Source organism: Bubalus kerabau, chromosome 15, assembly GCF_029407905.1.
Source record: "Bubalus kerabau isolate K-KA32 ecotype Philippines breed swamp buffalo chromosome 15, PCC_UOA_SB_1v2, whole genome shotgun sequence".
Lineage (NCBI taxonomy): Eukaryota > Metazoa > Chordata > Mammalia > Artiodactyla > Bovidae > Bubalus > Bubalus kerabau.
In genome coordinates, this window is record NC_073638.1 from 26,157,736 (window position 1) to 26,229,183 (window position 71,448).

At 48.3% G+C, this 71,448-nt stretch overlaps 2 long non-coding RNA genes across 3 annotated transcripts; one reads left to right on the top strand and one right to left on the bottom strand.

Annotated features, from left to right (window-relative positions):
* Window positions 1-28,112: 28,112 nt before the first annotated feature.
* Window positions 28,113-37,463, bottom strand: LOC129628098 (uncharacterized). Its single transcript, XR_008702724.1, has 3 exons — window positions 37,312-37,463; window positions 37,037-37,115; window positions 28,113-29,412 (listed from the first exon to the last, which is right to left on the bottom strand). It is a non-coding gene; the product is annotated as an uncharacterized LOC129628098 (long non-coding RNA).
* Window positions 37,464-48,181: 10,718 nt separating this feature from the next.
* On the top strand, window positions 48,182-59,727 carry LOC129628831 (uncharacterized). Of its 2 annotated transcripts, XR_008702917.1 has the most exons (4): window positions 48,182-48,254; window positions 52,882-53,050; window positions 55,640-55,932; window positions 59,450-59,727. It is a non-coding gene; the product is annotated as an uncharacterized LOC129628831 (long non-coding RNA). The 2 variants fall into 2 exon arrangements; XR_008702916.1 differs by lacking the exons at window positions 48,182-48,254; window positions 52,882-53,050 and adding an exon at window positions 54,273-54,543.
* Window positions 59,728-71,448: the final 11,721 nt, after the last annotated feature.

Sequence of the window (71,448 nt, forward strand, 5' to 3'; positions counted from 1 at the left end):
TACGTTTCATCTCTGCTGCCATTTGGTAAAGGAAGGCACTGGGCTGGGAGATTCATTTGACAAGCGGGGTCAGGAAAATGGCAGCCGTTGATCCCAGGTGGCCAGAAAGCCTCCCAGTGAAGGTAAACAGAAGTGGAGATAGATCAGGGGTGAGAGGTCACTCCATTAGGAGGTTGACGAGGCCAGTTATCTTCTGGGGTGTCTGGAGGGAGGGATGCTGGTGTGATTGGCCTCAGGGGTGAGGGGGTGAAGGACCAGAGCAGGAGGAGGGAGGAAAGAGACCTCAGCAGCCTAGACACTATTTCTGCTTGAAGCACAGATAGTGCTAGCTTTGAGCAGGTATGCCTCGTGCTGCAATTGTGCCAAATGGAGTTGAGTGGTTGGCTAAAAAAAACCCTCCACTTACTCATTTGCATGTTGTTTTGCATCTCATTTGCATACTATTCACTTAATGTCATATGCACATAACTTCCTAGCTCCTGCTTGTTCCCCTCCCCAAGCCCTACGAAGTGCCTTCATCTCCTTCCATTCTCAACACCTCTGCTCCTGTTTTTCTTTCCAATCTGTACCCTTCTTCCTTCAGAGCAGTAAACAGAACACAGGCTTTGGTAGACCTAACCTCTAACATGGCATCCTCAATTAGCTATCTTTTGAGCTTCAGCAAATCTATAGTCTCTCTTATTCTCATCTGTAAAATGGGAACAATAATACCTACATTTCAGAGTTGTTGTGAAGAATGAAGTAAAGCCAGCAAAAAAAGGACCTGGCCTCACGGTAAAAACCCAATTCTTTCTTGATGCTCTTCACATCAAGTAAGGAAATTTTTGAGTCTCTGGGGTCCCTACTTGATGTTTTCCTTGGAATTTATGGATAAGCTGGTTTCTTCTTCAAATACTCCTCTTTCTTGGTCACGTGTCCCACCTGCATTTAGAGCTAGGCAAGGAGAAGAGAAAGTGTCAGCACCAGTGTCTCTTCTGGTATTTTCCAGGCTGCCCTAACTGAGCACTTTTCTTATTTGTCTTTCCCAACACCCAAAGCCTGACAATGCCCAGGTTGCTAATCCTGGGGCAGGGTTGCTTCCTCTGCAGCCGCTCTCCAAGCCTCATATCAGCCTGATCCCCAAAGCCGGAGGGCACATCCCCAAATCCCGGGCTCTACTGGTGTCCCTGATTAGGCCACCTGTCGCAGCCTGCCAAAGATGCCTGGGTCAGCTTCTGAGAACCTCTCACCTCTTTATCCAAACAGCATCCTGGCTCCTATCCAGGCGTTAGATTCCGAGTTTATATTTTGAGTGATACATAGTGAAGAGAAAATGCTTCAATCACCCCTCTGCGTCCTGAGGAGTCACTTCTGTGAAACTCCCTCCATCTTCTCATTACTTTCAATTTCGTTTCTTCTTTTTCTCCAAAGAGAGGGTGAAGGGGTCTATTGTAAAACAATAAGAAGAGCTAACACTGGAGTAGCACTTACTATGTGCCCAGTGCTGTTCTAAGCGGTGGATATTGTCTCATTTAATCCCTCATGACATGACATATCCCTCATGACAACCCTATGGAATCACATCATTGTTACCTCCATTCTACAGAAGAGATGAAGTTAACTTGTTCTGCAAGGGAGGGTGGAGCCAGGATCCCATTAATTATCTGGCCACCCAGGTCCAAAGTCCATTCTCTTGACTAACACAGTGGATCAACACATGGGGGATATATGTAGGACAGAAAGCAATTCTTCTTGATCCTTCTGCAAAATTTGGAATCAGAAAGAACAGACTTTTGTCATAGTAAGTGGGATTAGGTGAGCCACCAGGTAGAACTACCTATTTCAAAGAATTAACAGTAGGGTCAACAGCATCATATATGTGGGCTACGTGGCACCACACAGTGGCTCTCTTGGAGTCTGTGAAAACCTTGTGTCTGTAAGCGTGGGGGAGGGCTGGGATCTACTGAGAGAGCTGTTGGGTTTGGGGAGAAGATTAAGGACTGCTGAAAGGTGACCAGAGAATCAATCGGTCAGCCAATTAGTGGATTAATCAATATTCATCGAGTATTCAGTAGAAGGTGATTTAGTAAAAACTTGCTGAGAGTCACTTCTGTGCAAAGCCCTGTGTTAGGCACAGAGGGCGGATGGGCCAGGTCACTCAATGGGTCCTTTCTGGGTTCAAAAGACCATAAAGCCTCATTGTTTGGGCACAGAGGGAAGACTCCACTGCCCTTACCTCGTCCTCTGGTTTATACCATCACGGGGTCCAGATCGGTGTCCACATCTACTCAGGACCGAGAGCCCCTGGGCTGGGCAGCCCACATGCTCTGCACCCTCTCCCAATCTGCTCCCAGAACTCCTCCCCAGAGGGTTTGTTCTGAGCCACATCCCTGATTAGTCGCCCTGTGAAGACTTCTTCCTCTGAGGGCAACTCTGAACCCCATCCAGTCAGTTCCTAGGCGGATGGATTGTCAGTTCTTTCTGATCCTATCTTCTGATCATAAGTTTGCAGGGGAGTCACTTGGTCATTGAGTCACATATTCTACAAACAGTTATTAATAGTCTTGTATGAGACAAGCCCTGAGCTGGAGCCCAGGGATGTAGGGATCAAAGAGTTCTGTCTGTTCCTGCTCCCCGGGGCTTACTGTTAGCCAGGGAGACAGACAACTTCAGAACAGGTTGTGCCATATCCCCGGGATCCATCCTGGCTTAGGGGGACAAGTTCAAAAATCTGTCCCTTGATCAAGGTCCCTCACCGATCCTGTGTTTTTAGTATGGCTGCATTTGCCATTCATCATATCAATTAATTAATTAATTACATTTTATTTTATATTCTGGGAGTTTGGGCGTTTTGAAGGCAAAAATGCAAATGCATGCAAATCAGCATACAAATTTATGCAAAGACAACATGGGAATGTGTCCCCAGATTTCCTGGGAAAAAAATCTGGAGGCCTCAGCCAGTCCCTCAGCAGGCTGCCTGTCCCCAGGCCTGTCCTATTTTCCCTTTTGTTTGGGTTCTTAATCTGCGCTGGGCTCCCCACGGCCACTCTGAGGTCAGTAATGCAGGTGGGCAGGCGGCAGCCCGGCCATCCATTCTCTGGAACCTCTCAGCTTCCTGAGCCACCAAGAAACTCCCTTGCTCCCTGTAATCAGCTTTCATTTGAAACAATCAAGAGATTTCCTACCACTTTCCCCTCTGACCAGGTCTCGTAAACCACCCAGATGCCGAGTTTCGGGCTTGGAGCTTGGTTTGACTGGGGTACTTAATGGAGGCGGTTGGCAATGCCTGCTTGCTGTTATTGAAAAATAAATCCAAACCATTTTATTGACCATCTTCTGTGCGCAGAGACTGGGCTCCCCACCCCTGGGAGCCAGAAGAGGATGATGGTCGGGGCTGGGGGAGGTGAGTGTCGGGAGAATTGAAGAGATGCTCTAGCTCTGTGAGGTAAGGCTGCCCAGCGGGTGTCCCAGTGATAAATAGCCTGTCTCCTGCTCAGGACAGGAAACCTCATGGAAGCAGCGTGGGGGGAGGAGAGGCGGTGAGGACAGAGGCTGATGGGGACAGCACCAGAGGAGGATCGGCCTCGTCAACCCGCACAGCATCATCGGGTAGTCTGGCTTGCAGAGCCAGATTGCGAGGGGAGCCCGACAGAGCAGCTCAGGACAGCCAGGGTGGTTGGAAAGGACAGCGAGAAGAAGGCTGGCCTGAGAGATGAGCTGGTTACCCACTCATGAGCCCCCCTCCTACCAGGAGAGGGAGGACGTGGCACTGGGGACAGGTCTCTGCTTGGGCACAGGTAATCTTAGAGTGCCATCAATAGATTAAGGGTGGCCAGACCCTTGTGAAAATGTGTTAGCTGAAGGCTGCTGGAGGACTTGGCATGTGAAGAAGTTCCAGAGGGTGGGTGTTCTCAGACACTTGGATCAGGTGACTAAGAGAGGATGTGAAATCTCTTCTTCTTGGAGAGGCTTTGAAACAAACTCAAAACCCACTGTTGTGTGGGAGAGGAGGCCTCGTTCTGTCTGGAGGCAGGGGGATGGACTAGAAGACTTCTGGCAGTCCAAGGAGGCTAAGAATAGGTCTACCCCAGCACACACGCGTCCACATCAACTTGCTGCCCAGGTGTGGCCATTGCCAGTGATGCAGAATTTTATCTCTCCTTCTCTTTCCCTCCCTCCTTCCTACAATTGTCTTGACAGCTCTGTGGGTCCAACTGTCCCCTCCAGCACAAATTGAAGCTCTGTTTCATCTGCTCACTCCTGCCCTCTCCCTTCCATGTGTGCAGAGCTTCTCCTGTCTCTAGGGGAGCTCCCCTCCAGACCAGCCATGCTGGGCAGCCTCGTTGCCTTTCCGGCCGGAGCCTGGATCTCAGCCCTCTGGAGGGGCATAGGGCAGCATTCTGGCAAGCAAGCATGTCAGAGCGGCTCTGGCGTCTCCCAAGAACAATTCAAATTGCTTTTTTTACACCTCACTGCACTATGCCAACCCTGATTCACATTATTTGTGCACTCGCTAAGTGTACATTATCTGATCCGTCACCCTGTAAAATGCTGCAAGAGGAATCCATGGCTCCTGTCTGCTGCTGACTGTGGGTCGGGCACAGGAGTCTCTGTACACATATTTGTGCAAAATGGGAAGGAAGGAATAAACCCAATGCCACCACCAACTGTAGCCCATCAGAGCCAGGGGGCCAGGAGAGAAAGTCCATGCCTGCTGCCTTGGTAACTTGGAGGCTCCTGGAAGAGACAGTACAACCCCAAAGCCCCAGCACCTTTCCTTCTCGTGGCCTCCTTTCTGTGTCACATTATTTAACAGGAAGAGACAAGCAGGAGGGGAAATGAAACTTTGAACCCAGCTATGCAGATTTCCTCTGACTGGAGCTAACAGGTCAGAGAGAGCCGGAGGCAAGAGGTGTAGTGAGGGTGGGCGTGTGAGGGTGAGTCAGAGAGACCACTTCCTGTCCACACTGCCTCAGCTCCCTTCATGGGTGAATAGGGCTCCCTGTCCTGCTCAGCCCAAGGGACTCTGGAAATTCATCAAAGACCCCAGAATCCTTTCATTCTGGGTCAGTTAGGAGCTTTGCTAACTGGCTGCCAGGTTCTCCTACCAAGCCTTCAAGATAGCTTATCTCTAGGAAGCCCTAGCCTTCTAGTGTTATTTAAAAAAAAAAATGAATGGATTCCCTAGGACACAAATGAACGTATCTACAAAGCAGAAGCAGACTTGTAGATACAGAGAACAGACTTGCGGTTGACCAAATGGGAGGGGGTTGGGCTGGGCTTGGGGTGGAGTGGGAACTTGGGGTTAGCAGATGTAAGCTATTATATATGGAACAGTCAACAGCGAGGTCCTATTGTATAGCACAAGGAACTGTATTCAATATCCTGTGAGAAACCATAATGGAAAAGAATATAAAAAGGAATGTCTATATATGTATAACCGAATCATTTAGCTGTACAGCAGACGCTAAAACAACATTGTAAATCAGCTATACTTCAATAAACACACACATACACACCCGGACACAAAGAAAATGGATGGATTCCTACTTTTGACCAGGTATCATTGCATTTTTCTGCTCATTTCCCTTACAATCTGGATAAATGGGCACTTTTTGGTTCCTAGAGATCTTAGTCTGTCCCAAATGATCACTGGAATGTTGGCAGCCCATCCCATTTAAAGACCAGGTTCTGATTTCTGAATGGGAACGGCTAGGATCTTTCATGGACTGGCTGAGAGTCCCAATTCACATTTGAACGTCGCTCCTTCTCTCGGCGGGGAGAACTTGAGGATCATCTTCACATTCAAGACAGTGACTCTCTCTGCCAGAGTCTGGGTTTCCTGCACCATCTCAGCCCTGAATTTAATTCACTGCTTGCCTATGGAGAACACACAGGTACCTGAGCCCATCCCAAGGGCCCATGAGATGGAGGAGGCAGAACAAGAAAAAGACCTGGTTCCTGCCCTGGGGTTGCTTGTGATCTGGTTGGATTGACAAATAGATACCTTCCCCAGCTGTTCCTGATTTGGCTCCAGCCCCAGGGCTCCTGAAGGGCGTTTTGCAGCAGTGAAGCCCAGGGGTTGCCCAGCTGAGATCCACATTTTCTTCCTTTTGGCAGGAGCCAGCAGCTTCCACATGGGAGCTCACATCTCAGTGAAAACAAGAAATCTGATGCCTCACTGACAACTCATTTTCTCAACCTTCATTCTGGGGAGAGGCGACTTTGTGTTCCAGCTGCCATATTGTAGCCGCAACCCCTGATGCACCATCAATTAAAAACGGCAATAATTATGCATGGGAAAAAAGCCACAGATAATAGGCTTCCATTAGATTAAGTAGTTATATGAATAAAAAAAAATAAAACCTATACTTCGGCTAATTAAACCCACTCACCATCTGATTAAGATGTGTTGTGAGACCGTGGAAAAGTACCAACCACTAACTGTAAGTAATCCGGCACAGATGGGAATTAATAGTATAGTCCCTGGCATGGAGATAATGGATCTCCAAGGAGGGTAATCAGAGCCATTAATAAGAATGGACAGTCCCAAACAGCTGGCTACTTATGTTGGGGTCAGGGCAGGCCGTGCTCCTAGTAAAAATGGCTTCTCAATTCCCTTCCGCCTACTGAGATCTACCTGCTGAGAAGGGGTAGGCATGCTGACCTCTTGAGATGCCATCACATTGAAAGTTTCACTACAGTTCTAGACCTGCTGTCTGGACCCAAGTGAGCTGAAGGTCACCCAACTGTGACCCAAGAGTATAGAGTTCGGATCAGCTGTCCTACCTCAGACCAGAGCACCTCAAGGCTAGCTAGAAACCAAAGCAGTAAGTGCCCTGGGAAAATAGATGTCCACTTTAGGGAGCTCTTCTGGGGGTGGGGCTCTGGTTACCATGGGAACCAGGCCTAAACCCAGGTACAGGCCCAGAGGGGGCCCTGGTTGACACAGCCCAAGGTTGCTTCTCGGAGAAGGCAATGGCACCCCACTCCAGTACTCTTGCCTGGAAAATCCCATGGATGGAGGAGCCTGGTAGGCTGTAGTCCATGGGGTCGCTAAGAGTCGGACACAACTGAGCGACTTCCCTTTCACTTTTCACTTTCATGCATTGGAGAAGGAAATGGCAACCCACTCCGGTGTTCTTGCCTGGAGAATCCCAGGGACGGGGGAGCCTGGTGGGCTGCTGTCTATGGGGTCGCACAGAGTCGGACACGACTGAAGCGACTTAGCAGCAGCAGCAGCAAGGTTGCTTCTTGGGGACGGAGGATTCAGGGCAAGCTCCAGATATGACCTGGGAGAAGCAGTTGTGGGGAGAAAGATGAGGGTGTCCTCTGGCTGGGGAGCGAGGCAGGGCTGATGGGCCAGGAGCGGGCTGGTTAGAGCTCCTGCAGACAGAGTGTGTCCACTGGCCATTTAGCAGCCATTCTGGAGCCGTCTCTGCCCTTCGGAGCAGCTGCGAGGAGCATGCCCGGGGCCTTGCCTTCTAATTACCACTAATTGGGTAAATGCTGAGATGATCTTTCTCTCCCTTCCCCTTCACTCCCTCCCCCCACAAAGGCAACTGAGAGATACAGAGAGGTCAAAAAGAGACTTTTCCAAATGGAGACGGGCAAGGAAGACATGGCGTGAATACCAAGCAGCCACTGCCCCAGGGAAGGGAAGAGGACTGGCTTCTAGGAGGCGCTGGGAGAGGAAAGGGGGCGTGGGTTGGGGGTGGGGGCTGAGGTTTGGGGGCTCAAGCCACTTCCCCAGCCTGGCTTCCTCTCTCCTCTCTGGAGCAGCAGAGATGCTGCTCCATCTTTAGATGCTTTAGGTGGGAGGTGATGCAGTTGGTCTTTGGGGCTCGCTCCCTTGGGATCCTTGAACTGGCTCTGTGAGTAGGGGGTGGGTTCCTCTGGCAATCTGCATTGGGAGGGAAGGGCCCTGGCCTGCTCAGGGGCTGTGTGCAGGGTCAGAGGCACTGTGAACACCACTGCTGAGCCCCAGTTTAGGAATAATAGTGCATTCTCTTTCCCTCAGGCTCTGGGTGGGAGCTGTGCTTGTATCTGGACAGGCCTAGAATCTCACAGATTTTTGGTTAGAGGTAATCAAGTTACTTTTGAAAAAGATTTTGAGCTTGTCTTCATGTTAATTTGCACTTAGGATCATATCTTTATCTTCCCCTTAGCCTTAGAAAGCTGAGTGGTGACAAGGGGATGGCTGTTCCATTTCAGAGATGGAAAAAACTGAGGCCACGAGTTCATTTCTACTTCAGAACCGGGACACATATTCAAATTGTCTGAAGTTCTAAGCAATCTACTAACAATCCATAATGTCCAGAAAAATATGGCTTTGGTTTTAAGCTAGGCGAGGAAAACATGCTTGTTTCAAAATAAATGTATTCGAGTGGTGCAGAGGGTTCAAGTAAAATGTAAAAGTCCTCAAGCCCATTCTCATCGCTGAGGTCCCACTAGTTATCCTTTGAGAAATTTCCCATTTCTGTATAAACATGCATGTTTATCTCTGCATTTCCCTTTTTCCCATAAATTAAAAGGGACTTCCAAGGTGGCGCTAGTGGTAAAGAACCCACCTGCCAATGCAGGAGACATAAGAGACTCGGTTTGATCCCTGGGTTGGAAAGATTCTCTGGAAGAGGAAATGGCAACCCACTCCAGGATTCTTGCCTGGGAACATCCCATGGACAGAAGAGCCTGGCAGGCTACAGTCCATAGTATCTCAAAGAGTTGGACATGACTGAAACGACTTAGCACACATGCACAAATTAAAAAGATGCTTTAACACTGTACTACAACTTGATTTTTCATTTGTCTATTATAATTTTCTTTTTCTTTACAGTTTATAAACTCAAAGTGCTTTCATTCTCACTTTAAGCCATCAAGGTAAGGGGTGAACATTATCATCCCTGGTTTTCAGACAAGGAAATGGATTCAGAGAAGCTGTCATCTGCTTACTGTTAGGGAGCCATTGATTGTTGGAGCCAGAACTCAAACCTGGGTTTTCCGAATTCAAGTCCATTGCTCTTTTCCCAAACAACAGCGGCAAAGATGGATACAGGACTTCATAATCATGATAGCAAACAGTCATGGAGCCCTTACCGAGAACAGACTTTACCTTGTGCTCTGTAGCTATTTTCTCATTGAATCTCCACAACTCTGCGAGATGAGCACTGTTATTACCATCCTCAGCTCACAGATGAGGAAACCAAGTCACGGGAGCTTAAATAATGTGTTCACACCCCTAGCAACCAGTGACACTGTAGCTCAAACCTAGGGTTTGCTTCCAGAATCCAGTCTGCACATCTACACCATCTGGCACTTCCTCTGTGTCTGACACTGCTAGACACTCTTTACACAAGGTAGCTCATTCCATCCTCATCAGGATCCTATATTGGTACTAATTAATGTTGGACCACAGGGCATCTTCACCAATGTCTTATGCTCAGAAATATGGAATCTCCCAAAAGTACTGGGAAATTTCTAGGGCTACAAGGCCTACCTGGATACCAGATAAATCAATCAGGGGCTGGAAAAGAATACCCAAGCATATTTTAGGGATACCAATAACAACACCAACTCTCATTCACTGAGTGCTTACTCCTTCCCAGGTCTGAGGCTTTCCATACAGCTCTTTATTTTGTAACAACTCCTGGGATGGAAGGGTTGTCATCCTCACATTACAGATGGAGAACTTAAGGCTCAAAGAGGTTCAGTAACCTTCCCAAGACCACACAATTAGCAAGTAGAAGAGCCAAGACTGAAGGCAGGTCTACCTGATCCTGAAGACTGGCTTTGTTCCTGCCCAGCCTAAATCTTGCTTTTCAGACTGGCTGGGTCATCATTATCTTCTTTCCTTCACATTCCAAGGCTTGGAAAAACCCAGCTGCCTGCTTGGGGAGGAGTAGTCAGATAAGGCCTCTTCTATCCCAGAAGAATAATGGATCCTGCCAATGTTTCAGTGTTCTCCCTGCTCTCCTGGAAAGACAGCCCCTCAGGCTAATTGTATTTATAGGCTGACTTGGCTTGGAGACCTTACCAGGATTTGAGCAACCGACTCCCACTTTGAACCCTTTGAGCCCAGTGTTTGAAATTCACCTCTTGACACTGTAACTGGCCCTGTATTACAACCAGATGGGTCCTTGGTATCTGCTCTTCTAGACTATAGGTACACCTCAGTCCAGTTCAGTTCAGTCGTTCAGTCGTGTCCGACTCTTTGCGACCCCATGAATCGCAGCACGCCAGGCCTCCCTGTCCATCACCAACTCCCGGAGTTCACTCAAACCAACGTCCATCGAGTCAGTGATGCCATCCAGCCATCTCATCCTCTGTTGTCCCCTTTCCTCCTGCCCCTAATCCCTCCCAGCATCAGGGTCTTTTCCAATGAGTCAACTCTTCGTTATGAGGTGGCCAAAGTACTGGAGCTTCAGTTTTAGCATCATTCCTTCCAAAGAAATCCCAGGGCTGATCTCCTTCAGAATGGACTGGTTGGATCTCCTTGCAGTCCAAGGGACTCTCAGGAGTCTTCTCCAACACCACAGCTCAAAACCATCAATTCTTCAGCGCTCAGCTTTCTTCACAGTCCAACTCTCACATCCATACATGACCACAGGAAAAACCATAGCCTTGACTAGATGGACCTTTGTTGGCAAAGTAATGTCTCTGCTTTTCAATATGCTATCTAGGTTGGTCATAACTTTCCTTCCAAGGAGTAAGCATCTTTTAATTTCATGGCTGTGAGCACCATCTGCAGTGATTTTGGAGCCCCCAAAAATAAAGTCTGACACTGTTTCCACTGTTTCCACTGTTTCTCCATCTATTTGCCATGAAGTGATGGGACCAGATGCCATGATCTTCGTTTTCTGAGTGTTGAGCTTTAAGCCAACTTTTTCACTCTCCTCTTTCATTTTCATCAAGAGGCTTTGTAGTTCCTCTTCACTTTCTGCCATAAGGGTGGTATCATCTGCATATCTGAGGTTATTGATATTTCTCCCAGCAATCTTGATTCCAGCTTGTGCTTCTTCTAGCCCAGTGTTTCTCATGATGTACTCTGCATATAAGTTAAATAAGCAGGGTGACAATATACAGCCTTGATGTACTCCTTTTCCTATTTGGAACCAGTCTGTTATTCCATGTCCAGTTCTAACTGTTGCTTCCTGACCTGCATATAGGTTTCTCAAGAGGCAGGTCAGGTGGTCTGGTATTCCCATCTCTTTCAGAATTTTCCACAGTTTATTGTGATCCATACAGTCAAAGGCTTTGGCATAGTCAATAAAGCAGAAATAGATGTTTTTCTGTATTTGAGCATTCTTTGGCATTGGCTTTCTTTGGGATTGGAATGAAAACTGACCTTTTCCAGTCCTGTGGCCACTGCTGAGTTTTCCAAATGTGCTGGCATATTGAGTGCAGCACTTTCACAGCATCATCTTTCAGGATTTGAAATAGCTCAACTGGAATTCCATCACCTCCACTAGCTTTGTTCGTAGTGATGCTTTCTAAGGCCCACTTGACTTCCCATTCCAGGATGTCTGGCTCTAGGTGAGTGATCACACCACCATGATTATCTTGGTCTTGAAGATCTTTTTTGTACAGTTCTTCTGTGTATTCTTGCCACCTCTTCTTAATATCTTCTGCTTCTGTTAGATCCATACCATTTCTGTCCTTTATTGAGCCCACCTTTGCATGAAATATTCCCTTGGTATCTCTAATTTTCTTGAAGAGATCTCTAGTCTTCCCCATTCTGTTGTTTTCCTCTATTTCTTTGCATTGATCGCTGAGGAAGGCTTTCTTATCTCTCCTTGCTATTCTTTGGAACTCTGCATTCAGATGCTTATATCTTTCCTTTTCTCCTTTGCTTTTTGCTTCTCTTCTTTTCACAGCTATTTGTAAGGCCTCCCCAGACTGCCATTTTGCTTTTTTGCATTTCTTTTCCATGGGGATGGTCTTGATCCCTGCTCCTGTACAATGTCACAAACCTCATTCCATAGTTCATCAGGCACTTGTCTATCAGATCTAGTCCTTTAAATCTATTTCTCACTTCCACTGTATAATCATAAGGGATTTGATTTAGGTCATATCTGAATGGTCTAGTGGTGTTCCCTACTTTCTTCAATTTAAGTCTGAATTTGGCAATAAGGAGTTCATGATCTGAGCCACAGTCAGCTCCCAGTCTTGTTTTTGCTGACTGTATAGAGGTTCTCCATCTTTGGCTGCAGAGAATATAATCAATCTGATTTTGGTGTTGACCATCTGGTGATGTCCATGTGTAGAGTCTTCTCTTGTGTTGTTGGAAGAGAGTGTTTGCTATGACCAGTGCGTTCTCTTGGCAAAACTCTATTAGGCTTTGCCCTGTTGCATTCTGTATTCCAAGGGCAAATTTGCCTGTTACTCCAGGTGTTTTTTGACCTCCTACTTTTGCATTCCAGTCCCCTATAATGAAAAGGACATCTTTTTATTCTTGCCTTGAGAACCCCATGAACAGTATGAAAGGCAAAATGATAGGATACTGAAAGAGGAACTCCCCAGGTCAGTAGGTGCCCAATATGCTACTGGAGATCAGTGGAGAAATAACTCCAGAAAGAATGAAGGGATGGAGCCAAAGCAAAAACAATACCCAGTTGTGGATGTGACTGGTAATAGAAGCAAGGTCCAATGCTGTAAAGAGCAATATTGCATAGGAACCTGGAATGTCAGGTCCATGAATCAAGGCAAATTGGAAGTGGTCAAACAGGAGATGGCAAGAGTGAATGCTGACATTCTAGGAATCAGCAAACTAAAATTGACTGGAATGGGTGCATTTAACTCAGATGACCATTATATCTACTACTGCGGGCAGGAATCCCTTAGAAGAAATGGAGTAGCCATCATGGTCAACAAAAGAGTCTGAAATGCAGTACTTGGATGCAATCTCAAAAACGACAGAATGATCTCTGTTCGTTTCCAAGGCAAACCATTCAATATCATGGTAATCCAAGTCTATGCCCCAACCAGTAATGCTGAAGAAGCTGAAGTTGAACGGTTCTATGAAGACCTACAAGACCTTTTAGAACTAATACCCAAAAAAGAACACCTCAGTCCAGGGCATAGCAAATAATAGGTTCTCAATAAACAAGCCCTCTGGTACCACATTGACTTGAGTTTTCAGGATCAGAGTTTCCTGGCAGGAGCTCCATGTGTAACAGATTCTTCCCGAGCGGTTTGTATTTGAGGTTCCAGCCCTAACTATCTCTCCTCCTCATGGCCTGTGCAGGAGGGGGAGGCTGAAGGCCAGCCCTCCCCTGCTGCCCCTGAGTAGAGGCTCGCCTGGATCCCATCACTTCGCTGCCAGCACCCAGCCATCCATGGCGGAGGGCCGCAGAGCTGCACATGAGGAAAACCTGGTAAGAGTTCAAGGGTTCAGGCCAAGGACACTACCGTCGTTTGGGTTTTCCATCATTCTCAAGGGCTAAATGGTGTGAGGCAAGCAAAGCAAGACAGCCCAGAAATGCAAAGCCTGCCAGTTGAGGACCAGCTGTACTTTAGTGCAAATCAAGGAAGAGAATTGGGTGTGTTTATATCTATATCTGCTGAACGCTGGTTTTCAAGGCAGAGGTCAGATGCAGCTTTTCACTGGTTACACTGAGGAAGGTGAGGGCTAGCATAGAGCTTGATCCCACATGGGCATGCTCAATATTATGGGATGTCCTGTGGTTGTGGAGGAGGGGCAGACTGCTACACTACCTTGGGGGGCTTTGAGGGAATACCCGAAGGCTCCCGTCTAATGTCCTTCCCTCCAGGGAGACTTCTTGACCACTCCACCTGCACCCCCAGCCCCTGGCAGCTGTCGTTCTACTGTCTGTCTCTGAATTTGACTACTCCGAGTGCCTCATATAAGTGGGCTCATTTATCAGTAGTATTTGTCTTTTTGCGTCTGGCTTATTTCACTTAGTACAAAGTCGTCAAGGTTCATCCAGGCTGTAACACAAGTCAGAATTCCCATCATTTTCAAGACTGAGTAATACCTCATTGTATGTATAGATCATATTTTGTTTCAGTTCACCCATCAATGGACACGTGGATGAAGATTTAAATTCCCTGATGGCATAGTTTCTTCTTGTTCCACATGCATGTAGCCGTGGTCATTCATTCACGTGTGTGTTTCTGTACTCTGCGAGTGCCTGTAGAACATCTCCCATGTACCAGGTTCTCTGATAAGATTACGAGAGAAATCAAACAGCATCCCTGCTCTCCAAGTGTTCCCAGACCCCGGCAGGGAGCTAGTTCCCTCACTGGAGCACAGTGAGGGCTTCACACACGAGGGTGGTGGATTTCTCTGGCTGGAGAGACAGGGGTGTGGATCAGGAAAGGCTTCACAGAGGAGGCAATCTTTGAGCTGTCTCTTGACAGATGAGTAGGTGATTGGCAGGCAAAGGAGACAGGGAGGGTGTCCAGGCAGGAGGGCTACCTAGATGTGAGGGGGCAGCAAGGGCTGGAGGGTGGGGCAGCAAGAGGCCCCTGAGAGGCTGCAGGCAGTGCTAGTGATGAGGAAGTTGGGGGGCAGAGGAGAGAGGGGGAGAAAAGCATAGACGGGGCTTCAGAGACAGCAGGGGCCCAGAATAGTGTGAGGTCCTTCTCCCCACACTTCAGGGGGTGACAGGGGCCATGCCCCGAAAAGGCTCCCCGAGAAGCTCCCACGGAAGAGGCGTTTAACCATGCCAGATGACTGAGCCAATGATTTTCACAGTTATGACACCTCTTGAATTTAGTAATCCAAAGGTGCAGGATCCCTGCCCTAAGGAGGATTAACTGGGCCCCTAGCTCAGGCCACGCCGTGAGGAGGTCTTCGCAGTGGCAATTGTGTTCAGTGGGGCCTGGTGTTGGCACCTGATACCTAAGGAAGACAACCCACCTACTGGAGAAACCACAAGCTAAAATACGCTCAGACACACGGGGTCAAAGTAACCAAGAAAACCGGCCCTCGCTTGCAACTGAGGAGCAAGTAAAACGCCCACTGAATCTGAAATATTGCTGCACTAAACAGCTAGGAGTAACCCGAGACTCTCAGAAACTTACCCAGGAGAAAGGGAGGGGACCTGGACTTGAGTCAGGATGCCTGATTTAGATCCTGGTTTTCTCGATCACCAGGTGTGTAACTTGGGGAAAATTGCTTGACCTCTCTGAACCTTTATCCTCATCTGTCAAAGAGGCATGACAAGACCCGCTTTATTTATTTTTCATTAGAAATTCAGGAATGATCCAAATAAATCAGAGAATGGAGGTGATTACATCGTGAGGCATTGCCATCTCCCTGAGCCCCCGCATCTGATGCTGCCATGAGCTGTGCATTGGAAATGACAAGATGGGGTGGCTTGCAAAATAGAAGTGGAGCAGTAGTCTGGAGGGAGGTGGAGGAGTCGAGCTAGAGCTCCGGGGTCACAGACATGGGTAAGAGGTTCCCCAAGACTTGGATGTTAGTAGCAGAAATTTACTCAAGAGCTGCTCTGGGATGTCCTAGTGATGGAATCTGGACCGAGATTGTATAAGAGGTGACTGCCTGGGCCTGTCCTCTGTGGGCAGAAATAGCTGAGATCATTGAGAGTTAGTGCCGTGCCAGGGGTCCCAGAAGCACAGCAACAGATCTGAATTCAGGAAGGAAAGCTGGAGTCTCTGCAATCTCTCTGCAGGGTTCCTCATCTGTGAATCTGAAATAGTACCTGCTTTGCCTGGTGGCATTAAACGTCAAAGTGTTCTTTAAACAATAGAGAGCCAGAGATAAGTTTGTTTCTTATATCGCCCTTCCCCATTTGGGCACTAAAAGATGGTGCTGTCTTCACAAAAAACTTGCAGCTGTTCTCACCAGTGCTGGGCTCATGGGGTCCACTCATCTGCCCAAGACACTTGCTGTTCGCCTGCCTTGGCCGCCCAGTCTGCCTGTAAAAGCTAAGAATATGTCATAAAACTGCTGTAAGGTTTTATGAGCCCTTTTTCCTTCCCAGGGACCGATCTTGGTGCTGTGAATCATACCAGTGCCGGTATGTGGGGCTCAGAGTGTGGAGCCAGGAGGAGGCGAGCAGATGGGTTTGAGAGAGGGGGCTTCGTGCGGGTGCTTGGAGAAGGATGATTGTGCTGCTTGAGAAGGTTTTAATCTGGGTGACCTTGGCTGCCACCTTGGTTGGACCATTTAGTCTGACCCAACAGACAGGAAGGTAAAGAAAAAAGGGGAAAAAAAAGATGTTGTAGTGCAGTATACAAGTTTGGAGTCAAACAGACCTTGGTCCAGGTCTCCCCTCTGCCATTTTCTAGCTGTGTGACTAGGCAGGTCACTTAACCTCTCTGAGCCTTAATTTATCATCTGTTAAATGGGGATAATGATAGTACTAAGCTTATAGGCTTGTTCGAATAAGATAATGGAATAAAGGGATTGATATGTGTCTCACATTACAATTATGTTTTGCACAGTGTTTAGAAAGTAGTAAATGTCCAATGAATATGTATAGATGAAAAAACAAATGCATGGAATGAACTAGTTGAAGAAACAGAAAAAGAAGAAGATGGGAAAGAAGGTCTATCTCACATGTCACCTCCTCCAGGTTGCTGTTGTTCAGTGGCTCAGTCGTGTCTGACTCTTTGTGACCCCATGGACTGCAGCACGCCGGGCTTCCCTGTCCTTTACCATCTCCTGATGCCATCCAACCATCTCATTCTCTGTCGCCCCCTTCTCCTCCTGCCCTCAATCTTTCCCAACATCAGAATCCCTTCCAATGTGTCGGCTCTCCACCTCAGGTGGCCAAAGTATTGGAGCTTCAGCTTCAGCATTAGTTCTTCCAATGAATATTCTGGGTTGATCTCCTTTAAGATTGACTGGTTTGATCTCCTAGCTGTCCAAGGGACTCTCAAGAGTCTTTTCCCAGCACCACAGTTCGAAGATATCGTTCTTTGGCACTCAGCCTCTTTTATTGTCCAGCTCTCACATCTGTACATGACTGCTGGAAAAACCATAGCTTTGACTATACAGACCTTTGTAGGCAAAGTAATGTCTCTGCTTTTTAATATGCTGTCTAGGTCTGTTATTGCTTTTCTTCCAAGGAGCAAGCATCTTATAATTTCATGGCTGCAGTGACCATTCACAGTGATTTTGAAGCCCAAGAAAATAAAGTCTGTCACTGTTTTCATTGTTTCCTCCATCTATATGCCATAAAGTAATGGGACCAGATGCCATGATTTTCGTTTTTTGAATGCTGAGTTTTAAGTCAGCTTTTTCACTCTCCTCTTTCACCTTCATCAAGAGAATCATTAATTCCTCTTCCCTTTCTGCCATAAGGGTGGTGTCATCTGAATATCTGAGGTTATTATATTTCTCCCAGCAATCTTGATTCCAGCTTGTGATTCATCCAGCCCAGCATTTCACATGATGTACTCGGCATATAAGTTAGCTAAGCAGGGTGTCAGTATACAACCTTGATGTACTCCTTTCCCAATTTTGAACCAGTCCATTGTTCCATGGAGAATCCCAGGGACGGGAGAGCCTGGTAGGCTGCCATCTATGGGGTCGCACAGAGTCGGACACGACTGAAGCGACTTAGCAGCAGCAGCAGCAGCAGCAGCATTGTTCCATGTCTAGTTCACCTCCTCCAGGAGTCCTTCTCTTACCCTCTCCAGCTTCCATTTTCCTCATCCACAATTTGAGGTTTTGAGATTAGCTTATTTTCAAGGTCTTTCCCAGCTCTCATATTTGAAGACTCTTGATTCATTACTTCATTCATTCCTTTATCTTTATTTACTGAGCATCTACTATTTGCTAGGTGTTCTAACTACTGTAAACAAAACACAGGAACTCCTTGCCCTCTTGATATTTGCTTTCTAGGGGTGGCAGAAGTGGGACATACACAAAACATGACAAACGAATACATTATATAATAAGTTAGAAGTCGTCAGGTGCTACAGAGAACTGGAAAGCAGGGTGAAGATGCTCAACACTGGGAGAAGGGTATTTCAGTTGTAAGTAGGGAGGTCAAGGGAGGTCTCCTTCAACAGGCTGCCTTTGGGGCAAAGACTTAAAGGAGGTCAAGGAGTAAGTTGTGCTGATAGCTGGGAAAGTCTAGATAGAGGGAAGAGCCAGAGCAAAGGCCCTGAGGCTGGAGGCAGGCTGGCATGGCAGAACAGCAAGGCGTTTCCAAGCCCATTCTCGCTGAAAAAGAGCACAATACAAAAATGCATTCCCCTCGGGTGACCAGGAGAGGGCTCCAGCTGTGGTCCATCATCCCTCTATGGACCTGTGTCCCCAGTCTTCCTGTGTCTTATCCTGGCCAAGCTCTCCTGCCTGAGAATAGAGAGTGTTGAGGAAATTTCCTTTTAAATGGAATAATTTAAATGTTATCAAATCCTTTGCTGGGCGGGAAGGATTGAGGAGCAACTACTAATTATGCATCTTCACCCTGGAGAAAGCAGCAGGTGAGGAAAGTGGCAGGAGCGGGCAAAAGCAAAGAAAGTGAGTTGCTCCGACAGGGGCTAAGTGCAGTACCGCCTCCCACTCGGCTCTGCCTTGTGGTGGGAGGAGGACCGGACAGGGACTCAGGACACCTGATTCTCACTGAGACCCAGCTGCCAGTTGGGAAACCTGGCTCAAAGCATTTCACTCCTAACCTCTGTTTCATCCTCTCAATGACTTGAGGTATCTGATATTCTCCAAGTCTAGCAGCCATGTGCCTGCCTTTCCCACAAGACTCTGGACTCTAAGAAGGGCAAGTCTGATTCATCTTTAATCCTCAGCATCTATATCGTGAGGACCACGTTTAATACATAGATGGAGGGCTTGGTCTTAGAGGAAAGGGCCTGTCTAGAGCCTGGGGCCTTTGTCAAGCAGGCCTTTATTGGGAAACAGGCCCAAGCTCAAGCCCTCTGCCTGCTCTGGCCTTAGACAGCCTGCCTGACTGCCCATTGACCCTTTCTGCCACAGGACCTTCTAGCCAAGGGTAGCTGATGGGAAAAATCAGTTTGTTTACTTTTCATTAACTTCCCTCCAGTGGTCTGTGTGTAGGGGGAGAGGAGGATGCTGTGAGCTGGTTAGATAGGGAGAGGGGGTGCGGCAAGGGGAGACAAGCCTGGGGTCAGCCTCTTCCTCTGAGAGGCCCTCTTAGGCCAATTCACCCCCTCATTCTCCTCACTTCTCCTGAGTTCAAAGCTCTTCCTGGGAAGATGCCTCCCAACCCCCAGTCGTGGGTGTCTTCGGTCTTGCTCTGGTGTCACGCTGAGACTGGCCGCCCTAATGAAGGGAACCTCTGCTCCTGCATGCACCCCATGCTCCTCCGGAGGGAGGCCCGGCCGGCTGCATGCAAGGCCCGTAATTGCCCTGCTATTGATCTGTGGATGGTGATTCTGAAGCCACCACGGCTACTCCATAGGGAGGTGGGGGTGGGATATGGTGCTTCTGGAGGAGTGGCTTTGACTGCCAAGAAGCCTCTGGGAAGTTGCAGTGGCCCTCATGTCTGCATGGCTCTGACAGGGCTCTTGGGGCTTAAGCCTGTTCACCTGCTGCTCCCCAGTTTGTGGTAGCCAAGAGGGTGGGGAACTGGGGGAAGGGTCTCATTCCTCATTCTGACTGGCTGGCAAAATGGGAGAGGGTGAACAGGAAGCAAACTCTTCAACCAGGACCTGCTCCGCCTTTTCTCATCAAAGAGCCGAGGCATCGTTGGTGATCTGGAAGTGACATTTCAGGCTGGTGTCTCAACTGAGGTCCTTTCCCATGGGAAAAAAGGCTCCAGATGATGGGGCCACATCCAAGTGGAGATCCAAGCAGAGAGTGCCTGGGCCACTGACTTAAAAAAAATAATGAAGGTAAAAAAGATAATAAAGCCTAACTTCAGCACCTTATTTACGCGGCCTCAGTCCCACGCAGAAAAATCCTCTTAAGCCCTCACTTGTCTCCCCAAGACAAGGCTCTGAGATTCAGGGTAAAGATACGGGGCCTGGAGCTTTAGGTGTTCCAATGACAACTCATGAGACCTCTGGGGAGTTCTTCACATCATCTGGGTCTCTGTTAGCGCGTTTGAAAATGGGGATTCCGACAGAACAGGGTAGGTGAGAGAGTTTTGTGAGAAAGCAGATGGGAAAACGCTTTTTAAACCATAGAGCCTGAACAAAAGTTGGCTATTATTATTTTGTTCATTTTTAGCAGCTCCCAATAAGCAGCCTTTCAAATCAGGATTTGTAATATGAATAAGGTTTTTGTACCAGGGTTGCAGAAGCCCACCATAATAATCTCTGCCCCCAAAAGGCAATGAGAGTTTAGAAGGTTTCAACAGCTTCCTCAACGCTCCACCCAACACCAGCTCACATTCAGGCCCCTATGCCTTGCAGAGAGCTCCAAAAACCGTGAGCAAGTGACCTGACCTCCATGGGTCTCACCAAATTGAAGCCCTGTGAGCTCTGACATATACTTCACTGGAAGATGCGTTTCTATTATCTTTGCCACTTCTCTTCCCCCGCTCCAGTTCAGTTCAGTTCAGTCGCTCAGTTGTGTCCGACTCTTTGCAACTCCATGAATCGCAGCACACCAGGCCTCCCTGTCCATCACCAACTCCCGGAGTTCACCCAGACTCACGTCCATCAAGTCAGTGATGCCATCCAGCCATCTCATCCTCTGTCATCCCCTTCTCCTCCTGCCCCCAATCCCTCCCAGCATCAGAGTCTTTTCCAATGAGTCAACTCTTCTCATGAGGTGGCCAAAGTACTGGAGTTTCAGCTTTAGCATCATTCCTTCCTAAGAAATCCCAGGGCTGATCTCCTTCAGAATGGACTGGTTGGATCTCCTTGCAGTCCAAGGGACTCTCAAGAGTCTTCTCCAACATCACAGTTCAAAAGCATCAATTCTTCCGTGCTCAGCCTTCTTCACAGTCCAACTCTCACATGCATACATGACCACAGGAAAAACCATAGCCTTGACTAGACGGACCTTTGTTGGCAAAGTAATGTCTCTGCTTTTCAATATGCTATCTAGGTTGGTCATAACTTTCCTTCCAAGGACTAAGCGTCTTTTAATTTCAGGGCTGCAGTCACCATCTGCAGTGATTTTGGAGCCCAGAAAAATAAAGTCTGACACTGTTTCCCCATCTATTTCCCATGAAGTGATGGGACCGGATGCCATGATCTTCGTTTTCTGAATGTTGAGCCCCTGCTCCTACTCTTCCCCAATTCAGAACCTTTCCTTCTCCTCTCTGGGGGTCTACCCTGGCCTCACTGAAGCTTCCCTTTGCTATCCTCACCCACAAGCCCCCTTTCTGCATATTCTTTGGTGTTTGCGCCAAAGAGATTGGTGTCCTTTCCCCAGAGATGTCCCTGAGACTTCTTAAAGTGGCTGGGAAGGGGAAAAAGATCTCATGTATTTTTGGTACCAGAGATAATCAGGTAATTGTGCAATTAGCAGTAATTTGATCTCTCCTGTAATTTCCTTTTAACAAGAGCCCCCTTTTAAAAAAAATAAGAGGGATTACTTCTTTTTTCCTTGTTGTTGTTTTGTCTGAAGTGTCTGTCATCAGGAATTTGGTCTGACTCCCACGCACTCTGCGAGGCAGCGAGGGAGAAGGGAAAGATGCGGGAGGCAGAACTCCTCAGGGAGACGATGTGCCTGGCGGCCCCGGCTCCCCGCCGAGCGCAGGCGGCAGGAGGGACCGCGGGAGGAGGTTACTCAGGTATCCAGAGATTGACTCCCGCTGCCTGCCACCCCACCCCCTCCACCCGTGCCCCTAGGTCGCTGGGAAGGGACCCTCAGGAAAGACACCAGAGGTTGGGAGGGTGCAGCCGGGCTCACGCGGGCTTGGTGAGGAGGCCTTTCTATTCTACGTCGCGGCCCGGATGCAGGGACCAGCGCTCCAGGGTCAATCTCTGGCCAGGGCTTCGCACCACTCGCCCCTCACTCCGTCCCCAACCCTGCCCCGTGGGCTGTGGCACAGAGGTGACAAACACCCCAAGGTCTTGTGCCCGGTAATTACCAAGCAAATTCCCGGCGACTTCCTCTTCCCACCCCCGGCAGCGCCCGCCGCGTGTTCCCTGGTTCGGGTCCCGCTGTACATTTAGCGCCCGGGGCATCTGCGGGGACCCGAATTGCTCTGGATTTGCCCGGGACTTTGCAAGGTAAGCACGCGCCGTGCTGCTCCTCGGCCTGGGGCGCGCCGATCGCCTGGCGCCCGCCCTGCCTCCCCAGGAGGATGCGGTGACCGGAGGCTGCGGAGGTTGCGAGGGCTGCGCGGAGCCAGGTGGGCGAGCTCCGTTTCCGCCAAGCTGAGCCGGCTGCCACGCGCTAATGGGGCCGGGATGCGGGAAGCCGGTGGGGACGGGGTGCCCTGCGGCGGGAGAGGGGCCACCTGGTCACGTCCCCCGGGGAAGACGGTCTTGGGGGACCTGGGCTCCTCCTTGTCCCTTTCCTCCGGTGGAGAGGCGCCTCATTGATGAGGCTTGTCATCATCCTTCAAGTGTAATTTTTTTAAATTGCAAAAATCTTACAGAGCTATTAACCTCAAAAGAGTTTAACATATGGCAGACCGAGTCTCCCTCTTACCCTAATTATAAGGCTTGCAGTAATGGGGCTGTCTTTTAAGTTACAGCTGCTGCGCTTTTGGCTTTTGCTAACATTACATCCTATTAAAGAGCTACATTAAATGCATGCAAATTGCCAGAGCGACCGCGCTCTCCCGACCAATGAGGGGGACGGATTGCAGCCGAGGCGGCGATATCGAGGGTCAGACTCACCCTGCTGCGAGCGCCATATGATCTATCAATCAAACGCCTCTCATTAATTAACTAATTCATTAAATATCTTTATATATGAAGGCCCGGCCAGGCGGAACATTGTGTTGACAGGGACGTCCCGTCAGCACTTAGCCCTGCGCGCTCCCCTCCCCTCCCGCACAAATCACCCCATGACTCAGAGAGGTCAACTTCCCAGTGTCTGCAGGGACAGAGGCAACCGCTGTGCCGGGGCCCACCCCCGGGGGCGCCCTCTTTGGCCCACCCTGCTACTGACCCTGTTATGAGCCCTCCCTGCCCTCTCCCTGCAGGGTTGTGATGAGCTGTATTTATGGGCCTGCTGTGTTGGCTTCCCTGGCACCCTGGAGGGCTGGGAGTGGACCAGATAGGGTTCATCTTGGAGCCCCAGTGCCTAGCAGAGGACCTAACATCTGGAAGATGCTCTAAATATTTGTGGAGGGAAGCCATGCTGTATCAGAGCGCTTTCCTCTCTCCAATAGTGCTGGAGAGGCACTACTGGAGCATTAAGGAGGCTGACAAGCTCTCTGACCAGTTCAGAGCTGGTCATCCACCTAGTCACAATCTCAGACACTGAGGCAAAGTCTTGCAAGAAGAATGAAGCAAGGTCATTCTGTTAACAAGAGAGAGATGTCTTCGAATGGAGGGTGGGCTTCCTTAGTTGTTCATGAATGTACATACATACATATTTTGGAGCAAACTATTATATGGTCACTCCTTTCCTATATTATCTCACTTAATAGTGACATCCACTTTGCCGGGTGGTTATTTTTTCTTCCTAGGTTAGGGAAGAAGAAACAGAGACTCAGAAAGAGTAAGTAACTTGTCCAGGGTCAAGCGGCAGAGCCAGAATTCATTCTCGGGCTCGCTGGATCCAAGACCAGTGCCTACTGCTCTGTCACTGGCACGTGAAAAATAACGCTTGAGAGATCAGTGGATGTGCTGCTCTCCTCGGTCGCCTGCTGTTCCCCCTTTGTTCCCACAGTTGTCTCTCTCTCCTTGCTTTGCAGCAGTCGCTGTTACCGCTGCCTTCTCTGCTGAACGGGTGGGTCTTTGCTCTGTGTTTGGGGAGATGGAGGTCACAGCACACCCTATGATCAAGGCAGCTGGCTCTTGACTGCGCTTAGAATGGCTTGGAGTGGTTTTCCATATACAGCACCAGGGCAGACAAAGCCTTAGAGCTGTGTTATCTGGCAAAGACCTGGGCCCTGAGCAGCTGGGTGCAAGGAATGGGGGTGGATGCCCCCCCCAAACCAGTTCCTGGAGAACACTTCCCTCTGAGGTGCTGGCCTCTATTAGAGAGCGGAGTCACAGGTGAAAGCTGCAGATCAAAATCCAGGGGATCTCTGCAGATTTTAGACTTGGTTCCTGCTCTTTGGCTCATGTAAGTTCCCAAGCCACCCAAATGAAGTGAGCTGTGCCAGGAAACTCCCAAAGCCTAGGAATTCCTGGGAAAACTCATGCCCAGATTCTTCTCTGCTCCCTCTCGCTCGCCTCTCTCCATCTCATGCACTCTCTTGCCCTCCTGAGGATGGGGCTAATGGACTTTGGCTGTTAGCACCCGGGATGTTGGGCACCAACCTCGCTGTGGGTCTCTTGAGCTTCCTCTGGCCCCCTTGGTTCCCAAGAATAGTTTTGGAATGGGGCGTGCTGTGCTAATGGGGGTTAATGGTAACCTCGGAATCAATTTTCCCTCCCAGAAGAAAATTCTCCGGGCTTAGGCTGCACAGACTGTAATAGTGAAAATGGCTGTAGATTTTTAAAATTGGCACGTTGTAGTCCAACAAGGCAGTTTTTGAATTGTTCCATGCAGCTGTGTGCCTCTGGATGCTACGCTGCTGGCGTCCTAAAGCTACGGGATAGAGAGCAACTTTCCAGCCAAAAACAGCTCTGATGCGTTTTTTTTCTTTTCTCACCCCAGCCTGAATTCACTGTATTGTTCGCCTGCCCCAAGTCCTTGGAACTTTGGTGTCTGCCTTAGCAGCTGCCAGGGCTATTGGGTGAGAGAGAGAGACATGGCCTTCTGTAGAACCTCTCTCCTCAGGGCAATGGCCTTGGGAAGAGGGTTTCCTGAAGACCAGGGAACTGTGCACAGGCTGTGAGAAGAAGCCTGGACATGCAGAACCACAGCTCCCAAGCAGCCTTTCCTCGACCTTGTCAAAGCTGGGTCTCTTGGACCCTGAAGAGGAAATGTCTGCTGTGCATGATACTTGATCTTGATGTGCTGTGTCTCCTGTATTATAGCATGTAAACCATTTTGTCTTGTTTTTATAAACATTAAAATGCAAAGCAAGCCTTCTTAGAATAAAAATATATGATCTATGTTTCGAGTAATAGAACAGCAGAATGGGAGAACTGCAAAGCAGCTTACCACTTACTTAGTGAATGTCCTCATTGTACAGATGGGGAAATGGAGGTAGCCTAAAGTCATGGATCTGGTTGGTGGTGAAGAACTTGCTCTCATTGTTGGATGCTCCAGGCTTTGGATCATGGTCCAAGTGGCCAGGGAAACCTGTTGTTGTTTGATTTCTCTCTTCCTGTGGCCAGAGCTGTCTGCTTTCAGCTTATTCCCCTTCCCATGGGTTCTCCTAATGGTGGGCCTTGTTTGGTGACTCAAGATTAGAACCACATAATGGTTGAAGGGCTTCCCAGGCGGCAGTAGTGGTGAAGGAAGCCCGGCTGCCAATGCAGAAGACATATGTGATGCGGATTTCATCCCTGGGTTGGGAAGATCCCCCAGAGGAGGGAATGGCAACCCACTCCAGTAGTCTTGCCTGGAGGATCCCATGGACAGAGGAGCCTGGTGGGCTATAGTCCATGGGGTCTCAAAGAGTCAGACATGACTGAAGTGACTTAGCATGCTTGCAGGCATGCAGTGGGTTGAAATGAAACTTGGAACGAGTGCTAAACTGGGCCTTGACCTGCTAAGTGGTCTCCCTACACTGCTCCACCCATACCCACCCACCACCACCCCTCAAGCCCACGTCCCCTGTGACCTCTGCATGCCTGTGCATCCTGTGATCCCTTGACTCCTCCAGCCCAGGCTCCTTCCTATGGCTTCTTGTGCCTGCGTCTCCAGTCTCACATCTCACAACCATTGGCCTGCCTCCTTGTACCACCCTGTCTTCACCCCATCCGTTGCAGGAAGGGGGACCCCTTCTAGAGCCCGAGAGCGAGCTCTTCTCTGACACTTGGAGATGAATTATCCAAGGAGACACACGTGCAGACAAAGTAAGAGACTTTATTGGGAAGGGGCACCTGGGTGGAGAGCAGCAGGGTAAGGGAGCCCAGGAGAACTACTCTGCCATGTGGCGCTTAGTCTCGGGTTTTATGTTGATGGGGTTACTTTCCAGGTTTTCTTTGGTCAATCACTCTAGGGTCTTTCCTGGTGGTGAATGCATTGCTCAGCCAAGATGGATGCCAGCAAGAAGGATTCTGGGAGGTGGTAGGACACGTGGCTTCTCCTTTTGACCTTTCCTGAATTTTTCTGGTTGGTGGTGGCTTATTAATTCTTGTTCCTTATTGGGACATCCTGCCATAGAATAACTCATGCAAATGGTTACTATGGTTGCCTGGCCAGGGTGGGCAGTTTCAGTCGGTGTGCTTCCCCTAATGCATCCAAGTCTGAGATGTCGCATCCTCCCTGCATGCACCTTTACATTCCTTATTTGCCTTCTCACATTCAGTTACAACTCAGTTATACCCTCCTCCTAAAAGTCTCTGTTTTCCCCAACCTGTCTCTCTCCTTCCCACCTGCCTTCACCTGGCTAGATCCAACTCCTCCTTCCCTCTCAGACGAGACACCAGATTCTCTTCCCAAGCCTGCATCGGGAGCTCTCCCTGTGCACCCGAAGGCACCCTTTACTCCCCCTGTGCTGTCGCTCTCCACTGTACACCACTATACACTATGTAATTGTCTGAGTCTTTTCAATGTGAATCTTCCATGAGAGTAGGAGCTCCAGAAGGGCAGGGCTGTGTTCTGTTTACTGTTTGTGCTCAGCACCCTAAGACTGTCTGGCTCATGATAAGCCCTCCTTGAGTAGTTGAGCGATGTATAAAAATGCTGCTACTACTACAACGAATAACAACCAATGTTTATCAAGCACTTTTTCCTGTGCCGGAAGCTATGCAAAGTGCCTTATGTGCATCGCCTAATTTATATTAGTTCTTGTATGAATTGGACAAGGCGAGAAACAAGAGATTGTAATCCTGGCTTTGTCTCCAGCTGCCTATGTGATTTTCAAAAATCCCCATGGTTTCCTCATCTTCAGAATGAAGGCAAGAGAAGGGGGCAGGCAGGCTTCATTTCTCAGTTCTTTTTCCTAGGCAAAAAGGGAATTAAGAGTCAGTCTACGCGGGCCTGGGGGAATCAACACTCAGGATTCAGAGAGCCGGCAGACACAGAGGGTCAACTTTCTAGTGCGGGAGCAGGAGAGGGATCTGGCCGCGAGGCTGGGAAGGGCAGCGGGTTGCTCTGCCATGCTGCGGTAGAGCTTCCACATAGAGAAGCCCGCTGCTAGCTGAGTCATTAACGCTGGTCTCCTCGCCGTCACCTCGGGCATTGTCTGATTTAAGTGTAATAGCTTGTTTGGTGGATTTCGCCTTCTATAGAAATCCCCCCAAGAGTGAAGTGCGCATTCAGCCGGGAGAGCACAGGCCTTTGTGCGCTGATGGCCGGGCCTCGACTCAATGTGTTTGGAGTTGGTTATCAAAGGGGAGGATAAATTAGAGTGCAGGGCTGAGAAGAGAGGAAGAGGGGGCCCTTTCATGAGGCGGCTGACTTGGGGCTGGGCAGCCCCCGAGGCTGGCCCTCTCGCCTTTGGCAGTGGCGGTGCTACAGGCCGGCCTGGCTGTACCCTGGAGGAGCCTAAATTCTGATATCTCACCAAGCCTTGGGCGGTGGGGGTGGGAGCCGGGCAGGAGGAGGGGCTGAGAGCGGTGCTGTTACCAGAACAGGCTCCAGGGCTTGGAGGAGGGTTTCTGGGGGGCTGGTGAGCTCAGCACCTTCCCTCCTTGCCCCACTTTCTGCCCCCTGCCCCGCCTCCTCCCTGGATTTATTGAAATCATGTTCTGATGGTACTGAAAACTCCAAAGGGCCTCTTAGTCTTGCAGATGCTGCTTAGGGACTCCACCATCATCTGCCTCCCTCCGGTCCCCAACACACACTTACTAGCTGGCTCTCAGGACAGTTTTATGGAGTGCAGTGGCCAGCCAGAGCTATGGAGCTCCCAAAATAGGAGATCCCGGGCGCTTGACCCTCTCTCTGGTCATGGCTTCTGATGTCCAGATTTGGAGGCCGAGCTGGGCACAGCTGTCAGCTGAGCCACAGGCAGGGCTGCCGAAATAGTAAATTACGCCGGGGCCCCGTTTTTGCCTGTGAGAATGCTTCCCTCTGTTCTTCAGTGGGCCTTCCCTCATTAGTGTCCCTGAGCCCCTCACTGACAGCTCGTTGCCGTGTGGGATCTTGATCAACAAGCTCACTGCTCAAGGAAGCAGAGAACTTTTGTTTGCCCCTTAGCTCCTAACCCTCAGCAACATCTTAGGTACAAATCATTTTCTGGTTGGAAGGAACCCATGACATAAGGTGTAGACATATATATTATGAGAACTTGTTTAGAGTTGCAGATATTTTAAAGAATTGTCTGAAACTGACCCCTCGGGCTTCTCTGGTGGCTCAGCTGGTTAAGAATCCACCTACAGTACAGGACACCAGGGTTTGATCCCTGGGTTGGGGAGATTCCCCTGGAGAAGGGAACAGCTACCCACTCCAGTATTCTGGCCTAGAGAATTCCATGGACCGTATAGTCCATGAGGTCGCAGAGTCGGACACGACTAAGTGACTTTTACTATGATGTCTTACCCCAGAAACACACACCTATTCTCATGCATACACAAGTTTAGCTGCCATTTCTAGGGGTTACACCCTCCAAATTGATGTATACACCCCACCCTGGCTGCACATTTGAATCCTCTGGGAGCTTTTATAAAATTCTGAGGCCTGGGCCTTACACATAGAGACTCTGATTTACATGGTCCAGGGTGGGATCTGGGCATCTGTTTTTTCTTCAACACGTTAGGAGATTCTAATGCAGTCAGGATTGAGAATCATTGCCCTAGGGCCTCTTAGACTGTCCTCCTCCCTCTGATTAAGAGCCCCAGCTGTGGACAGTCAGAGTCTGTACAGAGAGACACGTCGGAAGACACATGCTGAGGTGCTTGTAGGGATGGGTTAGATGCCATGAACGGATTTATTATTTTGCCCACTGCGTTTAAAATCCTTTCCTTCTTTCCTCACCCCTTGAGGGGTGCTTCCTTGGTGTTCATTTAAAATAATTTCAGCACACCGCAGTGGGGAGGGAGCCTGGTTGCCTTGATGCGCTTCTGTCATTTCAAGGAGCTCAATAAAAATTTCGTTTCGGTGTTCATTCAAGGCAACTTCCACATAGAGGTCTTATGTTGCAAACCAGAGTTCTCTTTTCATCTGGTCACCCCTGGGGGAAATTGTGTATTTGAAATTCAAACAATATTTGGGCAAAAAGCAGCTCTCATTATATGCGGTGGAGAAGGCCAATGAGAGGAAAGCACGGGGAAATGATTGAGTGACATTTCTATTTGCTGGTTTGACTTTTCCGCCAGGGGCCGCCGTGCTTTGGGCCGCTGGAGAACTTCAGCTTCCTGGTATGGACTGGAAATGCCAGACCCCTGGAAAAAAGAATTTGGAGGAGAAAAAGTGTGAGTGGGCTGGAAATGGATTTGAGGAGTCAATGTGACCTCATGCTGATGTCTTGATGAGATAGGGAGAGAATTTTGTGTTTTGCACAAATTCTCTTTAGAAAGAGATTGTTGAGGAGAGCTCAGAGATCATCTGGGTCTATCTCCTTTGGTAGGTGGGTCCCCTTTCTAACATTTAAATTGACCCTGGGCAAGATTTAGATGAATTCGCACCTTTATTCATTCACTGATGGAGCGCCAGCAATGTCGGGCACTTGGCAAGTAGTGCGGGAGAATGCAGAGACCGATGGGTTATCCTTGCCCTTAGATAACTTACAGTTTCCTGAGATTTTGAACAGCTGAAATGCCAGGGAGACATGATGAAAGCTGTGAGGGCAAGAAGCTGGGAGGGTAGGGGGTGGAGGTTAACCTTTACTGAGGGTCCACTAGGAGCCAGACACTCTCCCCAAATCACTTCTTTAGCTATTGCAACTCTGGAAAATAAAATACTCTTATCATCACTCCCATTTTATAGACAGGGAAACTTGACACTCAGAGAGGTGAATTTGCTTTCTTAAGGTGACGGAACCATTAAGGAGATTAAGTATTTTAACCTGGTAGGCCCCAGGCCAATCCTCTTGCCATTGTAACAATCTAAGAAGAGTTCAAAAAGGGCAAAGCCTGACTTTTGGCTGGGCTGGAGGATGAGAAGGGAGGGATTTGGGCACGCAGAAACGGAGTGATAGAAGGCACACTGAGAACAGGTTTCCCAGGCTCAACAGCACCTGGGGAAGAAGATGCAGCAGCTTGGGCTGGAATCTGGGGGTGAAGAATGAGAATAGGAAGGTAGGTTAGGACAGGGTTTTGAAGGCGTAGAAGCTAAGGAGATGGATTTGGGGTGAGAAGGCAATGGCACCCCACTCCAGTACTCTTGCCTGGAAAATCCCATGGACGGAGGAGCCTGGTAGGCTGTAGTCCATGGGGTCGCTAAGAGTCGGACACGACTGAGTGACTTCCCTTTCACTTTTCACTTTCATGCATCGGAGAAAGAAATGGTAACCCACTCCGGTGTTCTTGCCTGGAGAATCCCAGGGACGGGGGAGCCTGGTGGGCTGCCGTCTATGGGGTCCCACAGAGTCGGACACGACTGAAGCGACTTAGCAGCAGCAGTAGCAGCAGCAGAGAGTGAGAAAACCCTGAAAGTTTGCTGAGTAAAAAGAGAGTGTAATGTGACCATTGCTACTCTTAGGAGAAAGAGTGGAGATTTTGATTCCTGGCTGTATCGTTGCTTAGCTTAACTATGCACCTTTGGGCAGGTTATTTAATCTCTCCGTGCCTCAGTTCCTTCATCTGTAAAATGAGAATGATAAACAGTACTTACCTCCATGAAGTTGTTGTAAGGATCAAATAAATCATGTCTGTGGAGTGCTTAGAATAATGCCTGGCACATGGTCAGCTCTTTGTAAATGTTGAGCATATAATAACTTTACCCTTTGTGAATTTAATTCTGATAATGGTACAGGTAGAAGAGGGTGAAGTGGGGGAGAGATAGAAGTCCCAGAGGTGAGCAAGGGGGCCTTTGTGACAATCTGGGCAAGATGGTCTAAGGGCTTCTCCTTGACTGGTACCCATGGAATGTAGGGAGACATGGGGAAGGGGAATCAGTGTTACTCAGCTTCTGATTGACTGTGAGGGCGCATCAGGAGTCTCTCAGCTGGAAGAATGCCAGTGTCAGTCCTAGACCTCAAGGCACCGGGAGAAGCTACAGGTGAGCAGAGGAAGATGAGAATGTTGATTTAAACCCGTATAAACCTAGAGTGGAAAGCAACCCCAGAGCCAATAGAGGAGCTGGAGTGAGGGGTGGGTAGCCTAGCCCTGCCCCTGCCTTATTTTACATGGCTGCTCTGCCTCTTTGTCCCCGACCTGGGTCCTAGGAAGCTCCGCCCTCATGCCAGCCTTGATTCTGGTGTTGCCGTCTCCTCTGGGCCTTTCCTGAGCCCCCCACACGAACCTCTCCAGCTACTTCTCCAAATGGTCAGGCATGGTGATCCCAAGATCACCTGTTAGGCAGACCATGTTTCCTGCTGTTGCCTTGGGAGACCAAGTCTGAGGGTTGGGTGGGCAGAATGCCCAGGCTATGCAAACCAGGAGGAAAAAGGAAGGATTTGGGGGATGGTGGTAAGTAGCAGCAGAAAATAAGTATTCAACCCCAGGAGGAGGACATTGATGAGTGACCAGCTCTGGGGGCTTTCAAGGGCTTCCTGCTGCTGCAAGAACCTCTTGATGGGAACCTGGTGCCCTTCTGAATCCCCCGTGCCTGTCTTGCTGCTGGGAGGGGTGTGGGTACCGGCTCAACACCTGGAAAGGATGCTGAAGGAGGCTGGAGGGCCTCTGGTGTGTGTGGGGGCTCACACCCCTCACCCCTGAGCCCTCCCATCCTCCATTCAGTTCCATCCTGCCTGTGGGCACAGGAATTCAGACAAAAGGAGGCTTGCAAACAGAAGGGGGGAGTCTTATAACAAAATTACCAGCCTGCTGTCAGCCAGGCGCTCCGCCTCGCAGAACAGACTCCAGACAGGCTGCAGCGTATCAGGCCTGGGCCTGCCTGGGCCTGGCAGGGGGTCCTGTGGGCAGACAGAGTCAATTACCCAGAAAGGTTCCACTTAACTTCCCCTGCTGTTTGCACACCCTGCCCCGGCCTCTGTGGCCTCACTGGCCTCGGCCAAAGCCCCATCGGCCTGCTCTGGAGCCGGCTGCCCGCCAGCTTTGTCCTCGGACGTGTCCGGGGACCACCCATCCAGGAGTCCAGGCTCCTGCCCTCTTTGGTCCTCGGGCTGCCTGCTCTGGCCCTGGGCCAGTGGATTTCCCTTTGTCCCCCTGCAGACCCCGCACGAGCCTCAGGTGGGAGGGGCATCGAGGAGCTGCCTCCTCTCCCATCCCTCTGCAGAGGCTCAGCACTCCACCTGCCCTCCCCCTCAGTCACCTGTCCGAGTTCAGTGGGTGGTGACCGTCTGCCTTCTGGAGTCGGACTGACATGGGTTTGTGGCTGGGATCAGTACCCACTGTATTGGGACCTGGCGCGTTGATTTAACTTCTTTAAACTACAGTTCCACTATCTGTGAAATGAAAATAGTAATAATAATCTATATCTCGTAGGATTACTATGAGGATCAAAGAAGACAGTGGGTGTCAAGTGCCTGAGATGCCAGCCCAGGATAAATGCTCGCTGAGTTTCTTTCCTCCCCCCACCCCCCGCCTCTTCATCCCCCTCTCCCCATTCCCTTCCTCCTCCTCCCCATCTTCTTCCTACTTTTCATTGAAGAGTCTCACTTAACAGGAAGTTTGTTATTTTGGTTCCTCCTTTCTGCTACAGAATCCCAAACTGGGAGAAAAAATCCAGCTTTTAGTCCAGGCTTAGCTATCAATTTCTGTCATACACAATCAAGTCTATAACACCAAAATACATCATGAAATTAGAGTATGTTTTTTTCCCTATGCCATTTAACCAAGGTCAAGGACTTTGGGTTAAATCCTAACCATCCCTGGCTTCTGCCCGAAGTTTTGTATTTCACAGACATTTCCTTTCTGTGCAACCCCTCGACCAACCCAATCATCTTCCACATGTTTAGCATTAGTTAGAAATGCCCACTGGAGAAGGCAATGGCAACCCACTCCAGTGTTCTTGCCTGGAGAATCCCAGGGACAGAGGAGCCTGTTGGGCTGCGGTCTATGGAATTGCACAGAGTCGGACACGACTGATGCGACTTAGCAGCAGCAGCAGCAGAAATGCCCACATGATGCGGTTTAGAGCTCCTGCCGGTATGGGATTTCAGCTTCCAACATGTGCCCAATGGATGGAAGGCAGAACACTGTCATTTGGTCATTAAGTCATTCAACAAATATTCACAGACAGCCTACTATGTGCCTGGGAACTGAGGGCAAGGAGACAAGGTAAAAGCAAATAGACAGTCCAGCCCTTCAACAAGTGAGCAGGCTGCTGGGGAGGTGGGTGAGCAAACAGATATTTAGAATCAAATGTACTGGATGCTAAGACAGGAGTAGGGCAATGTGACGGAAGATGGGTTGGAGAGGTTTCTGGGAGGAAGTGGGAGCAACTTTCTGCAGCACAACTAGGACTGATATGGAAATGTGGACACCTATACTGGTCCCTCCAGCTCTCAGGAGGAGAGCAGTGTTTCAGGATGAAAGTGACCGCTTCTCGTGGGCCCCACTCCAGCTGCCAGCCATCTTTCTTGAGTTGGACTCTTGTGTTGCAGTCTGCTCACAAGGCCCTCTGTCTTGAGGGGCCGCGGCTGGAACTGAGGTCCAGCGCCCCCCATCCATCCCCTCTGCCACACAGGTGGGTGGGTAAGGTGGGCCTGACGGATTCTGTGAGCAGTGACTACACCCTGGCACTGCCCTAATTGTGCTAGACAGGACTGTTTAAATACCACCAGACAGAATATTACTCAAATTAAAAATGAGGCCTTAAATGTCATTATTTGTGTCATTATTAATAGCCCCTAATTGTGTTCTCTAATCATCATGAAATTATGTTAGTATTAATATTCACGTCAAAGCTGCCTAGGGAACTCGGAAGATTTAAAAAAGAATGATACCATATGTCAGTTCCCATGAATGTGAAGCAGAGGCTGGTTTTAGTGCTTTAGTTACTGGAGTGGAGATGGTGGTCTCCACGGCCAGGGGGTAGCCCCCAACTGTAAGGGCCTCCTTACTTTCCACCCCCTGAGTCACTGAATCCTGGACTCCTCTGCCTGGCAAGACGCTTAGAGGCGTGAGTGGGACCTGTCCTCACGGAATACTCTGCGGGTCTCCTGCCAGCTGCCCTCGCTGGTGAGGGGATTGGAGTCTGCTCTCACTGGAAAGCGTTTGGTGCTCTGGGACATGACAGCTCCTGTCTCCTGCAGCCTCGAGACCCGCCTGTGTCTAGACACCATAATAAGAAACACAAGGCGGGCCCGCCTGTCTTCACTCTCCATCTACTCGGAGACGCCACCTCCGTGCATTTGGGATTCCGCCCAAACTGCCCTTCCTGGCTCAGGGAAGTGATGCCAAAAAAACCCCCAAAACCCAAAGTTGGAGTCTCCCAGAGAAATGTGTTGTGTAATGTAACACACAAGGAACTTTTGGAAAATATACTTAGGGATTCGGAATTTAAAAGTACCTATGGGGTGTCCATACAATCTGGAAACAGGTGAATTTAGGTCTTCAGGGATTATCTTTGTCTTGGAAGGTAGCTGTATTTCTACACTTTTTGGACTGCCCTGGATTTTGCCCCGTGGTGGTGGCGCCAGTGGTGAAGAACCCGCCAGCCAGTGCAGGAGACGTAAGAGACTCAGGTTCGATCCTTGGGTCGGGAAGATCCCCTGGGGGATGGCAACCTCCACTCCAGTATTCTTGCCTGGAGAATCCCATGGACTCCCTGACGGGCTATAGACAATAGGGTCACACAGAGTTGGACACGACTGAAGTGACTGAGCACACACAAACAACCTTGCTGGGGCTTCTGTGGGGGGAAGCATTGGCCCCCCCAGGATGAGGATGGGTTCCCTCTGGATGTTTCCTTTTCTTATCAGAGGCATTGGGAATGAGAGCCTCCATGGCTGATGAGCTGAGCGTGCTGCTCACGTCACCTGGGACTTGATTCTGCCTCCCCCTCAGACTGACATCAGCTGTAAGAGGTGGGGTGGTTGACAAGGCAGGTACTATTGCCAATTAAGAGATTCCCTCCCTGTAGGGATGTGTGGGGCGAGTGCCCTGGGACCCCCAGAGGCATCAGCCTCCTGCTGACATCACTCACTGACTCCTCTTCATCGTTTCTACAACATTCCTTTAGGCTGCCTGCTCACTGCCTCAGTCAACCGCTAATGGAGTCCACGTGACCACGATGTGTCAGACAAATCTGGGGCAGCCGCCTCACTCTCTTCCCGGAGCCCTTGGAATTCTCTGGAACCGAGAATATTCAAATGCCTTTCTTGGTGAAACAGCAGGCTTCCAACCGCACACCCCCCCTCCAAATATTATGACTTGAGTTAAATATAACCCAGAGCATGAAAATAACGGCACAACGTGGGGATCGGAGAAGCTGTGGAGTGAGCATCTCACAGTCACACTGTCACCCTGGGGGTGGCGGGGTGTCCGCAGACCCCATGGCCACTCAGGCAGAAAGCCCACAGGACCATGCAGGGGTCTGGTCCCTCCTGGGCCGGTAAGTAGCTGCGTTGGCCTGAGTGGGCCTTCATGCTGCTGGTTTCTGCACACAGTCTCCTTTTTCCTAATCAGATGTGGTGTGACTTCAAGGGTTGGGGAGGATCTATCTTAACTGATGTGTGGAAAGGGAGACTTGCCTGCTTTTTCAGACGTGAAGGGAGGATCAAGGTAGGAGGGGGACCCACAGGCGGCGGCAGTTGTGGCTGGCATGCTGATGTGGATATCCAAGGGACACACACGCGCCCCTACTCACTGGCACGTGCACGCTCAGTCGTGTCCGACTCTGAGACCCCATGGATTGGACCCCACCAGGCCCCTCCGTCCATGGGATTTTCCAGGCAAGAATACTGGAGTGGGGTGCTGTTTCCTTCTCCAGGGAATCTTCCCAGGCCAGGGATCAAACCCGTGTCTCCTGCATTGCAGGCGGATCCTTTATCACTCAGCCACCTGGGAAGTCACTGGACCACCTTTTACAATAATTGAGAAGGAGAAGCTTGATCTGTGGAGGGGAGGGAGGGTTAGATGCACATTTGGGCCCATGAACCAGGTTCTCCAGACTCCCTCATAACCTCATGCCTGAGTGTATGGTGAAAATTCAGTGGGTTGTAGATAAGCCAAATGTCTTCTGAAAGTTAGACTCTCTGAATTCCAAACCCAATGATTACCATAGTGGTTGGACTAGGACTGGATTCAAACCAGTGAACCTAGAGCAGAATAGTTGAATAGGCCTTCTCTCAGGGCCCTTCTGCCACCGAGTTAACCAGCAACCACCACGTGGCTGCCCCTCCCTTTTCTGCTTTGGGTCAAACAGTAAATAGCTCAGGTCAGACCAAAAAAGCAGATACATGGGCATCTTTGCATTACAATGCTTTATACATGTAGGAGAACTTACAGTGTTTGTAATATGCTTCTACTTAAACTGCCTTTGGGATTTGCTAATTTGGGGAGGGTCTGGGAGAATGAGGAGCAGAAAGTGGCATTCTTTGATTCCCATAAGGTAAGTAGGACAGCTGTAATTACCTCCCACTTTACAGATGAGAAAATTGAGCCTCAGTGCAGATATCGGCCAAAAGCTACATGGCTTACAAGTGATGGTGGGGTTGACTCCAAGTCTTCTGGTTGTCAGGGCTACAGAAGAATAGGCCCCTCCCCTCGAATACACCACTCTCTGCCCCCGCCCTCTCAGGCAGCTTGGAAATTGTGAGAAACATCAAGGGGCTAGCTAGACCATGAATTCTATAAAGACAGCAGCAACAATATTATTAAGTGCTCTGCCCTTCCCCAAATCTTTTCTTTTTTTCAGCTGTGTCTCATGTGTGTGTGAGATGGGGTCCAGAGAGATGCGTGGGAAGGTGTGAAAGGAAGGCGGTGAGAAAGATTTTACCCTCTCAGAGTCTTTGCTTCTTCTCTGTGGTCCTTCCTCAAAGATGAGTCCGTGGAATGAGCCCCCAGTCCTCCCGGATCTGAAAACAAAACCACAGAATGCCTCCTCCTCATTCTCCCAGACCCTCCCCAAATTAGCAAATCCTAAGATGCCTTCTTTGAGAGCTTGGGTTGAGGAAGGGGGTTCCAGCTTCATTTGATGCTTCATGTGAGGGTCTTAGGAAGATATAAGAGCCATACCGACACCTACTCTGGACTCCCACCCTAGCTGCCTACCTGCTTCTGCTTGAAGAAAAGAGGCATAAAGCCTTGTTGGTGGGACTCTCAATTCTGCACCCTCTTCCGTCTTGAGAGCCACTGTCCAGCTTTCCACTTCTGTGCCCTCTGATCCTTCTTCCACCCCCACCTTCCGCTCTACAAAGCCCCTGCTAGAAGTTGACAAAGCTGACTGGCTGCTTAATGTGCTACAGGTGATGTTGCTAGGCAACCACCCCACTCTTTGGCTCAGGCTCTGTCAGCCCAGCTCAAACCCCTGGTAGCACTTAACCCTATAACTGCTTGCCACCAACACTAATTATCCAGGCCCACCGAACAGCACATTCATACCCTGTGATCAAGGAGTGGAAGGACTGATTCTTAGCACCTTTGGCCTTCAACCAACACGGCTCACCAGGTCGGGCTGCCCCAAACATGATGTGGAGGTCTTTTGTCTATAAGTGTCCATTCCTCCTTTCTGGTCACATGCAGTGGATGCTGAATGTAGTGTTGGCCATTTCTCTTCATTGGATGGGCTTCTCCCAAAGTCAGCCAAACACCTTGACTGCCCTCGGTCTCCAGGAAAGAGATGGCAGACTTGTTTCTGCACTTTAAGCTATGTTCAGGTTGACATTTTTGACCCCAAACCTCACAGTGATGAATGACATTCATTCTTTGATGTCTGTACCCAGTTGAACTGGGGATGATGAAAAATCCTGGACAATTCTTCCAACTCTTGAGTATTGCATTGCTGTTCTTGGCCTTTGCCTCCCTAAATGGACTAACTCATAGTCCTTTAGGTTGATCAGGAGTTACAGGAAACTTTAAACATGCATATATGGATACTTATATTAGCACATTAACCAAACTCCAGAACTGATCTGTTCCTGAGTTGGCCTTCCCCATTCCCACGTGATCATACTGCTGGACTCATCAACTATCGGTGAACACATGAACACACCATGTTTCTACGTCTCTTTTCTAAATCACAGAATGGGGTTGACAGTGATGGAGAGACCACTAAATACCAAAGCAAATTCTCCCTTCCTTTCTAGGAAATTCTAGCAAAGTTCTAGCAAATTCTCCCTCCCTTTCTTTTTTTCTCATGAGACTAAACTTGGCCTATGAACCAGATTATAGGAGATTCCCACATGGGGTCAAATCTCCTTTCTCCTGGTGAGGTGCCTGATTGTGAAGGGCAGGTCCAGGCTTGCTGGGTCATGACAGTGGAGATTCTCACCCATTCCTGAAAGCCAACTCCTCTCAGGTGGTCTGGGCACCACCCCATGATGCCAGAACCCTGGAAGGGGTTTCCAGGGGTTACTTCTGCTCTCTGTTCTAGGTGGGAAAAGCCCTTAACCCTTTCCCCCCTGGCAGTTATGTAATTATTCACAGGTGTAGGAGCTGAGAGAACTTACTGCCATTGATCATTTACATTCATTGTGTATTTCGGAGCAAGTATTTCAACCTCAGGGCTCCACTGCAGATTGAATATCCTGCTCCCTGTGGATGGAAAGCGTTAGGTGCTGGGCCAGTGCTTCTGTGCACATTCTCATCTAACCTTCATCATAGCTCCAGCATATGGACAGAACTATTTCTATCCTATGTGCGAAAAGCTGAGGTTCAGAGAGGTGGAATAACTTTCTCAAGTTTGCACAATTAGTAAGTGGTCCAGCTGGCATTCTAAGCTATGCTGTATCCTGGGAGATTTGAAAACCACGGCTCCGAGAGGTTCGGCGACTTGCCTGAGATCCCACTGCCAGTTGTGGGGTTGGCATTCTCATTGATCTTTCTCTTAAGTCCTTTTCATGTTTGGTCCTCTACATCACACTGTTTTTTTTTTAGTCATTCCTCCAGTTTCTGTGTTGATGGTGCCTCCACAATGGCGAGAAATCTGTGTCCAGTATGGAGAAGAAGGGGGTTCTAGGGAACAGAAAAGACAGCATCATGAACAGGCAGTATTTTGAAATGAGAGTCCCTGTGTATCTATTTTTTGTTTCTTTGAAAGGACAACATTGGAGAGAGAGAGAGAGAAGGAGGAGGAGGGTGGAGGGAGGGAGGAAAAGAGAGAGAGGAAGATAGAAAGACATATACCCAGAGACAAAGACAGAGAGAGGGAGATGGATAAAGAGAGAGAGACAGAGACACAGAGACAAAGAGAAAGGTGCGCGCGCGCGCACACACACACACACACACACACACACACACACACAGCCATCTTGTTCCTTCAGCCCCACGGCCCTCAGCTTCCCTCCTCATCCCGAGACAGTGATGGCTTGGCTTTGGGTTGAGCCATTTGTTGCCAGCTGGTGGCATCAAGAGTTGGGAGTGCTAGTCGGGTCACAGGTGACAGGATTCGGAACATCATCGTGGCCCTGACTCCTTCCCAGTAGACCCAGTGGGTCATGGAAATGGGATTCCCCAGTTGGAGAATTGAATGGGGGTGAAGAGAGATGGCAGATGGTGGGTCCTAGTGGGGAGGGGAGGGGTGAAGGGCTCGCCCCATGAGTTTAACACTTTGATGCAAGTGGTTTCTCCATAAAGTATTAATAATGTTCCTATAATTGATACTTCAGGGCAATAACCTCTGACAAAATGGCCCTGATTAGCAGATAATTGAGTGTGTTGGATTGTGTCCTGAGAGAACTGAACGCCAGGCAAGGCCCATTAGCCCATCATAATGACCCCTTTGGTCAGGTATTAGTGTCATTAAGAGCCTGCTCTCTGAAATCAGTCCCTTTATTTAACTCTTTTCCCTAATTATATGGATCATTTTACAAATCAAAGCAAATGTTTGCATACAGCCCGATGGCGCAGTGGAGTGAGGAGCTCGAGGAGCAGGCTGGAGAATTCTGAGTGGAGAGTCCTTGCTAAGGGAGGCACTTGTGGTCTCTGAGAGATGGGTCCCTTGGAAAGCGCTGAGCAAGAGCGTGGTGCGCCCAGGTACCTGCCAGGGGGAGCATCTTGATGCGGATGCCTCGTCAAGAGAGCCGAAAGGCCACGCACAAGTCACCACCTGTGCCTCTGAACCCATCTTGGCAAAACATCTGGCCTCCTGGTCTCAGAGTAGTTGGATCCATGACACGGAGGATGCCAGCATGGAGCAGGTCGGCACCTGAGCCCAGCCGCAGAGCCTCAGAAGACACAGAACTCCTGAGCTCATCATCTGCGTTTTGCCCAGAGCTGACTCACATTTTTGTCAGGACACAGGGGCCTCTGGGAGTGGCTGCAGAGGCTGAGTAGGGCCTAAACCCCCCAGATCTGGGAAAAGGTAACCACCGTGGCTGCACATCCATACTTAGTGCTGGCGGCTAGGTAAGCAGCCAGGGCTGCTGGGACTCCAGGGTGCTTGGTGCCTGATCAGCCCCCAGGCCACACACACAGAAGTTGACACAACAGGAAGCTCAAGGGACAGACGGCTGCTGCTGTCCTGTTCTCCCAAGCACCTTCTCACTCATTAAAAAGTAGAGACAGTTTCCCATTTTTTCGAATCCACTCGCTGCCTGACACCTCTTCCACCCTCCCAGCTCCGTACAAAGCCTTTTATTCCAGGGCAGGTTCAGTGTGGGTGAATCAGAAGGAGGCCTCAGTCTCTAGAATGAATTGCTTAGAGATGAGGGACTGATAGCTTGTTGGCAGCTACGAAGGGTATATTTTTATAGATACCAAAGATGAAGCTGAAAGTATATCATCTATTACAGGAAAGGCCCAGAGGTTGCTGAGCTGGGGATAATTTATTTATTTGGTAAAGTGATGGGTGAATTTCCCAAGAAGAGTTAGGACCTGCGCTGGGTCCTGGGGTGGAGTGGCTGGACCGTACCTCCTGTTCCTGCCCCATTTCTGCAAAGGGAATAAGGCCTCTTGACTCTGCTTTCCCTTGTTTGAATCATAGAAGAGTTGTGCTCCCGTGATTTGCGTTGGGCCTGGTGAATTTCCCAGCATTGGCCTTGGGTGGAGAGCTGCCAGCCGTGCAGAGAAACTGCCAGGGTTTCTGCCGAGGAAGCAGAATTTTGGTGGTAGAGTGTGACCTTCTCTTCTCAAAAATAATACCTTTCATTTAAGGTAGGAGAGGAGGTTTGACATCCCGTGAAAATATGATTTTCAGCCCTGTTCTGCTTGGGGCAGACTTTTTCTGCAGGGTGTAGTTGCTGAAGCAGGGAAGCCCAAAGCTGCAGGTAGGAGCGATGGTCAGGGGAGCTGTGCCCCGAGGGTTCCTCTCAGGGTGGGGCTGGACAGGCGGGAAACTTCCTTTCAGGCTGCAGCTCCCTCGGGGATCCAGTTCTGTTCACTTGGCAAGGAATGCTGCTCCCAGGGAAAGAAGTGTGCACCTCACCTATTGGAATATGAATAGAGTAATATTATGTATGTTTAGGGGCTTCCCAAGTGGCCCTAGTGGTAGAGAACCTGCCTGCCAATACAGGAGACGAAGGAATATGGGTTCCATCCCTGGGTTGGGAAGATCCCCTGGAGGAGGGCATGGCAACCCACTCCAGTATTCTTGCCTGGAAAATCCCATGACAGAGGAGCCTGGTGGGCTACAGTCCGTGGGGTCACAAAGAGTCGGACATGACTGAAGCGACCTAACACACACATGTATGTTTAGACACAGAAATTAGCAAGCATTTTATGTTATGCTAATTTCTAATCAGTAACCTAGAATTCTGTTTGTTTAGTCAATAGACATTCCTTTTTTAATATTTGTTTGTATTTATTTATTATTTGGCTGTGCTAGGTCTTGGTTGCAGCGCGTGGGATCTTAGACCTTTGTTGTGGCATGAGCAATCTTTAGTTGGAGCATGCGGGACCTTTTTAGTTGGGACATGTGGATTCTAGTTCCCTGACCAGAGATCGAACCTGGACCCCCTGCATGGGGAGCACAGAGTCTTAGCCACTGGACCACCAGTATTGCCGAGGGCCTGAAGTGGGCACCGCGTATATGCCAATGAATGGGGCCTGGAATCTACTTTCAAGTAGCTCAGCCTTCTGTATTTGTGGTGGTGGTGGAGTGGGGTGTACACAGACACTAAATCAATCTAGTGTACTGATGCTGTAATAGACAGGTGGGCTGGGTGTTGTAGGAATACACAGGGGAAATAACTAACTACCTCTGGCTGGGAGACACAGAGAAGGCTTTCCTGAAGATGTAATACTTAAGCTGAGATTTGAGAGTTTGTTAGATAAAGGAATGAAATAAAGTGCCATCACAACAAAGAACAGCTACAATTTATTAGGGATTCTGGTGTAATAATCATAATACCCAATCTTATAGAGCAATTACTATATGCCAAAACACTTTGCATAATTTATCTCATTTGATCCTCACTGCACCCTCTATGATAGGTATTATTGATACCCTCTCTTTACAATTAAGGAAATAGAAGTTTCAAGGGAATTTACAGAGATTAAATACTCTGTTGGGGTCACATAAGTCTTAAGTGTTGGAAATCAAAATTGTAACCCAGACTTCTGAAGTCAGAGCATAAGCTTTTTTTTTTTAATTCACTGTCCTCACTTCCTAGGCAGTGTACAAATGTTAATACATTTAATCCTCACATGACCCAGAGAAGCAGGCATCTTTCTCCTCATTTTCAGGTGAGAAAATTGGAAGTGACACACAGTAGGAAGAGTTAAAAGAGGCAGAGGATATTAGAGAAATCTTCAGAGATAACTTATGTGATTTTCTGTAGATCCTCATTCCCGAAACCCTGGTTCTTCAGAACAATGGCTCAAAGTCTCGAATTCTTTGTGGTTAAAATGTAGACAGGACCCTACTCTGTGCTCTGTGGTGACCTAAATGGGAAGGAAATTTAAAAAAGGGAGTTCCATGTATACATATCACTGATTTACTTTGCTATACAGTAGAAACTAACCCAACATTGTAAAGCAACTATAGTCCAATAAAAAAAATTTTTTTTTAATGTTGAGTTTGGAATAAGAGGTAGAGGGAAGTGAGATTGATGGTAGGCAGAATAATGCTTCTCCAAGGGTATCATTGTCCTAGTCCCTAGAACTTGTGGATAAACTGGGTTATGTGGCAAAGGCGTTGCAGATGAAGTTAAGGTTGCTAATCGGTTGAGCTTGGGGTGGGAGATTATCCTGGCTTGTCTAGCTGGACCCAGTGAAATCACAAGGGTACCTATAAGTAGGAAGAGGAGACAGAAGGGAGAGAAGCAGAGAGAAGGCAGTATGAGAAGGACTCGACCACCAGGCTTTGACATGAGCATATCGTCACATCGTCCTGGCTTTAATGGAAGAATGGGGCTTGACATGAAATATGCGAGTGCCTTCTAACAGCTGGAAAAGGCAAGGAGATAGATTCTTCCCTTGGTCTTCAGAAGGGAATGTGGCCCTGCCAACATCTTGATTTTAGCCCAGTAAGATCCATTTTGGACTTCTGAACTCTGGAAACTGTGTGCTGTGCTTAGTCACTCAGTCGTGTCCGACTCTTTACGACCCCATGGACTGTAGCCCTCCAGGCTCCTCTGTCCATGGGGATTCTCCAGGCAAGAATACTGGAGTGGGTTGCCATGCCCTCCTCCAGGGGATCTTCCTGACCCAGGGATCGAACCCAGGTCTCCCTCATTGCAGGCGGATTCTTTACTGTCTGAACCACCAGGGAAGCCCAAGAATACTGGAGTAGGTAGCCTATCCCTTATGCAGGGGATCTTCCCGACCCAGGAATCGAACTGGGGTCTCACATTACAGATGGATTCTTTACCATCTAAACTACCAGGGAAGCCCAGTGTTTCTCTCTAAGACAATCAATTGTTTTAAGTCACTACATTTGTAGCAACTGTTTATAGGAGCAGAGGAGTTGGAAAGCAGAATGGGTCAGCTTGTGAAACACTTTACCTATTCAACTGAATTTGCTTATTAATCAATTAAAAAATTAATAAAAAGGCTGAAACCCTGCTGAGTCTGTCTGTGGCCCAGAGCAGGTCAGCCTTAGAGATGCTACCCAAACTCCCCCATGAGCCAGGCTCAGACAGCCCATTCTAGGTGGTCAAGACTTGCAAGTTCTTCTGAGAGTTCAGAAACAAAAGATCACTGTTGCTTGGTCATAACCACATCAGATGGGAATGAAGGCATAGGGAGATGCTAAGCCAGTTTGCTGCAGGCTGCATCTGCTGATCATTGACGTTATATTCTGGGGAAAGTGGTGATTTTTTCATTGGATTGTTCATTTAACAATTATCCACAGTTGACGTATTATATGCCAGATGCTGTGTTCAGAAGATACAATGGTGAGTGGTTGTGTACTCCTCCATGGCTGTCATAGAGCTTATGGTTCTGTGGCAGTGAGATATTAAACAAAAGTCAAAGTAGAAGTATATTTACAAACTGTTATAAGTGCTACAAAACAAAATAACAGAGTGTGATAAGATAATACAACAGGAGGACCTTAATTACATTGGGGGTTTCATGGAAGGTCCCTTGGGAGGTGACATTTAGGCTTGGACCCATGTGTAAGAAAGATTTTGCAGAGTAAAGAGTGTGAAAAGAACATTCCAAGTAATGGGAACATCACGTCGGAAGGCCTGCGTCTGGTTAAGAGAGTGGCGCAGTCCAGGACCTCCAAGAAGACCTGTGGGGCTGGAAAGTGGTGCATGGGATTTACCCACCTGGAGGTCACTAATGGCGCTAGTGGTAAAGAACCTGCCTGCCAACGCAGGAGACATAAGAGACGTGGGTTTGATCCCTGGGTTGGGAAGACTCTCTGGAGGAGAGCACAGCAATCTGCTTGATATTCTTGCCTGGAGAATCCCATGGACAGAGGAGCCTGGCTGGTAACAGTCCATGGGGTCGCAGAGAGTCGGACATGACTGAAGCGACTCAACATGCAGCTCGCAGGTCACTGGAAGTCCTAGCAAAAGCAGTTTCCGAGGTATGTGTGTTGTGTGGTGTGTGTGGGAGGGAATGTGGAGGACGCAGTGGGAGGGAGGGTGAAGTAAGACAGTGGGAGAAGCATCTGGATCTGAGGCTTTGGGGGCAGTTTGGCTGTGAAGGGAGTAAATACGGAGATAGGACGATAGAGGTGGATGTAGTGTCAATGAAGGATTTGATTTTTAAATGGGGGATTCTAGAGCATATTTGAATAGTGATGGGAAAGTTCGAGTAGGGAAGGGACGTTGACAATTCGAGGGTGAGAAAGCATAATCAGTGCAACAGGTCCCTCACAAAAAAATCAGTGTTTTGAGTGAGATCTGAAACAGAGAGAGGGCTGGTCTCTATCTCCACTGGGATGGGAGGGAGGCAGGGAAGGTGCAGGTGCCAGGGAGCTGCTGGGCAGGAAGAAGGGGCAGGGCTCTACTGGAAGTGTGGAAATGTGAATGGGAAAGCTTGCTCCTGCCATCCTAAGGTGCTGGGCATGAAGCTCCAGGGAAGGAGGAGGCAGGGAGATGGCCTCAAGACAGAGGCTGAACAAAGCCCTGCGGCTCAAGGACTGTGGGCAGCCACCTGGGGGGATCTGCCACTAATCCCCATCTGAGCCTCAAGGCTCAACTCAAACCCAAGGTCCCTTTGTTATTACTAGGAAGGTCTAGGACGCAGGTCTCTAATAGGACAGAGTTCAGCCTGGGGCTCTGTAGTGGTTATTTGGCCCTCAGTTTACATTTGCAAACAGGTTTCCCATAACTCTTCTTTCCAGCCAAATGGTTCTTTTCAGTGGCTCTTGAACTCTTTCTGGGTTTTTCTGACCAGATCTCCTGTCTCAGGGGATTTTACTCACTGCAATGTCTTCTGCACCCATCTCCTTCCAATTCAACCAAATCATCCCAAATCAACCTTCTAAGCTACACTCAAGCCCCATGGCTTTGGTGAAGGCTTTCCATCTCTTCACCCCACAGTCAGCCCCTCTTATTCTACAGCTCTTGGTGGCTTCTCCTGTTGTGAGTAACACTGGCAGGGGTCATGGGCATGGGCATCACCCCCAGAACAGCTGTGCTGCGCTCCCTGTGAATGGATCCCCCAGTTTACACCCGTGTAGCCACCAGTGTTGGAGAAGGCAATGGCACCCCACTCCAGCACTCCTGCCTGGCAAACCCCATGGATGGAGGAGCCTGGTGGGCTGCAGTCCATGGTGTCGCTACGAGTCGGACACGACTGAGCATCTTCACTTTCACTTTTCACTTTCACGCATTGGAGAAGGAATGGCAACCCACTCCAGAGCTCTTTGCCTGAAGAATCCCAGGGACAGGGGAGCCTGGAAGGCTGCCGTCTATGGGGTCGCACAGAGTCAGGACATGACTGGAGTGACTTAGCAGCGGCAGCAGCAGCAGCCACCAGTGTGCCCTGGTTATATCTCCTCAAAAAAAAAGTGTAAATTTCTTTAAGTGAGAAGGGGTGTCTCATCTTAGACATCTGTGAGTCTCCGGTGATGCCTCATTCATTTGTAATAGGTGCTTATTAGATACTAGTTGATGGATTTGCTGCAGTCAGTAGGTGTGAAAAAAGCTCAAAGATGAGGATGTCCAGACTCCACTTGGATTTATTCTCTCACTGCCAGCATTTTCCTTAAGCTCTGAGCCCTGGTTGCAACATCTTCTATTTGGGAGAGGAGCAACTCCATTCATAAATGCCCTTCCCAGAGGAGAGGGGCAGAAGAGGATCTTGCCTATGGGGCATATGGTGATCTTGGGCAGAAAGCCTGGGATGACGGAAGATGTTATCAGTCCTAATAAAGTTCTTGCGTGTTGGTCAGGGCTTGCTAATTGCCAGCAAAGCATAGTAATGGGAAGACAGTTCCAGGCAGGTAAAAAAACATGTTCGTTCAGGGTCAGGGGCAAGATGTGGGTCTCTCTGGCTGTCAGGCTGAAATCTTCGTCTCTCTGCTGGTCTCCCTGCCAAGATTCTCCTAGGAGCACTGTGTAGGCGTGCAGTTTAAAATAACAGTGTGTTTGTTTGGCTTTGAAAGCAGTACCCTGGAGATGTGTGGCAAGCATGCCCACCTGGAGCTGGTCTGGAGCCTGGCGTCATCTCCGGTTGACTGAGTACATGCAAGTGAGCCTGGGGCTCTGTAGTGGTTATTTGGCCCTCAGTTTACATTTGCAAACAGGTTTCCCATAACTGGGAAGACCTGGCCATCCAGGTCTTCCAGAACTTAGCCTTCACCTTCAGGGGTGCTTAAGGTCACCCAAAGCAGAAGAACCCTCGGAGACAGGCTAATGCTGGGGACAAAACTGATTCAGGCAAGAATCTGAACAGAAGTTAAGACATGGTGTCCATCACTCCTCTTCTTTGCTTCCATTTCTGCTCTTCCCTTTGCTTCCCCACCCACAGCCCCACTCCCACTTCACTCTCCAGAGCCATTGTTCTGCAGAAGTGGAACCCTATTGTGTGTGCACGTTAGTCACTAAATTGTGTGCGACCTCATGGACTGTAGCCTCCTCCTGTGTCCGTGGAATTCTCCAGGCAAAAATACTAGACTGGGTGGCCATGCCCTCCTCCAGGGAATCTTCCTGACCCAGGGATTGAACCTGGGTCTCCTGCATTGCAGGTAGATTCTTTACCATCTGAGCCACCAGGGAAGCCTGGAATCCTATTTTTAAAGAAATAGACATTGTCTAGCAAGGGAAGAGGTCCTTGGGTGTGGGGAAGAAGGAGAAAGCCCAGAGCAGTTGCCCCATGACTTTACTGAAATGAATTGAAAAAGGTAGGAGCGCTGGGCCCCGGCATCAGAGGGGCACTGACTGGTTCCTTTAGTGGATACTCTGCTCTCAGAAAGGAGTTCCTTAAGACAGAGATAAAAGGAATTGCTGATTGGGAGTTGTAAAACCTCTCTGCCAGTTCTTTTACAAAGAGAATTTCTTTCTTCTACGGAGACCCCCACTTAGAGTGAGAAGGGCCAGTGTGCAAGGTGACTGGCTCTTTGGCCCTGGCCCTTCGCGCGATGATGACGTCATCGCCTGCCGCCACACGCCGCCTTCTCGCCATGCACATGCCTCTTTCCCCTCGTGCTCCAGAAGGTCAGCAGGCTGTCTCTTACATTTTTGTCTGTTTCTGCTAACAGGTCTCTGACAGGCAGGGTCCTTCCTTTGCAGGAAGACTGCCGTGTCCACAGCGAGGCTGCTTCGGATCTGCTTGGAGAGTACTGAACTCACCAATCGGAGTCAGGTCTAAGGATAATATGACCACACCCCAGGGTCCAGCTGCTAGGGAACCTGCTCAGACTTGGAAGGAACAATTTGGATCACAGATGGAAATTGCTTAACTTTCTGTTCTTCTTGATCCCTTGTGTGCATGCTCAGTCGCTTCAATCATGTCTGACTCTTTGCAACCCTGTGGACCGTAGTCCGCCAGGTTCCTGTGTCTATAGGATTCTCCAGGAAGAATACTGGAGTAGGAGCCATACCCTCCTCCAGGGGATCTCCCTGACATGGGAGGTGATGGAAGGTGAGTCTAGGTGAGTCTTCTGCACTGAAGGTGGAATCTTTACCACTGAGCCACCGGGGAAGCCCTCTTGATCCCTTACTTACATGAAAGAAACAGCGAATTTGGAACTGGTCTTTCCTAGAAGGTGAACTGGCTCCCAGACTGAGAACCAGAGTTCATTTGAAGCTTGGAATTCAATTGCCCCAACAGTGAGGGGCCTTGGGGGAAGGCTGGGGGAATTCTCTGGGGATTTGTAGCCAATGCTTTTCCCTGACTTGCGGTCGCTGCCAATCTGGGAGTCTGAAATGTGTTTTGACAGCAGACATCCTTTGTGTCCTGACTATAAGTAGTGATTTGTGGGTCTCTTGACTCTGTCTCTTCCACTGGCAGCTCGAAGAGTGAAGCAGACAGCAGGAGACACGAGGGAAGGGAAGAAGGGGTTGATGGGTGTGTCAGAGTGAGGCCTGAAGTTCCTTTTTTCTCCATTCCTCTTGTGATGACCTCATTTATTATGGAAAAGGTTTAACTGATATTGAGTCATAACTTGCAAGAAGGAGAAACAGCCCAATCGATACCTCTCAGAGCACCTGGGGAGGCGGATCACTGGAGGTAGGGTGAGGAGGAAGCAGAGAGGGAGGAGAGGAGAGTAGTTAGAAGATGATCTGGCTTAAGAAGTGGCTCTGGACCATCTGTGCTTTTGTTAACCATGGAACGTGCGCATCTAATCCCAATTAACTTCTGCCACCATCTCCAATCTCAGCTTCTCTGTTCACGCCAGTGACAAGAATTTAGCTGTGGATTGAGAGTCTAGGAAGACCTCACACTACCTAGCTGGGAAGAACCAGATGGGCCCTGCCTGCTGGGGCACTGGTGGTGATGGAGACCAGGCAGAAGCAATCACTGGGTTCTCACCAGTTCTCTGGTAAGAACCAGAAGAGAATCTTTTTCGCAGTAGTCCTTAGGCCTTACAAAGGGACTCTATCAACATTCCCAGGAGTGAAACCCCCTGACAGGCATTCTGTTTATGTACCCAGAAATCTATACAGGATGGAGTCTTTTTTTTTTTTTTTTTTGCCATAGCACAAGGCATGTGGGATCTTAGTTCCCCAACCAGGGATGGAACCCACGCTCCTGCATTGGAAGTATGGGGTCTTAACCACTGCCAGGGAAGTCTCAGAAAGGAGTTTTAACATGCTGCCTGTGAAGGCCATTGCATGAGCTTGGGTGATGTCCAAGGGCTACTTCTCTGGTCCTCAGTTTCCTCTGCTGGACCAAGAGAGAATTTGACTAGGTGGTCTACAACTGCACTGTGCCATATGGTAGCCACTGGCGACGTGTGGCTATTTGAATTGAAATGAATTGATATTAAATACAAAATTCAGGTGCTCAGTCACAGAAGTCATTTCAAATTCTCAATAGTAAGATGTGGCCACTGACTAGTGTATCAGGCAGTATAGATATGGAACATCTCTGTCACTGCTAAAAGTTCTACTTGGGTCTCTGGCAATTCTGCCATTCTGTTCTAGAATTCTCTTCTATCAAGAGTCCTGCAGCATTAGTTCCATTGGCCCCTTGGGTTTCCACTCCACTAGCTGCTGTCATCTGCCACCACTTACATTGCACACAACACATAGCAATGTGTGCACACAATACATAGCAATGTGCGTACAGACATGCACACACAGGGCACACACCCAGGGCACATGGTGATTTCTTCCATGAAGCAGCGTTGAGAAGTTTGATATCCTGACTTGAGAATAACTGATTAATCAGGTGCACTCCTGACTTCTCCTTACATTTCAGGGACTTTCTTTGTCATCTAATTATTCACTGCACATCATTTCCTAGATGCCTATTACATGCTGGGTACTGTTCAAGAGTACCAGTGGAAGGTGGAGTTTGGGGATGATCCTTTATGACACCAAATTCTTTTGTGGTAGAGGAGGCATGACCACCATGAGCATCAGCTACTCTCTGTGTCCGCTCGTGGTTTTGCCCCTGAAGGCTTGCATCGCACAAACAGCCCTTGCTTTGTAGACACTTGATATAAGCAGATGGGGGCTGGGAGGAGGTAAGGAACATGCTTGTGATCATTACTTGATCAGAGGCCTGGACAGCACATTATAGGGACAGAGGCAAGACAGTCACATCCCCCCGCCCCTGGGGCCTCGATTTCCCCAGGTGAACAGAGAGCAGGCCTGGCCCTCTCCAAGGTCTCCTCGTAGCCAATGCCCTCTCTGCAGGAGTCGAGATCTCTGAGCACTCTGTGAAGGAAAAGCCTCACTGGGTGAAAAATTCAGGTGGCACAGGTTTTTCTCGATTTCCCATCAGTGTTGCCCTTTATTCTTTTAAATCCTGAGGATGACTGAGGCGCCTTCCCTCCCCCCCACAGCCCTCCCTCCTTCCAGGCTGCACAACCCCAGCCCAGTTTTTGTCATATTTCCTACTGGATCGGGTGTTTAATTAAAATCATAATTAAAATTGATCTCCTCATTAGCATGCACCTGCTCTGCCTCTCACATCCTTGCGTTCCATTATCCACTGAAGATGTCAGGGCTGACAGGCGAGAGCCAGACCCCAGGCCGGCCCCGCCTGATGGGGTTGGCCGACGACAACACCTGGACAGTGAGGACTTTGGGGGAGAGGCTGCCTCGGCTGCAGAACAACAAACAATTAGCGGCAGGTGGGCTCTCTGGGGAGTGACCAGGCTGCTGGAGGCCTGTGGGCAGCTGGCTACATCTGTGGTCCTACTGAAAGGACCCCTCCCTCTTCCACCTTCCCACCCCTATGTTGTGTGTGTGTACACACATGCACACCCCTCGAGTGATTGTGACGAGCCAACAAACTCCTGGCTCCAAGAGTCTGGGGGGGTGAGAACAAGAAGGCCTCTGGTTTCCAGAGGTGAACTGGAGCTGTGCCTTCAAGGAGCCTCCAGCGGGGCTGTGATGACCACTATCCTCCAGGATAGTGGAGGTGATAACTGGCTGTGATAACTCTCCTCCAGGGGTTGCCAGTGAGAGTGAGCAAACAACAGGAGGTCAGGAGAGGAGCTGGCCTGACCCTTCCAGTTTGTTGAGACCTGGAGGCTCTAGTGGTAAAGAACTCACCTGCCAAAGCAGGAGACTTAAGAGACGAGGGTTCGATCCCTGGGTTGGGAAGATCCCCTGGAGGAGGGCATGGCAACCTGTTCCAGTATTCTTGCTGTGGAGAATTTCATGGACAGAGGAGCCTGGTGAGCTATGGTCCATAAGGTGGCAAAGAGTCGGACACGACTGAAGTGGCTTAGCACGTGTGAACACAAAGAAAGTGGGGGTATCAAGTGTGAGTGTGCAGGGCAGGGCTATGAACCTTGATGGCTGCTTAACTTCCTGCCTGAGCCCTCCCACTCATGGAAGGGGAAAGGAAGGGAGAGGTCTGGGAGGAGAACGTCAGCGGGACATGCACTCAGTACAGGAATGGAAGCTCCATGAGAGCAGGGGATTTCTTAAAAATTTTTTTTAAAATTTTAAATTATGTAAAGGACACATAAAATTTACAGTCTTTACAGTTTAGCAGTGTCCAATATATTCACACTGCATCTTTAGAAGTTTTTCATCTGGTAAAATTGATGCTCTGGATCCATTAAGCAATAACTCTGCAGCCCTTCTCCCCCAGCCCCAGGCATCCATCACTGTACTTTCTGTCTCTATGAAGTTGACTACTCTAGGGGCCTCATGTAAGTATAATCATACAGTATTTGACTTTTTGTGACTTGCTTATTTCACTTAGCATAACATCCTCAAGGGTCATCCATATTGTAGCATGAATCATAGTTTCCTTCCTTTTTAGGACTGAATAATATCCCATTGTATGTAAATTCCACACATTTTGTTTGTTTACAGTTGGATGGACACTTGGGTTGCCTCCACCTCTTGGCTCTTGTGAATAATACTGCTGTGAGCATGCGTATGCAAATATCTCTTTGAGATTCTGCTTTCAATTCTTTTGGATAAATACCCAGAAGTGGAGTTGATGGATCATATGATAATTCTGTAACAGAACAAACCTGACTCCATGTTGGAGTTATTGCTTTAGCTCTAACCCTTGTGCTCTGTGGCCTGTGCTTAGTCATGCTGGCTCTGCACCTTTGTAAAAGAATGTTGCCTGTAGCCTGAAATATACAGGGCAGCCTATGCTCAGGGCTCTGACCTTGAAAGGTATAACCCTTTCTCATTCATACAGAGACAACAAGTTGCAGAATAGAGCATAACATTTGTCTTGATTGAGGAATGTTATGACCAGATCGACATGGATAGCTGCAAGAACAAAGGATTCTGGCACCAAGAAATTGTCACCCACCAACCACACCTCCTAGCCTTGTAGTATAAAAGAAGCCTGAATTCTGACTCAGGTGAGATGGTGTTTGGGGATGCTAGTCCATCATCTTCTCTGTCTGCTGGATTTGCAAATAAAGTCGCTATTCCTCGCCCCCCTAAATGTATCTCTCAATTTATTGGCCGGTCCTGTGGCAAGTAGTACAGGCTTGGACTCAGTAACAATTCTATTTTTAATTTTTGAGAAACTGCCACACTGTGTTCTGTAGGGGTTGTACCAGTTTACATTCCCACCAGCAGGACACAAGGGTTATAATTTCTCCACATCCTCATCTGTTTTTGTTTGTTGGTTGGTTTATTTGGTAATAGCCATCCTAATGGGCGTAAAGTGATTTCTCATTGTGGTTTTGATTTGCATTTCCCTGATGATTAGTGATGTGGAGCATCTTTTCATGTGCTTATTGGCCATTTATTTGTATTTCCTCTTTGAAGAAATATCTATTCAAGTTCTTTGCCCATTTTTTAATCAGGTTATTTGTTTGTTGTTGTTGAGAGAGTAGGGCATTTTATCTGTCTTGTTCACTGCTGCGTTCCTGGCAGCTACAGCAGAACCTGGCGTAGCGTCTGCACTCAGTTTACTTACTGAACATTTGTTGAATTAGAGAGTACCTTTCACTCTCAGAAATCACTAAGTGAAATGGGATTCTTCCAAAGGGGTGGTGAGGCTATGGATGTGATATGAGATGTGATATCTCACTTGTCTCACATTTGTGTAAATCCTGTGTGAGTTCTATAATAGGAGGCTAGGTCAAGTCAGGGCTTTCTGGGTGGCTCAGTGGTAAAGAATCTGCCTGATGCAGGAGACTCCAGCTCGATCCTTGGGTCGGGAAGATCCCCTGGAGAAGGAAATGGCAACCCACTCCAGTATTCTTGCCTGGGAAATCTCATGGACAGAGCAGCCTAGTGGGCTATAGACCATGGGGTTGCAAAGACTCAGGTACAACTTAGTGACTAAACAACAACAAGGTCAAGTTGACCTCACATCTAAGGGAGGTTTGACTAAGGTGGACATCCCATAGTGAAGGAAATTTAGGCTTTTGGGTTAGGCCTCAATTCATATCCCAGAACTTTGTTACTTACTGGCTATACAGCCCTGGGCAAATTACCTCTCTAAGCCTCAGTTTGCAAATACATCAAAGTGAAATTGAAAGTGAAAGGTGCTCAGTTGAGTTGGACTCTGCAACCCCATGGACTATACAGTCCAGGGAATTCTCCAGGCCAGGATACTGCAGTGGGTAGCTTTTCCCTTCTCCACGGGATCTTCCCAACCCAGGGATCTAATCCAGGCCTCCTGCATTGCAGGTGGATTCTTTAGCAGTTGAGCCACAGGGAAGCCTAAGAATACTGGAGTGGGTAGCCTATCCCCTCTCCAGCGGATCTTCCCGACCCAGGAATCGAACCGGGGTCTTCTGCATTGCAGGCAGATTCTTTACCAACTGACCTATCAAGGAAGCCCATCAATGGGAATAATAATGCCTACCCAATAGGGTGGTCACAAGGAAGATGTGAGGTAATAAAGTCCTGTCACTGATCGATCATTCCCTTTCTTGCTCTCCTTCCATGTGATTCTAAAACTCTATAACATCCTACAAATGACCAGAACACCAGGACTCACACTGACCCTCATATTAAGCACATGGTATCTGTTGATTATGTTCTCTGTGTGTGATACTGCTCTTAGGAGGGAGGAGGCTCAGACATGTGTGAGGCATGGGTCCTACCCTGGGAACAAGGCTGGGGGGCAGATGAACTTGAGGCCAGAAGAACGCTGGAGTGGTGGGGATTAGATAGGCCAAAAGGGTGCCCTGAAGTGACAATGACAAGGGCATGGCTATAAAGGATTTAAGTTCCTGCCTTTGGAGTTCCTCTCACCCACTGGAGGTCCCCCAGGAGGTCCAAGCAGGGGAAAAGCCAGGTGAAAACTGGTGAGGGCTGCTGGGCTGCAGAAGGAGGCACGGAAATTATCTAGGGATGCAAATCCTCCTCACAATGAGGAAGTCGTTCCCCTGGGTTACTTAAATGCCTTCTGCTGGAACTGAAGTTTGTTTTTCTCTTCTGTAGTCTTTTGGGGAAAGAGAGAATTGCTAATGACCTTCCTCCATTACCCAACATTGATCTGTGGGAGGGGAGGCCGTCGCCTGGTCTTCCTGCCTTTCCCTGTGTGTATCCTTCTGGATGTACTAACAAGGGCTTAACCAGAGATGAATAAGTGCCAAGGCATTTCCAGCTTACAGCACTTCTCCAAAATCCCTCCTCCCTCTCCTTCTTCTTTTCCCTTTCCTCCCCACCCCTCTATGTCCCCAGCCCCGGTCCTTGGGGGCTCTGGGCAAAGGTCATCCTCCTGGAGGAGATGATCCTGCAGTCCTGCCCAGGGGGGCTCACCTCTGCTCCTCCCTGGGAGCTGCCAGCAGGCAGCCTGGGAGCCCAGGGATGTCAGGTCAAACTCAGACGATGTAGGAGCAGGAGCTGGGGGCAGCGAGGCGGGGTGTCCACCAGGGAGGTGATTAGCTTTGCAGCGTCTCTAATAATAATCTGTGAGGCTAACAAACAGCACTGCGGAGGCGGTGAGGGCAGGCTGCGCGCTGACTGTCTCTGTCCTTCTTAAGGTTAGACCAGGAGGGAGACCTTGTTAATTGCAGACTTATCCTGATTACTACCAGCTCTCAGCCAGTGAGCCACAGGAGGCAAAGCCAAGGCTTAGTGGAGACATTTGGAGCAGCTGGAGTCTGCTGGAGTAGGGTTTCCTCCTGACCCTGGGGACCCAACTTGCGAGAAAGCCCTGGGATTCAAAAACTCAGTTCATCTATCGGTCAGTATTGGCTGGCTGTAGTGCGTCTACAGAACATTCAAAGGAGTCCTGAATTTCATTTTTTGAAAGATATGAGTTGAACCAACAAAGGTAAGTCTCCATCTATCCCCTCAGAGAATCCCTCAACACACACACACACACACATACACACTCACTTACAGGTTCTGAGCCTTCTGGTGTTAGATGCTCTATAAATATCCATTGCATTGAATTAAACTTGAAATTGGACCCAGAGACTAGGGGTGTGGCTGATCTCCCTCTGGCTTCCCTGGCTTCTTTGCTGCTTGACCTTGTAGCTGCTTGGGAAAAAGGACAACATAGAGTGAGGTGGGGACACCTGCCTCGGCTAGGAGGTGGCTGAGGCCATGAGGGGGCAGCAGCAAAGGCAGTATAGGGGCCGGGCTGGCATCAGGGGCTGCAAAAGCAGATGGAGGACACTAAACCCAGCTGTCCAGCAAATGCAGGGTGGGATCGTGGCCACAGCAGGAGCCCTGGTTAGCAGAACACGCCCAGGCTGAGCCCCATGAACTGAAGCCAAGAGGACAGACAAGGGAGATGAGCCGTGGGCAGGCGGTTTGCCAAAGGTCAATACCAGAAAATCTTTAAAAATGCAGTTTTCTGAGGCTAGCCTTCTGTAAGAACAAGTGGCTCTTACCCCAAGTCCACAAAGGAGCTCCTGGAAATAAGCTTTATGGAGGATGCTGGGCTTCTCTGGTGGCTCAGCTGGTAAAGAATCCGCCTGCAATGCAGGATACCTGGGTTCCATCCCTGGGTTGGGAAGATCCCCTGGAGAAGGACATGGCAACCCACTGTAGTATTCTTGCCTGGAGGATCCCATGGACAGAGGAACCTGGCAGGCCACAGTCTGTAGAGTTGCAAAGAGTCGGACATGATTGAGCGACTAAGCACAGCACATGGAGGATGCTGGAAAGAAGAGGGTAGAATTTCCTCCCTATTGGGTGGAAGCTTGCCTTCTGCAGAGAGGTCCCAGTCGGTCTCTCATATCTGGGCAACGCACGGGGACAGCAACCCTGGTTCTGAACTGCCCCATCTTCCACAACTGTGAGAATTATCTTTACTCCTGTCTCTTCCTTGTTGCCCCCTCCCTTTTCCTCTGAAGACCTCATGGCTGTGTGCAGTGGCCTGGAACCCACCCCTTTCCAAGGCACCCTCTCCTGACACCCCTCTAAGATCTGATCTACGGTGGCAGGAGTAGTCATGGCACCATGAAATAATAACGATAATAATGAAGGAATGGCTGGCCATGTGTTAGGTTCTTTGATGCACCAGGGCCCTGAGCTCAGTGCATTATTTCATGGAATCCTTTTGTCAATCTCATGAAAGATTGTTTAATCATTTTATAAGACCTGATTTATAAAAGAAGAAACTGAGGCTCAGTGAGGTCACACAACATGCCCAGGGTCACTCAGATAGCAAGCTGCTGTGGTGGGATTCAAACTCTGCAGGGGGTTGCTCTTTCTCTCCCAGAGAAGACTAGGGAGTGGGAAGAGCAAAGCCCCCAGCCTCTCCTTCTCCTGCTGCCACAGGGCTCAGGGTGTCCCGGCCCATCAGGCACCCCCTCCCCCACCTCCGTTCCATCTGAGATGGCCAGAAACAGGGTTTCATCCCCTTGGTGAACAACCAAAGGCCCATTGTTAGTTCTTAGACTTGGTCTTTGTCTGTTTTATGTGAAACAAACGAATAGAGACATTGGAGGAAGTCACTTTAATCCCTTGATCCCCTGTGTTGATGGGAAAAAAAGAAGGATCAACTCGGAAAGTGTTTCCTTCAAGGATGTCAGAGGGGGGCCCTGTGCTCTTTCCTAGTTTCTCTGGAGCATTCCATCAGCAGGAAGTCCCTCCCACAGGGCACCATGGCAGTGCCCCTGGGGACCAAAGTCCCTTTCCAACTTTTTCCCAGCCTCCTGCCCTGCTGGTCTTGCCCCAGCTCCTGAGTCCTCATCAGCTCAGAGCTGGTGGGGGTGGAAGGGGCACTTTCCCACAGCCCTTCTTCTCTGGGTTGGCTTCTATAGTTCCTGCTTATTAGCCCTTGGTGCTGTTCTGAATGCCTTAAGGCTACCAATTCATTTCATCCTCCCAGCAATCTGGTAGGGTGTGCACCATTCCCATTTTACTGATGAGCAAACAGAGGCCGGACAAGATGAGTGATTTGTTCAGGGGCACAGCCTAAAAGTGCTGGAGACAGATGTGAACCTCCACAACCCGCGTCCATGGCTCAAACTCCTCCTTCTTGGTACGGGATGCTGGGGACATTTAAAGTGATTTTGTGTGTGTGTGTGGGCGGGGGGCGGGGAGGCTGGACTAGGAAACTTTCTACTGTGAATAACACTGCTTTACATGCCAAGTTCCAAGCAGCTGACGTATTAATGAGCATAGCGGTGGCCTGGCTGGTCTTTCGTGTCCCCCTCAGAACTTGAACAAAAGGCACACTCGCCAGGCACTGGGTGGGTGGTTGATTGATTGGAGTTTCAGCCACAGGAAGCTCCATTGGCTTTCACAGTGGCTGGGGTTGCAGCAGGAAAGGAGGGAGGAGGAGCGGTGGTCCAAGGGAATGGGTCCCCCCGTGAGCTACTCAGTCCTGGGGTGCTTGCTGTGCCTCTTCCTTGGGTAGAGTACCAAGCAGACACGGTGGGTCCCCATGAAGGTGGCAAAGCAGATGTGTTCCCATCTCCCTCTCCTCCTAGGGGACTCTTAACCCCTCTTCTTCAGCCTGAGAAGTGGGGTGCCCCAGGAGCCTGCAGCATGAGCTAAATTGGACTTTGCTTACAGGAGGATAATCTGTAGGCCCAGCTGTGCTTGCTTTTCTCAGGCTGCCTTGGGATGAAGGCATGGATCTCCCAGAGGAGGCTTGACTCCTGCCCCCAAACCTGGGAGGGAGGTCAGGCTGTACAGGGAGACACACAGGTTAGTTCTAGAAGGCATCTGCTTTTCACCTTCAGCTCAGAGTGCCCACATCTGCTGCTACGTGTCCAGGTACCCCACCTGCTTGATCCCCACTGGGGGAGGCTTGGGGCAGGAAGACTAGGGGAGAGCTGGGAGGAGGGGAAGAAGATGTAATGTACTGAGCTGAGACCACTCGGGGAAATAAAGGATCTATTTTTTTTCCATTTGTTCTCAGCAAACATTTGTCATTTAATTTCTTCCTAATTGCACAATTACGTAATTATGTAGTATTAGTAAAATAAAGCCTAAAGACGTTTGAGTAAAGAATTACTTAAGTAAATAATGTCTGACTAAAGTAATTATTTCCCGGGTTTTCTTTTTTAAAGTAGAATTGGATGAAATTAGTTCAGGCATTGTTGCGGAGCTGAGTGGGGTTGGGGGTGCTGCACAGGCAGGGGGCAGAGATAAGGGCCCCCTGGTCCCCCTGGGGTTCGGCTCCCAACTTCTTGGAACTTTCCTGTCTCTGTGGAGGAGTCTCTGATGGCAAATTCCAGCCCTGCTACTGGCTGGAGGCCTGGGCACTGCTTCTGTTTTGAGCTTCACCGGGTCCCTCAGAAAGGCTAGCTCTTACCTCAGTGGGAGGGGAGGAAGTTCAGCGCAGGGGAAGTACTTAGTTACTGAGGGCTGTGACTCGGTCTCTCCAGGTTTGCGAAGAGGCAGCCAATCCTGAGACCACCAGGTCCATAAAGAAACCAGCCCTGAGGGCTTCCCTGGTGGCTCAGTGGTAGAAAGTCTGCCTGCCAGTGCAGATCCATGAAGATCCTACATGTCAAGGAGCGACTAAGCCCATGTGCCGCAACTACTGAGCCTGTGCTCTAGGGCTGCGGAGCAGCCACTATGGAAGCCGGAGTGCCCAGAGCCCATGCTCCGCAGCTGGAGAATCCACCACAACGAGAAGCCCACACACGGCAACTGGAGAGTAGCCCCCACTAGCGGCAACTAGAGAAAAGCCCCATGCAGCAATGAAGACCCAGCATAGCCAAAGAACACATAAAAAAAAAAAGAAAGAAAGAAAGAAACCACTCCCCCACCCTAGCTGCAGGATGAGAGACTAGGTCCTATGAGAGATTGGGGGGGTGGGGGGTGGGGGTGGTTGATGTGATAAGCAGAGGTGGAGCATGGGTCTCAGGGCTGCGGAGCCACCAGGAGACCTAATGTGGCAAGCCCCTGGGGTCAGGCACAGCTCACTCTGGGAGTTTCCCTCTTGGCCTGAAAGGTTGCAGAGAGAGCAGGCTCCTTAAAGGTTGGCAGTCAGCTCCCCAAAGCCCTGGTGAACTTGGACCTGGCCATGTGCTTGAGCGGGGAGGAAGTTGGCCTCCCAGAGGAGACTGGCAGACCTGGGAGGAAGGGAACCCCTGGATGGGGCTGGTGGTGATGCTGCTGGAGTGCCTCCTGGATGCCTGGGACCATCAGCCCTTGATAAGACCAGAGGTCAGTTCTCCAGACAGGAGCCCCTTTCCCCATGCTTCAGGGTTTAGGGACGGACTGACCCAGCAGCTTACTACAGAAGGTGATTCCTGGGGGAGCAGGCTACCCTATGCTCCCTCCATCTCTCTTCTACTCCCATCCCCACAGTGCTCGTCCATCCTTCAGAAGAGAGTCACTTCTTCCTCTGATCTGAAGGACTTGTGACCCTCTGAGATCCCCCTACCACAACAAAGCCCCAGACAAGGTAAGTCCTTAAAGACTTTTTGACTCTCCTTAGGAGAGTAGAAGCAATATATTCCTCCCCTGGAGCTATTTTTGAGCTACGTGAGGACTCACAGCCTCTGCTGAGGCCCCGGGGAAGCCGAGGTACATGTCGCTGATCTTCTGTACTCCTGGTGGTGGTGGGTGTCAGGCTGAGTTGCTTATCACGGCCCCCTGCCTGCTGTACATCTCCGAGAGCTCAAAAGTGACCTGCGTGAACATGAAGCGGGTAAGACTTCTTAGCCTTCTCACTGGGACCTGGCTTTGGGCCTTTGACTGACGGCTCACTGACACCAGCACTCTTTGAGAAAGGAACACAAAAGAGGTTTCTGAAAAGTTACCGGAGACACAGGAGAGTATTGGAAAGGAATGCTGACACCGTCGTTTTGACCAAAAAAACATAAGGTGGGTTAAAAACATTAGCTTTTCTCGAGTGGCTTATCTGTTGCCATTGAACTACAAATGTTTGGAAGTATTTAGTAAAGTGAAAGATACATCGCCCTACAGTTGGGCAACTGTACTGTAGGCATATGCTGTAGAGAAACATACAGGTGCATAAAGAGACACGTACCAGAGACATCATAGCACTATTGTTTGTAATAGCAAAACAGGCAAACAAAAAACACAAAAGATGGAGCAACCAAAATTTCTAGCAACAGGACAATGAAATGAATAAGTTGAGTAAGTTGTGAAGTACTCATTCAATGGAGTTCTTTTCAGCAGTAAAAATGAATGAAGTGGAGTTACATGTATCAACATGGATGATTCTCTGAAACATCACAGAGCTAAGGAAGCATGCTGCAGAAGAGTATATCCACTGCGATACCACTTATAAAAGCTGTGAGCTATGCAGAACCAAGCCAGGTACTGTTTATGAATAATGCATAGGAACACAGACACCAAATTCAAAGATGGCCAAACTCAAGAGCCTGGAAATAGGGAGTGAGAGGGAGGGTGGGCAGGAATGGGAGGCAGTACAAGGGCATCCAGCCTTATTGGTCATGTTTTATTTATGACACTGGGATGTGCGCATAAGGGTGCTTATCATATTATTCCTTAATTTTTTTTAAGTGGTTGAAATATTTTAAGAAATTTTTTATTAAGAAAGAAAAATGTAGAAATCCAAACAAAAATTAAAGGCCCCCTTGGTTTTTCATAGAAGTGCCAGAACATGGTATGCATGTGTGTGGGTGGGTGGGTGTGTGTCCATGCGTGTGTGTGAGTCTCAGATGGTGCAGGCAGGTGGTGAACAGTTGGGGTAGAGAGCGGTGGTGAAGACCTCGGTTAGACTAGGTCATATAGCTGGCTCCTGGAAAGTTTTCTGGGTTGAATACTTATTCAGGAAAGTTCCCCTCTTCACATAATATTTGCCTATGTAAGAAGCTAAATATTCATTGAGTAATTAGCCAGTTCAAATGTGTGGTATAAAAAGACAATTCCTTCTAATTATAGGGATGTCAGTTAAAAGATGTCACGCTAGGATGCCATTCACTGCCAAGACAGCTTTAATAAAATTCTTGCTGTGATTTAGATTCAAAAAGGTAAAAAAAAAAAAAAAAAAAGACACTATTATTTTTGATAATTAAATATTTACCAGAGTTGACAAAATAAGTCACACTAATGTTTCAGGCTAATCAAAAGCTCTTTTTAAAAGTTCCAATAAAGATATTGTTGCTCTCACAGCTCCACTGCCGGGTTCAAAGATTCTCTGGACTGACTCTCCTGGAGCGTCCCCAGGCCAGCTCTGACTATTCCTAACTTCACACGTGGGCATCCATTCCTCATGGAGACATTATTTAACTTGTTCAGTTGCTCAGTCATGTTGGAGTCTTTGCGACCCCGTGGACTACAGCACGCTGGGCTTCCCTGTCCTTCAGGAATCTCCTGGAGTTTGCTCAGACTCATGTCCATTGAGTCGGTGATGCCATCCAACCATCTCATCCTCTGTAACCCCTTCTCCTCCTGCCCTCAGTATATCCCATCATCAGGGTCTTTTCCAGCGAGTCGGCTCTTCACATCAAGTGGCCAAAGTATTGTCCTGCTGCTGTCTGCTCCCTCCCTGCCGATTCCAAGTCCGATTCCAAGTGTCATGACTGCAGAGCTGTGTCTTTTTTATGGGGTGGAGGTAGGGATGGGAGAGGGGATATGTCACCTCTAATTCGGTTTTCTCTATAATAAGGGAAGCTCAATAATGAATTGAGCTTGACAAAAAGTTAATGCAATAAAAATTGCACCCTGACTCGAAATTTAGCTCCGATGCTCCCTGGTTATGTGCCATTGGGGAAGTGACTTAATCTTTCTCAGTGTCAATTTTGCTTCTGTAAAATGGGGATATTACATAAATACCTTACAGGATTCTTTGTTGTTGTTGTTGCAGTATAATTGACTTACAATGTTCTGTTAATTTCTGCTATACAGCAAAGTGATTCAGTTATGTGTGTGTGTATATATATACATTCTTTTTTTACGTTCTTTTCCATTATAGTTTACCTTAGGATATTGAATATAGTTCTCTGTGCTGTACAGTAGGACCGTGTTGTTTATCCATTCTATATATAAAAGTTTACATCTGTTCAAGCTGGTTTTAGAAAAGGCAGAGGAACCAGAGTTCAAATTGCCAACATCCGCTGGATCATGGAAAAAGCGAGAGAGTTCCAGAAAAACATCTATTTCTGCTTTATTGACTATGCCAAAGCCTTTGACTGTGTGGATCACAATAAACTGTGGAAAATTCTTCAAGAGATGGGAATACCAGACCACCTGACCTGCCTCTTGAGAAACCTGTATGCAGGTCAGGAAGCAACAGTTAGAACTGGACATGGAACAACAGACTGGTTCCAAATAGGAAAAGGAGTACGTCAAGGCTGTATATTGTCACCCTGCTTATTTAACTTCTATGCAGAGTACATCATGAGAAACACTGGGCTAGAAGAAGCACAAGCTGGAATCAAGATTGCCGGGAGAAATATCAATAACCTCAGATATGCAGATGACACCACCCTTATGGCAGAAAGTGAAGAGGAACTAAAGAAACTTGATGAAAGTGAAAGAGGAGAGTGAAAAAGTTGGCTTAAAGCTCAACATTCAGAAAATGAAGATCATGGTATCTGGTCCCATCACTTCATGGGAAATAGATGGGGAAACAGTGGAAACAGTGTCAGACTTTATTTTTGGGAGGCTCCAAAATCACTGCAGATGGTGACTGCAGCCATGAAATTAAAAGACGCTTACTCCTTGGAAGAAAAGTTATGACCAACCTAGATAGCATATTGAAAAGCAGAGATATTACTTTGCCAACAAAGGTCCGTCTAGTCAAGGCTATGGTTTTTCCAGTAGTCATGTATGGATGTGAGAGTTGGACTGTGAAGAAAGCTGAGTGCCGAAGAATTGATGCTTTTAAACTGTGGTGTTGGAGAAGACTCTTGAGAGTCCCTTGGACTGCAAGGAGATCCAACCAGTCCATTCTGAAGAAGATCAGCCCTGGGATTTCTTAGGAAGGAATAATGCTAAAGCTGAAACTCCAGTACTTTGGCCACCTCATGTGAAGAGTTGACTCATTGGAAAAGACTCTGATGCTGGGAGGGATTGGGGGCAGGAGGAGAAGGGGACGACAGAGGATGAGATGGCTGGATGGCATCACCGACTTGATGGACATGAGTCTGAGTGAACTCCGGGAGTTGGTGATGGACAGGGAGGCCTGGCATGCTATGATTCATGGGGTCGCAAAGAGTCGGACACGACTGAGCAACTGAACTGAACTGAACCCCAACTTCCCACTCTGTCCCTCCCCCAGTCCTTTCCCCGCTTAGCAACCATAGTCTGTTCTCTATGTCCATGAATCTGTTCCTGTTTCATAGACAGGTTCCTTTGTGTCATATTTTAGATTCCATATAGAAGTGATTTCATATAGTATTTGTCTTCCTCTTAACTCGTTTACTCCACTTAGTATGATTATCTCTAGGTCCATCCAAGATTAAGGTAATTTAAACCCAAGTCTTCTTATAGTAGACTTGCAGACATTGTCTACTCATTTCTGTCTTTACCTCTACGACCTGCTAGGCCTCCCTCTGTGGGCAAAGGTCAGCATGGGACCCATCTTGTCTCCCCCCAGCTCCTGGTTTTCTCAGAATATGCTCCCATGACCATAGCTGCTTGGTTGCAGGGATGGTATCTGACCCAGGTTGGACTGATCTGAGGACTTTCCAAGGATTTTCAATGAAGAGCTGAAAAAGCTAGTCAGACCATCTCTGCTTAAAGTGAGAAGTGAAAGCAAAGTAGCTCAGTTGTGTCCTACTCTTTGCCACCCCATGGACTGTAGCCTACCACACTCCCCTGTCCATGGGATTTTCCAGGCAAGAGTACTGGAGTGGGGTGCCATTTCCTTCTTCAGAGGATCTTCCCAACCCAGGGATCGAACCCGGTTCTCCCGCAGACACTTTACCATTTGAGCCACCAGGGAAGATATCTCTGCTTAAAGATACTGTAAATAGGAAACACCCTAATTGTGGTATAACAGTTAAGATTGGATTTTGCTGCATTTAACTGAAACCTCCACCACCCATGCCACACACACACACAAAAACTAAACTAAACAAAAATAGTAATTAAATAAAACAGACATATATATTGCTCTTCTGCAAAAGCAGTGCAGGAGTAGATTGTGCAGGACCAACTGAGAGCTCCCAGGTCAGGCCCTGATCTTTCTGCTTCTCCATCCTCAGAGCAATTTCCAGCCTCCAAGTTATCTCCTGTTTCATTAAGAGTGCAGGAACTTCAGTGACCTTATTTGAATACCATGCAGTTGGAAGGACAAAAGGGAGAAAAAAACCCTCCTTTTTTAGAAGGCCTAACCCTTCTGCTTACATCTCATTGGCCTGAACCTAGTCACATGGCCAAATGTAGCTGCAAAGATAGCTGGGAAATGTAGTCTTTTGGCTGGTAACCATGGCTGCCCAATGAAACCAGGATTCTGTCACTAAGGAAGAAAGGAAAAAACTGCACGTAGGACTAGGCTATCAGTAATCTCTGCTCCGTGGAGTAATTCTGTCACATGGAGAAATCTGGTCTGTTATCACATCTCTATATTTCCCATGGCTTGGTTATTTAATCTTAGCTCTGATTATGGGAGATTCTTTTAATAAACTCCTTCTTTTCTCCCTTTCATTAGAAAAAGTGTCAGTCACAGCCATGAGGGTCCTAATATTCCTCTCCTTTAAGATGCCTTTACAGCTCCCTGTGACACTGGAGGGACTCTAATAGCCCTTGCAGGTTTCGTGGTTACTTTAACTAGAGGCTCCCATGTGCATTCATTTGTGAAAATGTGGTGTTTTGCTTTCTCAGTCTCTCTCTGCCTCTTTGGTCCTAAATCCGAGACTCTTTGGCTCTCTTCTGGGTTGTGGGTCCCAGAACATTACAGGGAACTTAGAGCTTTCTGCTTTCTTGTTTCTTTCAGTGTTGTCTGAAATTACTTTTGTTTCTCTTCTCCACTCAGAAGTACTGGAAGAGAATTTGAGCTCCAGTGACTCAAGCTATAAAACTGCTTCCTCTCCTCCTGCCTGGCAGGACCCCAGAAGAGATCTCCAAGACATTTGTCTGTCTGCCTGGCTTGTGCCAGGACTCAGCACACCCTCTTAGTTTGGCAGAGAGCAAGGTAGGAATTAGGAGAAGAGTCTATCCTTGGCCCTTCTCTGGAGAGTCACTTGTGCCATAATTCTGGTGACATCCAACCATGAGGTTTGGTTGACCTTGGGAGACCCTGGAGGTATATTTTAAGAGGAAGACTAGGCATCCTGAAGATTATTTTTTGACAAACTCAGTAATTGCATAAAAACAGGAACCATTTCACCCCACCCCCACGCCCTATCCCAGAGAGGCTGGAGGTGGAGCTCAGAGCTGATCATGGGATTTGCAAAGGCAGGTCATTGTGGTTAGTTGATGGGCATTTGAGAATGCATTTTGTGCTGAGTCTATGGGTAAAAAATACTTCTCTATGAGCTGATTTTATTGCTGCAATGAACCTCATCTCTGTGAGTCAGAAGGTCGTCCTCTGCAGCAACCATGTGACTGGGAGTCAGAGAAAAGAGGAATCAAAGGGCCTCCAGAAGTAATTTTATACACCTCTTGCCTCTATTCCATTAAATCCAATTGCCTAATAGCTAACAATGATTGAGCACTCGTTATCTGTAAGTACCATGCTAAGAGTATGTATAATCTTATGTAATCGCCCCATAACCCTCTGAATTCAGTAATGTTAACACTCCAGTTTAGCAGATGGGAAAACTGAGGCTCCGAGTCATTCATAAAGTTGTCAGAGCTGGGATTTAAATTCAGGGATAGTTGGATTCACAAGCTTATCCTCCTACACACCACCCTTTACCACCTTCTGCAACATTTACTGAAGGTCTCCACTGTGCCTAAGCTGGTTTCTAGGTGCCACGGGCAGGACCAGATCAAGGTGGGGGCTCCCATTACCATCTCCTATTTCCTGCTTTCCTTTCCATTGAGTGCCCATCTGTCATCATCATGTGGAGCTGCTGCTAAACAATTCAATGGAAATATAATGTGAGCCACGTATGTATTTTACATGTTTTATGAGGTATATTAAATGAGATAAAAAGAAACAGAAATCACTGAAACTCATGCCATCTGTAAAAAATAGTTTAAAAAAAATCACATTACAGTGGTATATCAGTGCGTAGAAAACAAAATCATTCCAACTAAATCATCCATTGACTCTGACAGCATTGTTTTTCTTTATTTATATTTATCTGTATCTTCATTTTTCATTGAAGTATAGTTGATCTACAATATTGTCTTAGTTTCAGGTGTACAGCAAAATGATTCAGTTATATACACGTATTATGTGTATAATATCGTATAAAAACCTATAAGGGAAACCTATATGAAAAAGAATATGTATATGTATATATAGATATATCTATTTATATGTATATAGAGATATACATATACATATATATACATATGTGTGTATATAGAAAATTATGTATATATACATACAAATTATGTATATATATACATAATGTGAAAAAGAATGTATATGATACACATATTCTTTTTCAAATTCTTTCCCATTATAAGTTATTATAAGATATTGAGTGTATTTCCCTGTGCTATACAGTAAGTCCTTGTTGTGTATCTAAGTTATATATAGTAGTTTGTACATGTTAATCCCAAACTCCTAATTTATCCCTTCCCCTTTTGTGTTGTGTTTTTAATACTAGAAATGATACATGTTGCTGATCTGTGTACTACAGTATAGCAATAATATGTTATGGAATATGATGGTTAAAGTGAAATGTGCTTCTACTAAACTTTACAATAAAACTGTATCTAATGTCAAAATATTTTATACTAATGCTTCTGCCTTTTAATCTAAATCAAATTAAAAATTCAGTTTCTCAGTGGCTTTTGCCATATTTCAATTGTTCAATAGCCATGTGTGGCTAGTGGCTACCATTTCAGGCAGTTTAGGTCTAGCATCTAATTGAAGTTTTTCATGATGAAAGTGCACTTAAAGCATCCTGGCCAGAGAGAAGACAAACCAGGCTGGAGCAGGGCATCTGTAAGAGAAGCAGAGAATGAGGCTGGGAGGCCATGTGGGTCCACGGGAAACAGAAACCACCATTAGTTTTTGAAACAGGATAATATAATGGGAATGGTGCTTTAAAAAGATTAGTCTGGATGCCCTGGACAGAATGGGGTGTGAGGACACAGATTAGAGGCAGGAAGATCACATTATGGGGAGGGGAGATGGCGGAGCTGTGAACTACAGTGAAAGTTGCCAGGAAAGGAAAAGCTATCTCTGAGAAACATTATGAAGAGTTACTATGAAAAGACAGGCTCTTCAATAAATAGTGCTGGGAAAACTGGGCAGCTACATGCAAAAGAGTCAAACTGGATTGCTTTCTCATAACATATATAAAAATAAACTCAAAATGGAATAAAAACGTAAATGTAAGACTTGAAAACATAAAAATTCTAGAAGAAAACACAAGCAATATGCTCATTGACAGTGATTTTAGCTGTTTTTTTTTTTTTTTTTCCTAATTTGTCTCCTTAGGCGAGGAAAACAAAAGAAACAAATGGGATTATGTCAAACCAAAAGGCTTTTGCACAGTAGTGGAAGCTGTCAACAAAATGAAAAACAGCCTGCTAAATGGGAAAAGATATTTGCAAACAATAGACTTGATAAGGGGTTAATATCCAAAATATACAAAGAACCCATACAACCCAACATCCAAAAAACAAATAATCTGTTTAAAACATTGTCAGAGGACCCGAATAGAAAGTTTTCCAAAGACGACATACAGATGACCAATAGGCATCTGAAAAAAAGTTTAACATCACCAATTATCAGCAAATGTAAATCAAAACCACACTGAGATACCAATTCACATCTGTCAGGATGGCTATTATAAAAAATACAACACATAACAAGTGTTGGCAAGGATGTCTTCCCAGAAGAGAACCCTTGTGCACTATTGGTGGGATTGTAAATTGGTGTAGCCACTATGGAAAACAGTATGGAATTTCCTAAAAACAGAAAAAATTTAAAAATGGAATTACCCTACTCTGTCCATGCACAAGCAGCAAAGAAGGATCGTGAGAGCACCCAGCAAGAAGATAGCTAGCTGTCTGCAAGCCAGGAAGAGGCCCTTCAGCAGAAATCCAAACTGTCCACACCTTGCTCTTGGACTTTCCAGCCTCCAGAACTGTGAGAAATTAATGTCTGTTGTTTAAGGCACCCAGACTATGGGATTTTGTTACAGCAGCCTGAGCTGACTAAGATGTCCTATCACAGGGGTGCCTTGACTCTCTAACTCTTTCTGAAGGACTGGCTCTTCACAAAGTGGGTGGCTCCCCTGAAGCCTCTGGGAGGTTTTTCCTTCCACAAATGGGGCTGGGGACCAACGAAGGGCTGACTGCCTTCCTCCTGGCCGGCCGAGTGAGAGGCCAGATGGAGGGTGCTCTCCTCCTGCACCTCTCCTCATTGTTAATTGAGCGACTGCTCCCAGGGATCTGTTTTTCTGCTCTGAATGCTGTGTTTTGATGGTGGTGTTCTAATATAGTTACCTACCTGCAAGTACATACCAGAAAAAAAGAAAGAGTGGGGGGGCTTTCAAATGGAATAGGAGCCGGAGGAGGCCACGGAGGGGGAGGAGATGGGAAATATTGCCCTGCTCCTGTACAGCAGCTCAAGGGATTTACTCTAGGCTTTCAGAGCCAAGTGAATATTGCTTATTCATGTGCAATCTAATCCTCTACGCGGCCTGGGGCTGAGGGCAGCAGGGATGACCTGGTTACAGAGGGGCAAGGAGGGGCTAGAGTGCCCGTCTCTGGGCGTTGTGGGATGGACCAGGCATCCAGTGCTCTGGGAGGGCTGGAATCAGAAATAGGTCCTTGAATGGCTCTGATACAGGGGCAATGGCTGGGAGGAAGTGAGTACAGGCTGGAGGTGGGATTGTTGATCAGACTCAGGATCCCTTGGTGGATCCAAGGTACAGAGTGTGCGGCACAAATATTCAGGGAGCAGAAATGCCTGGCACCCTCCGCCATGCCCCTTGGAAAGGACAGCTGAGCAGCAGACTGATGCACACTCCTGGGCAGAGGATATCTTAATCACCCACTCGGTGGCTGATGGATCATCAGAGGAGGAGCGGCAGAGCCGGGCCACCCCGAAGCTCTGACTTGATAACGTGATAATTCACTTAGGGGCACAGGGAAGGAAAAGCTTTCCCAACTGTGGCTCACCAGCACTGAAGACCTGAAAACAGCCACTTGGGACGGCTTTTATGTTCAGCTGTCAGCTTAGAAGCAGATGTCTAAGCGAACCTGGACACGGATCAAACAAATATGCTGGGAGCCGCATGCAATGCACAGATCTGCTCTTATATCCTGCTGAGGGCCTGTGTGCCCGGTCTGCGTCGCTCCAGCCACACAGAAGGGGAGACACGGGAGAAGGCAGGACCTCTCTGTGACATCTGATGAAGTGTGGGGGGCGATTCTAGTACAGAGCCATCACGAAGCAGCAGGCAGCAGCCTCTGCAGGGCACAGGGTTGGAGTGGAGAAGATAAAGTGGTCCTCTTTTGACCAGTGGAAGCTAAGGGGCTGGTGACCAGAGACCTGCTCTCTGGCCACAGGGGCTTATGACAGTTCAGAGTCTGGTTACAGGAGACTCCTGTTTTCTAAAGGGAAGGAAAACATTCCCTAGGAGCCACTGGGTGGAGGACAAAGACAGCTTCTCGACTTACCCGTCTGTTCTCACTCTGTCTCCACTGCCTGCCAAAGAAATAACCTGCAGTGGTTTTGTTTCAACCAAAAGCTGAGTTCCCCTGGGCAGGTAGAATCCTATAGTTATTCTCATCACGGGAAGAGGTAATGCCACCCTAACTGTGTCCCACCTAAGGGGCAGAATCATAGGTGTCTTTCACCAAGAACACCTGTGCTGTCCTTTAACTGAACAGGTGTAACAATAATAGAAATACCAGCAGGTATCACTACACAGTGTTTGCCCTGCATTCAGGCCTGGACTAAATACTCCACCAACATAGTCACTTCTTCTGATCCCATGTCAGCTCTTCCTGCTGCCCTTCTCCTCTGACCTCAAAAACCCTCACAACCACATTCCCCAGGATTGAAGCATTTGGGAACTCAGACTGAAAATAAACCCCAGGTAATCTCTGAGCAGGTGTGTGTTACCTTGGGTTGACTCCAGGTAAATGATTAATTGGTTTATACCTTTATTGGCTGGACTGTGGCAGGTGGGGATGGGAAGCAATTAAGTAACTGGACAGGTCAGAGGTGATGAGACATCTGACAGTGAGTTTAGAACTGTAGCCACACTATGCAGTTTGTAAAAAGTGCTTGTCCTTGTGGAAATACTCTAGGGCAGCAAAAGCACATGAGGAGGGAAATGTTCTTAGCCTCCATTTT